Source organism: Artemia franciscana, chromosome 17 (genome assembly GCF_032884065.1).
Source record: "Artemia franciscana chromosome 17, ASM3288406v1, whole genome shotgun sequence".
Classification (NCBI taxonomy): Eukaryota; Metazoa; Arthropoda; class Branchiopoda; order Anostraca; family Artemiidae; genus Artemia; species Artemia franciscana.
The window spans coordinates 19,041,223-19,097,367 of NC_088879.1; the positions used below are offsets into that span (position 1 = coordinate 19,041,223).

General features: G+C 34.8%; 1 protein-coding gene and 5 pseudogenes across 2 annotated transcripts; 4 read left to right on the forward strand and 2 right to left on the reverse strand.

Moving 5' to 3' along the window:
• Nucleotides 1–1,452: 1,452 nt before the first annotated feature.
• LOC136037963 (RNA-binding protein 8A-like) lies at nucleotides 1,453–28,508 on the reverse strand. Of its 2 annotated transcripts, none has more exons than XM_065720849.1 (5): nucleotides 28,373–28,508; nucleotides 17,711–17,851; nucleotides 10,484–10,620; nucleotides 8,102–8,226; nucleotides 1,453–1,556 (listed from the first exon to the last, which is right to left on the reverse strand). In XM_065720849.1, exons 1-5 carry the CDS (start codon nucleotides 28,434–28,436, stop codon nucleotides 1,523–1,525), a joined length of 501 nt encoding a protein of 166 aa, XP_065576921.1. In that variant the 5' UTR covers nucleotides 28,437–28,508; the 3' UTR covers nucleotides 1,453–1,522. The 2 variants fall into 2 exon arrangements, with proteins under 2 accessions (XP_065576921.1, XP_065576922.1); XM_065720850.1 differs by lacking the exon at nucleotides 28,373–28,508 and adding an exon at nucleotides 28,338–28,368.
• A 5,699-nt stretch (nucleotides 28,509–34,207) lies between these two features.
• On the reverse strand, nucleotides 34,208–34,410 carry LOC136038311 (U2 spliceosomal RNA; annotated as a pseudogene).
• Nucleotides 34,411–51,829: 17,419 nt separating this feature from the next.
• On the forward strand, nucleotides 51,830–51,971 carry LOC136038303 (U1 spliceosomal RNA; annotated as a pseudogene).
• Nucleotides 51,972–52,711: 740 nt separating this feature from the next.
• On the forward strand, nucleotides 52,712–52,821 carry LOC136038320 (U5 spliceosomal RNA; annotated as a pseudogene).
• Nucleotides 52,822–53,044: 223 nt separating this feature from the next.
• LOC136038322 (U5 spliceosomal RNA) lies at nucleotides 53,045–53,154 on the forward strand (annotated as a pseudogene).
• Nucleotides 53,155–54,472: 1,318 nt separating this feature from the next.
• LOC136038317 (U5 spliceosomal RNA) lies at nucleotides 54,473–54,582 on the forward strand (annotated as a pseudogene).
• Nucleotides 54,583–56,145: the final 1,563 nt, after the last annotated feature.

Consider the following 56,145-nt stretch of genomic DNA (forward strand, 5'->3'; position numbering starts at 1 on the left):
AAACTATGAGAAGTATGGGCGGCTTTAGGCCGCCTCTTTTGGGGATTCCCACAATCAGAAGCATGAGACGTTCAATCTTTCTTACAAAAAATATTCCGCGGCGTTTTCTATATAAACTTGGATTATTTTTAGCGTGGATCTCGATGACATACTATAAATGCTTGACTGACAATTTCTAACTAAATAATTTTCTAATCAGAAATTATTTTCTTTACCTTCTTTTCAAAATTTAATTTGAGAAAGTATCAGTACTGAACTAGCATAGACAGCCAAAATCAATTGCACCCATGGCAAGACGATTAAGTTTCGTAAAACTCTGCTCAAATTTCCATCTATAAATCTAAAAATTAAACTCAAATCTAGTTTATAAAAAAAAGCAACACGCCGATATTATTTTTGTGTAATAATACATGATATGTATAGAAATAGAAAAAAAAAAAAATAAGCAACTATCCTAAAACCGTAAGTCTCCAGCTAAGTGGACCGTAACATTCAAGAAAATGTTTAGTAAGCACAGGCCCCTTTAAAATTGCGACCGAAAAAAGGTCCCAAAAGGTTTCTAATTTGCTAGAAATTTTCAAGCATTGGTCCCTGGGCCAAAGGGGACAAGATATGTTTACTTAGAGGGTGCTTTTTTGGACGGGGGGCGAACTCAGAACTTCGCAAAAAACTTGCCGACCTCAGATTAAAACTTTCAGTCTTAGGTTCCGAGCCAAGAGTACCCTAATTTAGTCAAAAATTGGTCAAATTTAGTCATTTAGTTTAAATTAATCAAAATATAGTCAAAAATTAGTAATTAATTTAGTTAAAATTAGATATGTTTGTTTAGAGGTGTTTTTTTCTCCGGGGGGGGGGGGAGAGGGACGAGCTCAGAACTTCGCGAAAAACTTGTCGATCTCACTTTAAAACTGAGCCTTAGGTCCCGAGCCAAGAAGAACCTAACTTAGTCGAAAAATTAGTATAAGGGCATGTTTTTCCTTAAAAAAAAAAGGGCCTGACTTTTTTCTGATCAACTCATATCTTAAATCGTTAAGTCTTTGGGTCAAGCGAACAATGTGCCACTGTACAATCAAAAATAAAAAGACTAAAGTGGGTTCCCTTGAAAAAGGATCAAATATCGACGCTAGAGGACTATAGACAGGCAAGTCTAATTGTAGTCCTGATAAGATGAATTAAGTTTCATAGATTTTATGGCAACACGATCCTTTTTTGGCAACACACTGAGAATTGTTCTTTACAAAATTGGTCCAATATTTTTTTTTTTCACCAAATAAGAAAACATTCGTTTGACTAGTGAATTTCCATTATACTTGCACTCAATTTCAACTAAATATTTTTATTAAACATTTTTGCTGAATTGCGATTTTTTATTGAAAGAATTGCTAGAAAGCCAAAAAGGGCAACAATAGTGACTCAGAGCTAAAATAGACCCGAACCAAAAACATATTAATATTTTTGTTACAAATTTTAATTAGAGACGTCCTTACAAAACGATATCCAAAAGCCAGGTTAAATCATTATGTTACATGAGTCGCCTTCTTTTTGATCGATGTGACCTGAAAAAAAAAAAAAAAAATTAGCGTGCAGCAGATGAAAGAATAGGTATACACGCTTTAGTATCAAATATGAGGTCCTATCAAAACATTCCCTGACTTCACTTGGTTTGACTTTTCTTCATAACGTATTTGGAGGATTTTCTTAAAATCGTTTGCCAGTGGCTGAGTTGACCGCCATTAATATTGCCATTGAATGACTGGCCGGGGCTGAGTTGTGTCAAGACTTTTATTAAGGTTCCCCTTATGCACACCACTATGTATCTTCGCATTAGTGAGAGTCAGCGACTACTAAAAAACGATTGAACAATGGGCTTAACTTGCATTTGAGTCTAAGATTCTGAATTAAATTTTAGGCGATCAGAAAAATTGAGCTGGCAAAGGAAATTTCCAAAAACACTATTATAGGTTAAAATACAGAGGGAGTGTCATTGGGTGATCACTAGCACTCATAGCGACGCTAAATCTCGGGAAAGGGGACAAAATCGGTAGCATTGAGCAGCGAGGACCGTTAAAACAATTTTTTGCTTGCTAATAAGTAGACAGTATAGTAATATGCAATAATATTCAAACAGTAAGCTGTGTGAAAAATCTGGTTCAATCCAACTTTCTAGGGCTATAATGAGAGAAAGGTTGAAATGGCAAGGACACTTTCTGCGGATGAAGGATTGCCAAAGATCGTCCTTGTCGGCCAATCGCCTATAGCCCAACGAAAGACTGCTCGTCCCCGAATGGAGTGTGAGGATGTCGGAAGAAAAAACTTAAGGGAAATGAGAACTTCTTTAGAGGTTGTAAAGAGCGAGGCGTTGAATACATTGGGATGGAGGAGGAGCGTACGTAGCTGTTTTGGCCTCAGGAAAATTAACACTTCAGTGAGTTGTTACTAGTAGTAGTAGTAATAAGGACAATTACTGCTAGGTTTCAAGTCATAAAAAAAAAACATTTGCAATACAGACGAACCAGAACTACGTCCAAAGGAAAATATTTCCATCGTAACAATGCTCCTTCACAACCTCCCTTGAAACCATAGATTTTGATAGATAGCAAGATAGTACTTATTTAATACCACCTAGTTGTTCCAGTCCTCCAGTCCAAACATTACTGCAATGTTTCAACGTACTTAAATAAATCTGCAATACGAATAAACCAGAGCTACATACAAAACAAATTTATCCACCGTTGCAATGCTCCTTCACAACCTCTTTTGAAACCACAGATTTTAATAGATAACAAGATGGTACTTCTTCAATGCCACCAAATTGTTCTACATTCTAGTCACAAAATGTCATTGCGTCCATGTTGTCGCATTGTGACTTGCATTGAAGGCAATAATACGATTAAGAAACTGGTGTCCATTCCAGGGGCAAAAGTTTTTGTCCCCTTCTAAATTTTGTTACTGGAGAATTTTCCTTAAAAAATTGTTTTATTTGCATTGAAAAAGCAAAATAAAATCCCTTCTTAGACTTGGGAAAATACATTTTGCCCGCCCCCATTCCCAACTACATTTCCGTGAATTAGCACCACTGAATGGATTGCCCCCCCCCCCAAAAAAAAGAAAATCCGCCAAGGAACCTTCATTTTGATCAAACACTGTTGGCTATACAATTTAGCTTGGTTGAAAGATTCCGCTTAACTAACGACGTTGTGACATACTACTCCACAACCACTTTCTTGATACGAACTTTTTAAACAGGTGATTCCAACCCACTATGTAATCTAGGGTAAGATTTATTTATTATATTTTTTAAATTTAACTTAGCAACGGTATGCATATTGCAACATTGGTGCACTAAAATCCTCAAGGGCATTTTAAATACTAAAGTTCATGTCCTCTGCAGTTGCCATTTTTTTAAACAAAAAGAGAATAACAAATGATTGATATATAAAAAAAGTGAAAATACAATTCCGAACAATACACAAATTCTTGGAGGATTCCTATACTGTTTGATAAATTTTTTTGGCAATAATACAATAAATATATTAACAGTCATAGCAAAATGATGGATAAAATCTTGGCGCTTCTGTAATCTTTAAATTTGAATTAGCCGACGGTTTTTCGATCGGTTCTTAAACGCCAATGGAGTCTAACAATCCGTGGCAATATTTTGCGTAAAAACTGTCGGTTGTGGACCATCGAATATGAAGAGAAGTAGCAAAGTTACAAAAAAATTAACAAATATTTTAAAAAATTAACAAAGCAAATAAAGAAAGCAGTCTAAAAAAACCTTTAAAGAATATTAAAACGTCATGGGGCAACACTAAAAAAAAAACAGCCAGACGTACCGCCCTATCTTAGATTTTGCCGCTTTTCACTTCCCCGCCTCCGATTTCTATTATTTGAAGCGACTTAAAATGTTCTCTATCTATTCACAGAGTATCGTCTGATTAGATCAGACAATATCTGTCAGACAACTATTTTTCTTGGCAATTTCTACAATTAGCCATGGCTTGATGCCCACAACAATTCGATTTTAATTCAAAGCTGCACCTCGATAATGAAAAGCTGCTCGTCCTCGAATAAAGTGTGAGGTTGTCGGAAGGAAAGACGTATTAGAAATGAAAATTTTCTTAGAGGTTGTAAAGAGGTAGGCTGTATCAAATGTTCTCTATTCATTCATAGAGTATTGTCTGATTAGATACATGGTTAACACAATGGAGCGAATGCATTCCCAAGTAGGTTTAAGAATCATTTTGGGTTTTCCAGACATGTTTGGCTAAAGTTAATGGCATTTAAGGCTTCTGTGGATAAAGATCCAGTTTTTGAAATAAATATTCTTCTTTTAAGTTATTAAAAAGTCTGATAAATAAGATGAACTTATAAAACAACAAGACACTCTGTTTCTGTAAAAGGATTAAATTTCACCTCCTTAGAAACTATTAACCGTAATATCAGAACAACTTTAAATGAATACATCCATTCAAGATTAAATAAAAAAAGAAGGATTTTTCAATGAAAGTAAAAAAAGAAATAAAAAAAAATAATATGGATGAAATTGTTCCGTATATGAGGATGCTGCCTGATTCTTGACACACTAAAGTGTAGTACGTTATTCAAGGCAATTTATACAGATAATTTCGAAGACCACACTGCCTTTCCATGACGATAAATAAAAGTTCAAATAGGGATAAATCCTTTTAAAAGACAATCATAAACTTCACAAAAATTGTAGATATTTCGGTCAAATATGCAGTCACACACACACACACACACACACACACACACATATATATATATATATATATATATATATATATATATATATATATATATATATATATATATATATATATATATATATATATATATATATATATATATATATATATATATATATATATATATATGTATATCCTTTAAATAGTTCACAGAATTTTTGCTCAGTAAAATTTCGACTCTTTGCTGCGAAAATGCTTTTTTTGTACAGTGGCACCGATTCACGAAAATGTAGAGAGGAGGCGCAAGAATTTTTTATGAAGATAAAAAAAAAAACAGAACAATATTGAGCAAATATACCTAAAACAGGGTGTAACCATAGATCTTAATTCTCTTATTTAGCAGCTACCGTAGCAACCACGAACTACTGCTGGAGCAACGATAAAAACTATTTTTTATTAGTTACAAAAGATATTACACTATCTGTAGCTATTTCCTTTAAAATGAGCCATTAAACACCTCTCTATGATGTTTTAGTAGCCCGCTGGCTACGAAGAAGGAAAAACGGAAAAAAGACGCTATCGATGCATAATATCGTGGCTGCAGTCACTTTCCTTGTTTTTCAAGCCAATGGATTTTCCTTGTTGTCCTAACCAAGGGACTCTAAGTTTCCTTTATAGGGTTTTCAGACAAGGCGGTTATAATGATGCACTTTGTGTTTATATCTGGCACTGTTTTTAGAAGTTTTAGGAGAGCTGTACTATTTAAAAGCTGTGAAAACGAAGCAGAGGAGAGACATATAAAAACAACCTGTAAGCCAGTCTCGCTGCTTTACTATAGCACATAGCTAAAATACAAAATAGCTATGAAATGGACATAAAAGGTATTTTTCAAAATCTAGGGGAAGGGACAATTATCCATCCTGTCCCCCAAATTGGCTCGCCAGTTTTTGTTGACAGTAGTTTTAAGATTCTCGCAGGTTTTAAATTAATAGAGTAACTTTCATCCAGATCATACCGCTTTTGGGTTAGATTTTGTATATTTAGAATTAGCATAAATAGTATGTTTTGTCCTACAGTTTTTACGATGAATTCTATGGTCCAGAGATCCCTTAAATGCAAAAGGAAGCTGCACCCCCTTCCCGCATCCCCTCTGTTTTTAGTCAAAGTTTTATGTTTGTAAAATAATACTCGATGGTCCCTGATCGCTCCGATTGATTCCACCTCTTAAAATATTTATAGGGGGGTCTGAAATATGATAAAATGATTTTAGAGTCATCCTTCTTGAAGAGGGGTTGGTCAAACAAACCCTTTTCGGAGATTTTCCTAACCCCTTCCACTTCTTTTCAAGTAAACATACAGTTTTATTCATTTACATTATATCAATAATAGCTCTGCAATAAAAGAGAAGCTGTCACCAAGCAGCAACTGTATTACAGGCATAATAGAAATGCTCTTGTCAAAATAGAATGGAATTAGCGAGAAGGGGAATCATATCCCTTTCATTAAGCGTATATGGACACTTCCTGAAAGTTAGAAGAAGATTCGGGCACTAAAGTACCTATTTTAAGGTTTCAGGCACATATCCAACACATAGAAAGATCCTTGCCAACAGGGGTTGGCACAGTTTCTGTCTTTTTCCCTGTCGTTTTCTGTTCTGTTCTGTTTTCGGCTCCGTTTTCTTTTCTTTTTTTTTACCATTTTTGCCGTCTATGATGTTTTCTACAAACCCATTTTTCTTTATTTTCTGTATTTTGATCGCGAATAGCGACATGCAGTCTACCGAATTTTATTGGATTTGCAAAACCTGCAATCTAGTGAATAGCACTGTCTTTGCATGTTTTGAAGAAAAGATTCGCAACCATGAAAATAAATCTAACACTAAAGCAGTCTCGTCCTCAAAACAACTAAAGCAGTCTAATTGGATTTGCACTTTTTGACTGGTCTTGGTAAGTAGATAGCTCTCCCAAGAAGCTGGGTATACCGACTAAAGTAATGCTCGGGGTTAAATGACCCAGACCTTGACAGCGATAAAGAACTCATTACCTAGACCGAGAGGCGTCCCTAGTGAAGTATTAACGCTGGGAGCAGCACTAGTAAAAATACGAATGTTGGTTGAAATCTGGAAAGTATCTTCCCAATCCCATAAACTTTTTCGAAGATATCTATAAGACATATAATCGGCCTATCATCGAATATGGTCACATGACAATAATATCTCACCTTCAAAAAGACATTGATGGACTTTAAAAGATTCAGCGAAGCGCAACACAATCTGTACCAAAACTAAGAGGCCTCTCCTACTGTGAACGATTGGAAAATCTGTCACTTCTTCCATCTCCTATAGACTCCTCCGAGGTTATCTTATTGAAACTTTCAAACCAAGCCATAAGTGCTACAATAACATTAAACCAGAGGAAACACCCTTCTTCAACACAAACAATCTGCCAGGACACGACTTTAAGGTAAAGCAATGAAGAACACTTTCAATAAAGAAGTTGGAAGGTGGGCCTTCTCAAACAGAGTAGTCGAGGAATGGAACAACGTCTCCCAAGAAGTAGTTATGGCTGACTCTACCAAACCTTTCAAGAATACTATTGACGACCTCTTTAGTGACAACAAATTTTCATAGAGGCGGAAGCCTTTTTACTGCAGCATATAATTATTCTCATTATTAATAAACTTAGTTATAAGGCCTTTAAAATAATTGTCTATACTAACCGTTTACTTTTTTAGATTCATATAGTTTTAGGAACAAATACGCCACGCAAGAAATTATCACCTCTGATATTGGGAAGCTAAATACATAGCGGTTCTATAATTTCAAATCGATTGGCTACCCCATAATTTTGGCAAGATCGAATTTTCACCCTCTGCTGGCCAAAATTGTTGTTTGGCGCCAAAAAGGACAGAGCAAGCCACTTTTCAGTGCTGCAATATCTATTACAACTAAAAAGAGCATCAGAACTTCAAATTTCCGTTTGAATAAGTTATGATAAATAGGAGTTTTTGTCGAAATGACAAGTCAAATCTGTCATATTGAATTTCACCATGGATAAGTAATTCATAAACACATAATCGTTAGGTGAGTTTCAGGTTAAATTCCAGTTTTTATGGGAGTTAATTAACTAGTGTTTTGGGGAAATAGCCACAAAGTCTTTTCGCTGGTCCTCATAAAACAATATACGCTACGGTTCTTTTTTGTTTTTATGCCGGTCCTTCGACAGTTTTTTTGGCTAAGAACGTACACAAAGTAGAATATTAGCAAAGGTAGGAGACAAGGTCGGGCCAAACAATGAAAACAAGTTCCAACGAGGGAAAAAGGTTGGGAGACCTTGTGCTAAATATACATCGTAATAACTAGCAAGAAAGAGAAAATTAGCAAAAATACTCACTTTTTGGGTCCCTTGACAAAAGCCCAGTTCACTAAAATTTTCTGATCCAAAAACGTTGATCCATTTAGAGCGTCGATAGCAGCACTAGCTTCTTTATATGTCTCGTATTCGACGAGAGCATAACCCTAAAAAAGAAAAGACTACAAAAATTATCTTATTTATAAAAAAAAATTGGCTGAAAAAACATTTATCTGTTATAACAAAACAGTGGTAAAACTAACAAAGATTTCCCTGGATAGCTTCATTGTTTTCAAATGTTGTCAATCGGGGAACATTGGCAGCATAAATTGTCAAATTAGGTATAAGGAACGGTAGAATAAAACAGAACTTTGCATACAAAACCGCTGCCTTCGTCATTTATGCTAGTAGGTATCTCTCTGAAACGTTGTATACTTTTTCGTAAAATTTCTACACAAAAAATCAAAATAATTTACTTCCTCTTAGAAGGTGTCCTTAAGACCCACGGGTTGCTCATTTTTTTTTTAGAAAATGTTACATTTTTGGTAACAGATCGATGTTCATCACACGCGTTAAAAGCGCACAACTTCATAGTAAGGAAGACGGTAGTTCGTTCAAAAACTCACCTTCGAGTTCGCTTAAAGTTGTCAGTCTTCGTCATGAGAAAAATATGAAATAAATAAATCAATAGCTATTTGCACTTTACATTTTAACAGCATTTTGTTTGCATGAATTAAGTTTAAACTAGGGCTCAGGTTAGGCTACTTAAATAAAATATGTTAGCTCAAACTTGGATCCCCCCTCATCCCAAATAAAGGTTTTCAAACAGAAATGTTATTTGAAATAAAAGCCTAACAATGTGGTGCCGAAAATCATACCATCAGATGTATCAGAGAACCCTACTGTAGAAGTTTCAAGCTCCTATCTACAAAAATGTAGAATTTTGTATTTTTATGGCATTGTTGGATTAGATATCAGTATTCAGTCTTCAAAAGACATGGTTTCACAATTTCAAAGACGGAACTCCCTCGTGTATTAGCTGATTATAATGATAAGATTTACTATTCCCAGTGGATAATTTAAACACTGAAATGAACTAATATCGTAATTATTCCACGTATTTTCCGTTATCTCAGATTTCATACAGCCCTTGTTTCGCTTGTCGTACAAATGTCTTTGAGCACTAGCCAGCTCCAGCAACTCCTCCCAAAGTTTAACCTCCTTTTAATTACACTTGTTTATTTATTAATCTTTTTTGTTTCCAGTTTTTTCTCTATCAAACAATTCGTGGTAACGAACTGTAGTAAGGAGCGACCCGGCTCAATAGTAACCAAATCTCTAAAAAACGGAATTTGATAACAATAGTTAAATCAAAAGAATGGTATTTTATGCTGATTTTAAATACATAAGTTTTATCAAGTTTAGTTTTACCCATGAAAAAAAAGCATAAGCTTTTTTTTAAAAAAGCAAAAGCAAAAAAATTTGCCTTATTTTAGAAAATAGGGGGAAACACTCCCTAAAACTCACAGAATCTTAATTACACAAATCACATAAAAAGCTAAAGATCACTATATCACATAAAAAGCTAAAGATGGACAGATCTTCGATTTTGATTTAAATACTCATGAGCACTCTTGTGAAGTAGAGTTAATAGCTAAGTGAAATATTCATTAGGGATTAATTAAGGACTTTAATCACTACAAAGATTATATATATATATATATATATTTGGACATCAGAAACAAGGCCTATACTATCGTCACGAGTATATAATACTTTTCTAGCTAAATTTTAGTTTTGGGAAGCTATCCTCCAAATTAACTTGCAACAACAACTTTCAACTTTGAGAACGGGGGGGGGGGGCTTTACTGACCCCATTTAAAAAAATTTAAATTAGTATTTATAAAATATGTCTATTTATTTATTTCCCTGAAAATCGAAGAGTACAAACAATATATAAACGAAATCGCAAAATCAAAGAAATACTTCAACAAACGACACAAAGCTATTTTGTAAATGCAAAAGCAATTATTGAAGGTGTATCTCAGATAGTTTAGTTAAACATGGTTTCTTTTAGAATAAAACTGTATGGTTATTAAAAGGACTATTAAGAAGATGACGCACAATAAAAAATACTTAGGATTTGCAAAAGAAGATGACCGCTGTACATGGATTCACTTAAATACTAGTTAAAAGAAAATACTTTACTGAGATATGACTGAGGACGTTATAGTTTTTTCAACTAAAAACTTTTAACCATCTCCTGACACATATCACATACTTTTCTAGAAAAAAGAAAAAAGATGAAAAAACTAGGAAATTTTAAAAGTGCATTCCAAAATAGAATAATAGAGTAAGCCGCAACTAATCAAACGAACATGTTTTCTAATGAGAGAAAAAAGGACTGATTATAGAAAAAAGTACTTTGAGGTATCCAGTTCTTCGGTCAAGGTTCAAATGAAGGTTTTTTATTTCTCCGTATTCCCCGAACTTGTCATAAATTGTATCTTCTTCAGCTTCTTCGTGGACGTTTGTCACAAATAATATCCAGCCCTCGACAGCTGAAGTAAGAAAAATAGTTTAAAAAAAGAAAACACAAAATAAACTTTAAAAATAAAACAAGAGTCAAAAGGAGGAAAACAGCAAAATAAATGATGAATATAGGTGCAGATTAAAGTACAAAAAGCTAGGGCGATGAACCTAGACTTAGATAAGCATTCCTTACCAAAGGGGGTAGTTCGATTCCCTTCAAACCGTTCAAACGACTCACTTCCTCCAGAATGATTAAAAACCAGTAACCTAAAATGCCCTTTTACAGTACAGACGCAACCCCACATTTTAGACAAAAAAAAAAACTTGATTCTCTCCCATGAATCATGTCTGTATACACCTGTCACGTGAAAGCTGCCAGATTAGAGGAGTCACCATGAATATGTAATGACAAACGCCTTCTCTTACACCAAACTGTTTTGCTTCCATGTGTTCGCTCTTTTTTCTTAGCTAAAAAAATATGTAGCTTATAGGAGAACTAACACTTAAATACTTATATATTTGATCTACAGCCAAACTGGCCAACTGCAATACAATGAGTAAAATTACAAATTATAAGAATTGTCAAGTACAATTTCAGAAGAAACCTTTTTTTTATTCTTTCACTGAAATATTTCTATCCCACAACGCACAAATTGAAACCTTTGGAGTTTCAGGTTAGCTCTGTAGCACGAAAATAATTTGTAATTTGACTTAGAAAAATCACTGAAAACAACTAATAAATGGGAGTTTAGGCCAACGAAGTTCTGAAATGAAGAATAGCAAGGTATTAGCAAGTTCGAAAATAAACAACGATATACATACAGCTTATACAAGAACGGCTAGTTTGGAATTAGATAAAGAAAACTAAACAGAAAAACATGTAAAATCTAGAAACCGATCCTGTCAGTTTCTGGAGTTTTGCCCCATGTCCAAAGATTTGTCTTACGAAAAGTTGGTCTATTGTTCCCATGCCTGGGCGGAATACCACTTGATTGAGCCTTGTCTTCACGTTGTGCTGGACAAGAAAGCAATCGTGTAGCACTATGGTGAATATTTTAGCAGCGGTGCTACGAAAAACAAAGGAAGATTTGCTAGATGTTTTCCAGAGAAATTGCCAAAGGAATGTGTCGGGTTCCCGACTGCCTGACCGTATTTCAAATAGTAAGCTGTATAAAAAGTGTGGTTCAATCCCATTTCCAATGGCTATTCTGAGAGAAAGGTTGACAGGGCACAATATGCGGATGAAGAATGACAGATTGCCAAAGATTATCCTTTTTGGCTAACCGTTTTGGGCAAAACGGAAAGCAGGTTGTCCGCCCTTGGGGTGGGAGGATGTCGTAAAGAAAGATTTAAGGGAAATGGGAACTTCCTAGGAGGGTTGAAAGAGAGCCTCTAAACAGATTTGGATGAATGAAAAGCGTGTGTAGCTGTGTTGGCCTTGGGTGGCTTGGTGCAATAGTTAGTTGTTAGTAGTAGTTGTAGTAATGAAGATGAGGAAGATTCCAAGATAATCACTGCATTTTGTCCTTAGCCCTTTTTTTGAAGACAGGAAGGATGATTGTCTCTCCAATCCAGTGGAAACATTCTCTTCTTCCCATATACGACAGGTTAGTTTATTTATGGAGCCAAGTGACAAGTGATATCCCTCCATACTTGTAAAGTTCAGCCGGGATAGCATCAGAACCAGGGGCTTTATTACTTTTCAATTTATGTTATCAATTGGTCGCTTTTCAGAATTCACTTAACGTGGGGGACCCATGTTCACGTCTTTGTAGATACTGCTGGGTAGGTTTGGTTCCTGCAGGTCATCAGGGCTGCGGCTTGGGTGTTGCGTTAGTACTGGTTTTTATCATTCTTAGCCGACTGGTGGCATTTTCTTCTCAGGGGCTGGAAAAACTCCGATTTTCGGTCTGAAATATATTACTTACACTCAGTCAGCTGGACTATGCGTGTTAACATCCATTTTCGGGTAGTCTTTAGCGGGATCATATCGTAGCTTCTGCAGTCTCGTGGATTGTATTGCGTATGGTCACCCAACCTTCATCTAAGCTGGGGGTTTTCTCGTCGGTCGTTTGCACTTCGAGAGTCTCAAATCGATTAGAGATCTCTAAGATGAATGCTTGTTGTACATTATGGTCATCAAATTTCATAATATCAATCTTTATAGAGATTTCGTCTTGGGGCGTACTACTAGTCGCAATTTCGGATCTAGCTGGACTAGGAGATCATCCGACTTAATTTTGTATGAATAACAGCTCTAATGTACAAACTAATATTCGTAGCCATCGATTTCCAACGGCGGGGCATGAAGATGTAATCAATCTGGCTTTTCGCTCTATCATCTCTTGAATGCCACGTGGCAATATGACTGGGCTTGTGTCTGAATAGGGCATTGGTAATGACCAAATAATTCGTCAGGGCCAACAGAAGAAGCCATGATTCCCTGCTACATCATGTTCGAAGATCAAACAGGCCAACGGCAGACTCAGCATTGGATACTTTTCTGCCAATTCTGGCGTTAAAAAACCTCTAATCAAGGTGAGGTCTGGTTTCGGGACCTTCTTAAGTGTACAAGTTAGAAGTTGGTAAAAAAAAAAAAAATGTTTCACTGTCTGGTACATCTCTGATCGGAGCATAAACTATAATAACTGATAAGTTGAATAGGTGGCCTTTGAATTACGCTCTTGTTACTCTATGTGAGATAGGTTCCCACTCAACAAATGACCTTGACACAAGGGGGCATAAGATGATGCCCACTCCACTATATGTAGATCCATTAAGGGATCCGGAGTTGAGAAAGGAGAATGAAGAGTCGTCCTCACTGTGCCGTTGATTCCAGTTTCTAAACACAATTGATGCCTATTTTGTAAATAATGTATGTTGTTATGCGAAAATTCTCAAGCGATGAATGACTGAGTTGTAAGGCATTTCATCAAACAGATATTCCAGAACCCTACACTGAGGAATATTCTAGTTCTCTGAAAGAGTACCTCAGCTCGTCAATTTTTTCGGAGAAGGCGCTGATGAAAGCTTCAACACATCATTTACCGAGAATGCCGTAGCAGATGTTGGACTCTTTACACTGACTTGCATTTGGATTTTTCTTGGAAACCGCACAGGTCTCCACTCCCTGACGGCACCCTCTGCGGTTCGGCCTAGCCAGAATTGGAATAAGCAATGCCGACCGTTCCCACCTGACTAACACAATGAGGGGAACACAGTCGGATTTCTCCCATGTTTAAATAGGTACGGAAGACTAAGCTAACATGATGTGGGGGGGTCACCTCGCCCCATTTGAAGCTGATTAAGCAATGGTAGCTATGACCTCGAGAAATCTTAATGGCAAAGTTTATTATGAAAAAACAATTATGGGAATTTCGAAAGAGAGCCTGAAATTGCAAATCAAAGGCTAAAGGCTAACTAAGCTGTCATTGATGTCAAACTTAAAGATAACCACCCAGTATCATCATAGTTACTTTAAAGTTGAAACTTAGGGAGGTTAATTCCCTACCATGTAGTTATGGCGTTAATAGAATTCCACAAGAGGATTTGAGAGGAATGTTTTCAAAACAACTGGACATAAATTTGTAGTTCAGAATTTGATAATGCTGAAGATGAATTGAATGACATTAGGAAAATAGCTTGCAAAGTAGGAGAAAATACTTTTTTTCCAGGTTTCTAAACACTGATATATGAACAAAAATCCAAACTATGTTCTGTCACAAAAAAAACTCCATAGTCAGCAACGTAAGGAGGAAAGTTATAGAAATAGCTAGGATTACTAGCGGTAGAGGTAGAAGATCCTAGATTACTAGGATTGGTAGAAGATTTTTGGGTAAGAAGTTGCTCAATGACAGATGGAATGAGAGAAAGTAGGGAGAAGGCGATAAGGCATGAATTAAAGGGATGTGAAAAAGAGACTAGGGACAAAATCGTGGAGGACCTGGAAGATGCAGCCAGATGGCATCACAGTGAGATATTGTATTGATACGCTAATAAGTTGAGGGGAAGCAAGTAGTCCAAACTCTTTCATATGAATGGAACAGAGAATCCCTTAGTGGTAATTACACAAGCGTTAACTTGATGTTGGTAGAATGCAAATAATTTAATATAATGATAGGCTACTACAAGATTCCGTAGATAAGTTTTAAAAGAAGAACGGTGTCATTATAGGGGGAGATGGTGTCCTGACTGTTAATTACTATCTGAAAGCAAAATTGTCCTAACACGTTGTTCGATTCAAAGAAACAAATATGAACCACGCTTGGTATGAAGTACTCAACAAAGCATCCATATATGACCCTGGTAATTTACTAAAAGTAAAAAATTTCATATTTGTAAATTCTAAGTTAGATTTGAAATTATCCCTACTGCTATGTTCCTAGACATTCGTAAGGCATTTAATTCCTTAAACCATGAGGTTCTTTGTTCAAAAATATATAATTTGATATAAAAGAGGATTTATCTTCTTATTTTCAGTCTTATTTGAATGGTAGATTAATTTATATTGATACACTATTCCGACCATACTCAAAAGTTAAATATGGCGTCTTCCAGGGACCAGTTTTTTGGCTTGCGCTACTTTTCGTTTACATAAATGGTCTTTTTAATGTAGTGAAAAAAAAGGAAACCTATCAATTGTTGCAGAGTTTGTAATCCTAAGCCTTTCCATACCCACAGGGGTAAATATAGTTAACCTTCGTGTGACACCTTAGGTGCTTCTGTTGATAACAGAACTCTGCGCTTCGGGGTGAAATGAATCTGGGCCTCAGTCAAATCTAGAAAATTCTAGACAGGACACAGATTAATAAGAGTCAGGACTTAATTACTGTGTCCTGACTCAGATTAATAATTGAGACGGCTAAAACTATCATACACCTTTAGTCCTTAGTTTAAAGATTATGAAAAAGCATTTCACTCAGCCGATAGAAAAAATTTAGCAAACCAAATAAGTCCTGTTTGTGATAATTTTATTTGTTTTAAGTTTGACTTGACTATGAAAGTTAAACAAATATTCTACCAGCATAAAATATTTGTAGTTTGTGCTTGTGCAATTTTTATGTACCTTGTAAACAGCTAAGTTTTAGTGCTTCTTAATGCTACGTTGAGTGTCTCAATAAATATGTCTATGTCTATTCATTTAATTTCTGTTCTTTTTAGTTTAGAATTATCATATGACTTTACATCTGCTCGTCTTTGGTGTAATATGAATCTTTACTTTTCTTCAAAATCTCTCTTTGGGATGTCTTTTTAATTAATTCAAGACATATAGCAAGTTGGTAATTGCAGGTGTTTAATCTACCAACTACTTTTCAAAACATAAGAACTGAGTGCTTGGGCGTTTAAAGCAAATACAAATAAAAATACTCTTTCCTTCTCAAAGTATAGGGCTTTGCACATTTATCACATTGATATGGTGCTTTATTAATAGCATATCAGTAATGACAGAATATATTGTAATTTCAAATATGACTGCTTATTTATGATTAAAAATTTTACATTACATAACATTGTTCTTGTGTTAGAGAACTTGGTCTTGAAGCATTGCAAAAAAAAGCCGAACCTTACCATAAAGGGCAGAGGTCGAGGGAGCTGCAGTTCCCCCCTAAAAATATCACATACATTTTGTATGTCTTAAAATCTTCACGTCGATCTTTGATTACACTAGAAGAAAACATTTTTAATACTTACTATCTGTTTGTTCTTAATAACAAAGTCGGGCCATTCCTAACTATGAAGTGGTCTATACTTACTGCCTCTTTATTCTAACCTTGTCATTTGTATGACAATACTTCTAGAATAAGGGGTAATTTAGGCATATTAACTTAGCATAATAAAACAAAATTTACCAAAATGTGAGGAGTATCATGCCAACTCTTTCATTTCAAACATTTGAAAGCAAATATAACCAGCTGGTAATAGCAAATCTTTTGTTTAAAAATTGTTTTTCAAAACGACTCGAATAAAACTGTACTGTTTAAAGAAAACGAAATAATATGTAAGCCCTTTAATTCTCAGGGTATTTTGATACAAATTTTGAATTTTTATCACAATACTTTTGTTTAGCAGCATCCACTTTTGAAGGAATAAAAAAGAAAAGTCAGACTTTAGCATAAAGCTAAATCAGTTGATAGGATGTATCTAGAATGATTCATGTTTGCGTCAATGTCACTCCTTACTTCATCAGAAAGAAACTTCATTATTTCATATTTAATTTCTGTTTATTGAAAAAAAAAAATCAGAGTAACAGTAAAAGGAGAGGGCTGCCATCTTTTTCAACGCTTGGTGCTTATGCTATAGTTTGACTTTGGTATAACAATGCTTCAGGAATAAGGACTAATTTAGGAGTGTTTGCTATAATCAATAAAACAGAACTCTCCTAAATATGAGGTAGCTTAACAAGACCGTGTTATTTACACTTAAGTTCTTATCAACCTTTTATGACAATGCCTCAACATTTGAAAACTATCATTTCCAGTTCAAAACTGATGGGGGACCTGAAAACCTTTTCCAGTACTTATGAGAGTGCACAATAAGTATTTATATGTAGCCTCCCATGTCTTTAATATCTTTTTCCTGTTCAAAACTGGTAATAACTACCAAATAGTAATATGTTAAATGGTAATAACTACCATTTCCTGTTTAAAACTACTGGGGGACCTGAAACACTTTTCCAGTACTTATGGGAGTGCACAATGACTATTCATATATAAATGCATACTAACCAAACAAAAACATGATTTCTTCAATGAAATTAAAATATCAGATTGGCACTGTTTTGGCTGATTGGTGGAATACTTCTTTGAATTGTTTAGGGCAATTTCAATGACAAAAATGTTGGCAATCCTTGTAAGGAAATGAAGAAAAGAGGGAAATTCAGATGAGCCATGACTAATCAATGAGCTCAGCATTAGCAGGGGGAGAGGCAATTAAGAAGAACAGCCAACATTCCAGTGTTTTCACCTGATCAAAGGAAGGTTTTCTTTACAAGGGCTAATAGCATGACATACCAAGTAAAGTAAGGCATCTCAGTCGAGGGCTGGCTTGAAAACCCCCAGAAACATTATACTGACTACTGAGTTATAAACAGTAAAATTTATGTCCTTGGAACTAACTTACATCTTTGTGGTCCTGGTTCATCTCCTTCTCCCTCAGTTTCCATAGCTTCAAATCCACCAACATCTCTATCAGGCTTTCCAGAATCAACAAAACCTCTTCCTTTCTTTACTTTGGCCTTTTCTTTTAATTTTTGAATTCCCTCTGAAAATAAAAAGCATAAAAGAATAAAGTTTATAAATATAAGATTTCAACATAAACTGTAAGCAATCAAAATGCTACTGCCATAGGTATTCAAATTGAAATATTGTTTACAAACCTCCAAGTGGGAGGGCTCCATGTGTGCAAATGCATGAAAAATTGCACAAATTGATGAGGAGCCATGCCGTATGGGGATTTCAGAGGGATTTCTCCATAACTGGAGATAACAAGGCAATAATATTGGAATTTCTTGCCCAAATTCTCCAAAGAATTAAATTTTAAGCCTTATAATTTCAAATTTATGCTTTAATGTTTCCATTATTTCAATGGAACAGCCGAAGTAGTGACAGCACATAAGTTGACTTACTTTTCTTAAGATATATTAAGATAAAAATGGTATTGATGTAATTAATACATCTTTCCTTTCGTTTTAAGATGTTTTTCTTTTACACAGGCCTATTGTCTTTTAGTTTAGTACCAAAATTTACACAACTGGAAAAAGGTGTTATATCATTTAAAAAATGCTAATTATAAGGTTCCATTTTCCAGAGCAAGAAATAACCCTTGACTTGGTTAAGGCTTTGCTAAATTGACATGGGGCAGAAAATGGGATCTTGTTTAAAGACCAAAGATATTAGACACTTAATTCACAACAGAATTCAGCCATATGCATTACATATCAGTTGAATTAACAGACATCATACCCTGCACTCAGATATATGTCTAACGTTGTTTTCATTGAACTATCAGACTGTGTCCATAGAAGAGGGTACTTTACAAAAGTCCAAGCAAATGGTAATACACAACAATACTTATAAGAAGGTATCAACAACAAACATGTCCCTTCTTTTCGAGACTGTTAGTTATTACAGACTAATCTAATATAGATGGTTTCATTAAATAGAAATGTTAGCCGGCGGTACTGAAAGGATAGGGGGTTGACAAATACTTTTGGGGTTTTAAAATTGGAAAAATGTTGTTTATATTGAAACCGTAAATTGGAGAATCTATTATGTCTGTAATTTAGAGTTGTATTTACTATTTGAATGCTTGTACAGTTTTGGCGAGGTAAATGAATTCTGTTCCCATTTCTATCTTATTGTTTATCAAACATCTTCAGCTTAATTTGAAGTAAACTACTTACTGGGTATAGATTTTAGTAGTAATAGGGATCTTGATATTCAATTTCACTATTTTTAAGTTTCTGAACTTTGATGAGCTATAGCCTATACTTCTAGGTTGAAATGGACAAGATTGCAATGGGGATCATGAAATTGCTACATAACCAAAAAGACAGGACATATCTGGACTTAAATTTGTGTATTATATACCAAGTGAGGAATAGTTTATGTTTGCATAAAATTCATGATACATCTAACATCTCTAAAACGCTTATAGACAGATGCAACTGTGCTTTAGTTCATACAGCTTTGAGGAGATAATACAAAGCATAGTTTTCTGGAACAAATTCTTTTATGATCTGTTGTCAAAAGTTCTTTCCATTTAATTTGCATGATGTTCATATAGCACCTCTTTTGCTCCATCTTCATTTTCTTCCCCAAAAAGAATTTTAAGAACCAAGAAGGATGAATATTGTGATTATTCATCTTGTTGCTTATTTTGTGAATAGAAGGGAACCCCCCCCCCAAGATTTTTCTGGCGCCCTCATTCGTATTCCGTTCTTTTTTTACTCTTTTTTTTAAGTATACTTGTCAATTTGATCAATTATTTACAGGTAATTCACCCAATTAACAACAAAAAGCAAAGCTTTCCTATGAATGTAAAGAGCAAAGTTGAAAATTAAAACGAACAAAAATTATTTTTCTTCAACCAGTTCAACATATATCTGCAAAATTGGCATAAAGATCTTTAATTGCTGCGAAGATTTTTCTATGAACATGGAACTTTCTCCTATTTCACGAAAATAGAAATGCCTGTTGAAGATAAAACTGGTATCTAGCCTACAACACGTTTCACAAACGTGGTAACACAGTTATAGCTATTTGTCTATTCCCACTGACATATTGAAAATTAGCCTTCTAGCTAAAGGTTCAAAATGGATATAAACAAAAAATCTAGACACGAGCACAGAATGGATAAGAGACGAAGACTGATGGCTGAATGTGCAAGGGGGTCGAAGGATACTTCCTGATATTTTGGCAAAATACCCAAAAATGCCCAGAAATCGAAAGGTAGGTTTTGACTAATAATAAACCCCCTCCACCCTCAGAAAATCCTTAATTTTAGTTTTGTGACTAATTAAACAAATGGCCCAATAGGGCTTTCGTGTGAATAAATCTATCTATTTATTTTAACTATATAGCTAATTTAATTGAGATTGGATGAATGAAAGAATTAAAAGCAATTTAGGCCAGGAACAGATGCATGAGGTTTTGAGGGATCGATCCTCCTCCTAAGACACTTTTGGTACAATCATTCCGTTCTTTGTTCTTTTCTCTTTTTATCTTTTTTAAAATAAACTTTTTAATTTGATGCCCACCTCAAGTCACATTGGCGCCCTTGGTTCAGTAGCCCCCTTACCCAAGATTATGCTCTTGATCTGTTTGAGATTCACACATGACACTGCTCCCGCATGATTAGTTTACAAATATTTTCGTCATAAAATTATAAGATAAACCTCGTTTTCATGAAAATCAATCATATAATTTAACTTGCTTGCTAGATCCTCATCTACAGAATGTGTTTCCTTTTTTTGGCAGATTTGTTTTATTCTCTTTCTTGTGAGCCTGTCGATTTAGGGTATGGTGTCTGAGCTTCAATTATGTTCTGTGACAAGGCAACTTATTATATTAATTTATGTTAAGGAGTAATTTCTTCAACTGCCCCTGTCTGATCTCCACTCATAAAAATTCTTAATTTTAGTTTTTTGACTAATTAAATCAATCAATCAATATTTATTAATTCAAATTAAAAATATACAAAAACAATATTATGCCCCAACAGAGAGCAGAGCTTGTAAGGCTGGGGCAGTACAAATGCATAGAAAAAAAACGCAACGTCTTGTCATATTAACTATTCCAAAGAGAGAGAAAAAAAAAGTAAGACAAAAAAAACATACAAGGTAGGAGATAATAGCCCCAATACGGCTTTCGTGTGATAAATCTGTCCATCTATTTATTTTAACTATATAGCTAATTTGGTTGAAATTAGATGAATGAAAAAGTTAAAAGAAATTTAGACCAGGAACAGATCCTTGGGGTCGGGGGGGGGGCCTTCCCCCAAGATATTTCTGGTGTCCTTGTTCTGTTCTTATTTTTTTATCTTTTTAAAATAAAATTTTTAATTCAGTGCCCACCTCAAGTTACATTGGCGCCCTTGGTCTAGTGACTACTCGCACGATCAGTTTACAAATCATTTCATCATAAAATTACAACATAAACCTCGTTTTCAGGAAAAAAATTAATCATAAAATTAAACTTGCTTGCTAGATCTTCATCTTCAGATTGTGTTTTCTTTTTTCTTTTTTTTTTGGCAGATTTTTATATTCTCTTTCTGAAGATCTCATCAATTTAGGGTACAGTTTCTGGGAGTCATTGATAGGGATATGATAAGGATGGGTCACGGGAGGAGAGACGCATTATAAAGGGGGTTTAGGGAAATGTTTTGGACATTTGAGTTTGCCAAATGGGAATTGGGAGAGCTAATTCACATGCCCTATCTTATTCAGCTGCCTGACTGTAGTAAAATGCAGGGTAGAATACTATCTTCCTAGGACGAAGTTCTAGTGGAATGTCGTCTATGTTATCCAAGCATAATGTGGAAGTTAGAGACTACCCAGATTGATAAGGTCGACATGGGCTGGCTGATTCACAAGTATCAAATATCTCAAGCTCTATCATCCCTGCAAGACAACTTGGAAGACTATTGAAATTTTCTCATTGCCCTTGTCTCCCTCCCTTTCATCATTGACAACCCCAATATTACCCCCATATTTTTTTTTATTATTACCCAGAAATTATGGGGGATAAATAGATAATGACCATATCAAAAGACACTGTAAGTATGGGGTGCCAATAAGAACCTCAGCAATATATCTAGAACGACAGTGAGATTTAATTTGAAACTTTCTTGGCTACTATTACTACTTCTGCTCTTACAATTTAAATAAATAGACGAGTGTAAGTGTCTTCTGGTTTTCAAAGAGTCAAAAATTCCAGGTTGTAAAAAATTCTTTGGCAATGATGATAAATTTTATTTTCCCCATTAATTGATTTTTTTTTATCCAACTCTAAAAAAAACGAAATTAGTCAGGTCTACTCATTCAAAAAGTCTCAATGAAGCCATAGTAATTTATTCATCAAAGAATCTGCTCGTGTCTGTTGTTAATATGCATTTTACTGCTATAGGAAAATATTGTTGGCTTTCAAAGAGGTTTCTTTGTCATTTTACATCAGCACCATCCAGATTCACACAAACAAACTGGTCTGACCAGAGCGTTATCTACACCCCCCACCCTATCATTACACTCACATCATATTGGCACCCTTGGTCCAGCAACCCTCTCCACCAAGATTTTTTTCTAGATCTGCCCCTGAACTGTCTTTAGTTCTGGTAAGTCCCTTCTTGAAGAGGTCCAATTATTAACCTCTACCATTGTATCAAAAAAAAAAAAAAATCATAAAATAGGGAATATAATGGTAATACTTATTTTTTAACTGTTATATTTCCTTTCGCAAAGCTGCAAAACAAGAATGTTACCAATAGTGGAATTTAATCATGGACATGCACTTTAGGCGTGAGCCTAATCTTAGACAAGAAATCTTAAAGTTAGAACAAATTATCTAAATCATAGACAAACCTTATCATGAATACATTTGAACTAAGGAAAGTTGTAAAATAAATTTTGGAAAGTTGTTAGTTGGGGAAAATGAAGCTTTCAGCAGGCCTAAATATTTCACAGTTCATATAATTGACTCACCAATAAAGTGAACATACTACTTGATGCCTTTTTTATGTTCTTTATGAATATAGTAGCCTAATTGCTTCTATTACAAATTCAAATTTAAGCCCTTTTTGATCCCCTGAAAAATAAATATCATGATTAAGTCAGATAAATTAATTGGATTAATTAAATAAACAATTATAACAAAAAAACATACAGCAAGTACTAATGTAAATGAATAAATTATAAGAAATTAGTATTAAAGAATAAATGAAACCCAAAGCAAACAGAAATTAAATAAACAATCATAGCAAACATACATACAATAGCAGGCACATACACAGGAATTTATTTTGGGGGGAGACCCAAAACCTTCCAAACAGCAGATATAAAGTAGCACTTTTTTATAGTAACTAAATAAATGCAAAAAGCACGTATATCGGAAAATACAGATTAACTTTAATCAGTAGTATTGTAGCAGATGGGAGAAGGAGACTGAGGCCTCAAAAGTACATTTTAGACTCAGGGTATGTTCATAGCAATTTAGAACCAGTGATTAATCTATCATATCCCACTGAAAGGGAAATTTTAGGGTTAATAGTGCAATATGGGTGCTGTGGGGTAGTTCTTCTATTGCAAAAACGTAATTCTATTTTGCTGTGGAAAGCAAACTTTTTACAAAACAAAATAACAGTACAATTGCTAATTACTTCAAAGAGGGTAAAAAGTTAGACAGAAAATGGGTTACTAATTGGGCAGTGACTTGATCAGATAATTACATGCTGTAAAATCCCCCAAAAAAGCTTCATACATGTATCTAGATTCTTAAAAAATGTCCTACTTTGCCAGAAATTCCAAGAAACCATGGGGAAGTTAAACATTTCGAAAAATTTCGGGGGGGAGGGGGCCTTCTAGGTGACGGTACAATAGGCACTAATATAAATGAATAAATAAATCTTAAAATGAGTGAAACTTAACTATAATATGCAAATCAAGCTTTAAACAAACAAAAATCACTACAAACAAGTGTTTGGATTTTGCCTCCTTCTCTCACTGTGAAACTGTAAAACCAACTGTGTAATTGGTGCTTTACTGGAAACTATATGTATATTGAACAGTCTTGGAAAGTAGAAATAAAACCAAACTTCATTTACAAAATGGGTCTGAGAAGCTTATGTGTCATCTTTCTTTGTTGTACCAAATGGTTTTTTGCTGTGGTATAGTTCCAGATTCTTTTTGTGTTGGTCTTATTTAGAATAGAATAGAATGAGAATTATTTCACTGATTCTCAAAAAAGGGAAGGATCTGTCTGAATGCTCATCATATTGACCTATAACTGTTTCAAGCGTTTTTGCTAAGGTGTTTGAATTACTTATAATTAATAACCTATGTTCTCTCTGTTATATGCCTCCTCACCAGTTTGGCTTCCAGCCTAAGCTTGGTTGCTTCCATGCTCTAAATGTCTGTGCAATGTGTTGATCAATGCAGATAAATCTGGTGGTACTCTAGCACCTGGAACATAAAATGTTAGTAAAGCATTTGATTTGTTGTTGCATCCCCAAGCAATGAATGAACTTTTGAGCCATGGTGTATTGCTAGACTTCATATTGGGGTTAAGCAGGGTGTAGTTACTTCTTTCATGGTTTATAATAATGCAATGCTTCCAGCTCAGTGCCAACTTTCTTTGTGCTGTATATATAAAGGTACTGATCTGTTGATATTATGTTGTACAGACAACATTTTTAATATTAGTAGGACTACCAGTGGGCTAGAAATATATTTTTTAGAGATATCTTTCCCTAAATATTGGAAAATTTGATGTTATGATTTTTAATGAATTAAATGCAACTAGATCAGATGATATATCTGAAAAGGTACAGAAGTAAAGCCTTGGGTCAAGTTGAATTATCTTGGCTTTCCTATTGGAAAAAATCTGAAGAAAACTAGGCTATTGATGCCAGAAAGTATGGAAACTAAAATCCATCATGCATATGGTACAATTATTAGTTCTCAGTTTCATTTGAATAGAGCCCATCTTGCAAGAATGTACAATAGTGTTGTTCTGCCACATATTCTGTATTTAGTACCATTTTACCCTATATTTAGTGAATCTGACCATCTTAGGATGAAACACATTTTCTTCAAATTTGCTAAGTTTCTGTTGGGAGTTCCTCTGTGGACCTGCAGCTCCTATTTGATGAACAAATATAGCTTGTCTGGCCTGTGTGCTAAGTTAACTGGGCTGAGTGTTCACATGTGCAATAAGCAAATCAGCCATGAATGACAAAATGTTGTTTTTTGACATGGAATCATTTTTGTTTGTATTTTAGAATGTAATTATGATATGTTGTTTCTTCATCTTTTTTTTCTCAATGTACTCCATCACTTCATTATTTTGTATGATGGGTTATAGATAAATAAATATATACATACATACAAACTGAATATTTGACATATAATGATATCAATTAATGAAAGATAATCTGATCAATATTTTATTTTGCTGTAATTTTAATTTTCAATACTGTAATAACTGAAAGAGAACATACATTAGTTCATAATGTGTGTTTGTTTGCTATGATTGTTTATTTAATTTCTGTTTGTTTAGGGTTTCATTTATTCTTTAGTAGCAATTTAATTTCTTGTAATTTATTCATTTATATTAGAACGTGTTGTATTTTTTGGGGCTATGATTGTTTATTTAATTTCTGTTTATTTTGGGTTTCATATATTCTTTAATGATAATTTGCTAGTTTGAATTTGTACAGGTATTTGTATCTGCTGATCTTAAATTTGATATGGCCTCTACTTTTTTTAGAAAAACTTCTGTTTTGGAAAGTTTTTTTTATCAATTCACTAAAATGGGTAAAATTTGAGTTTAGCTACTTCTCTCTATCTTGGAAAGGGGTTATGTTACAAAAAAGAAACTTTCAGAGATGGGTTTACAGACTAAAGTATGTCCTGAGAAAATAATTTGAAGTACTCTACTCCTTCTCTCTCTAGAGAGCAGTGATTATTGATTACCTTTAAGAATCTTTGTGTTATAAAAGTGAAACCTTGGAAAAAAAAACTGTTTTTAGCTTTACAAATTTATTCAATCTCAATTTATAAGGTTTTAAAGATCTGCAAATACATTTCAAGCAAATATTTTTCAGTTTGCATTATTGACTTACAAATAAAGTGAACATACCACTAGATGCCATTTTTATGCTCTTTTTGGTAAAATTCTAGTTAATTGACTTCTTGCTATCTCAGAAAGGGTTTAGGTTACAAATATGAAACTTTCAGGGATGGGTCTAAAGGCTAAAGTATGTCCCAAGAAGGTATTTTAAAGTACCCACCTCAGCTCCTTCTCCCTCCAGAGGTCCCTGAAATTTGCCTACATGACAAGTCTATACCAATTGAAATTTTGACAAAACAACATTTTACCTTAATTTTCAGTTACTAGTTGCTTTTTCTCTGCCTTTAGTTCTGAAAATGCAATTCCTGTTATTTGGGTAGAATTCTGAGCCATATCAATGTTTTTCTTTTTCAAAATTTAGGAAATGTATTTGCATATCTTTAAAACCTTATAAAATGGAATTGAGCAAAGTTATGAAGCTGAAAACAATTTTGTTGTACTTCAATTAAGCAGAAGATCTATTTTGCAAGGTTTCATTTTGATAACACACATATTTTTTAAGGTCATCAAAGGTCAGGGCCCTCTAGAGGGAGAATGAGTGGAGGTAGTTGCTTCAAAATACCTTCCTGGGACATACTTTAGTCTGTAGTTTCATCCCTGAAAGTTTCATTTTCCTAAAATAAACCCTTTTCTGAGATAGCAAGAAGTCAATTAACTAGATTTTACCAAATTGTTTAGATTTTTATTGAACTTAATCATGATATTTTTCAAGGGTTTGAAAAGGGCTTAAATTTGAATTTGTAATAGAAGCAATTAGGCTACTATATTCATAAAGAACATAGAAAAGGCATCAAGTAGTATGTTCACTTTATTGGTAAGTCAATTCTATGAACTGTGAAGTATTTAGCCTTGCAGTAAAATTCTAATTAATTGACTTCTTGCTATCTCAGAAAGGGTTTAGGAAGGAAAATGAAACTTTCAGGGATGAATCTACAGACTAAAGTATTTCTTGGGAAGGTATTTTGAAGCAACTACCTCTACTCCTTCCCCCTCTAGATGGCCCTGACTTTTGATGACCTTAAAAAATATGTGTGTAATAAAAGTGAAACCTTCCAAAATAGATCTTCTGCTTAATTGAAGTACAACAAAATTGGGTAAAATTTTAGTTAATTGACTTCTTGCTATCTCGGAAAGGGTTTAGGTTAGAAAAATGAAACTTTCAGGGATGGTTCTACAGGCTAAAGTATATCCCAGGAAGGTATTTTAAAGTACCCAACTCCACTCCTTCTCCCTGTAGAGGGCCCTGAAATTTGCCTACATGACAGGTCTCTATACCTATTGAAATTTTGAAAAAACAACATTTACCTTAATTTTCTGTTACTAGTTGTTTTTTCTCTTCCTTTAGTTGTGAAAATAAAATTCCTGTTATCTAAGTAGAATTTTGAGCCATATTAATGTCTTTTTTTCAAAATTTAGGAAATCTATTTGCATATCTTTAAAACCTTATAAAATGGAAATGAGCAAAGTTATGAAGCTGAAAACAATTTTGTTTTACTTAAATTAAGCAGACAATCTATTTTGTAAGGTTTCACTTTTATAACACACATATTTTTAAAGGTCATCAAAGGTCAGGGCCCTCTAGAGGGAGAAGGAGTGGAGGTAGTTACTTCAAAATACCTTCCCGGGACATTCTTTAGTTTGTAGATTCACCCCTGAAAGTTTCATTTTCCTAACCCAAACCCTTTCTGAGATAGCAAGAAGTCAATTAACTGGAATTTTACCCAAAATTGTTTCTAGATTCATAATTTTGCTTAATTCCATTTTAGCCTTTATGGTTTTAAAATATGCAAATACATTTCCTAAATTAAAAAAAAAATTGATATGGCTCAAAATTCTACTCAAATAACAGGATTTGCATTTTCAGAACTAAAGGCAGAGAAAAAGCAACTAGTAACTGAAAATGAAGGTAAAATACTGTTTTGTTGATATTTCAATAGGTATAGACCTGTCATTTAGGCAAATTTCAGGGCCCTCTAGAGAAAGAAAGAGCAGAGGTGGGTACTTTAAAATACCTTCTTGGGACATACTTTAGCCTGTAGACCCATCCCTGAAAGTTTCATTTTCCTAACCTAAACCCTTTCCAAGATAGCAAGAAGTCAATTAACTAGAATTTTGCCAGGCTTGCTCAAAGCTTCATTTTCCTCAACTAACAACTTTCCAAAATATCAAAAAGTAGCTAAACAAGGATTTTACCCTAAAATGGGCTAGGATGCAAGCTTAATTCTTGTTCAAGTTCAAACGTTGAAAAGAGGTTTTCCAGGATTGTAGTCTTGTAATACTGGTCATTAGCACATCCCAACTATCTATACCTACATGATTTCGAAGATTAATAAGCCTACTGTCCATGGTTAAAGACATGCTTTAATCAAGATATAGGTATGGGAGTAGCCTACTGGAGGTAATACCTAGCTGTAAATGCATGACCCCAAAATGAACTCACGGTCTCCATCTTCATCTACTTCAAAGTCTTCAGACTTTTCATAATCAAGCTCCACATCTGCCATTTTTCAAGAATCTTTGCTTCCTTTCTTATGTAGATTGCTTACATATTAAATATAGCAGTGTTGACAGAATCGTTTTAGACAAACGAATGTCATGGTGCCCAGGTTTATATTCCATGATTTAAGACAGAAAAAATTGCCTTTCTGCGACATGTGCTGGGACCCGACACTGCACCGACTTATCATTGACAGGCTAACGATGAAAGATATACAGGTATACCGCCAGTGCCATTGGCGTGCCGGTACAACACCGGTTTGTCTACATTTAGTCTTATGTTTTTGCGGTGATCTCCATACCTCGGTGAATCAAGTAAGCTAGAATGCCACGTATATATGTAAAATTCTATAGATATTGATTTAAAACCGGAAATAAAACAATAAAAACAGAGTAGGGGGGACACAATCCCCCTGAACCTAAGTATTCTATTAAAAATGTGGTTTGGCCTCAACTAAATTGCTATACAAATGATTCTTTTACTATTCGACTAAGAAAATATGTGCTGATTCCGAATCCGAAAAGTTTAAAGCTCTAGTTCTTTCATAAATTTCAGAAATATTTTCACAATTTTGAGGTTGAAGCAAAAAATATTGATTAAGTGAATACCAGCGAATTTGATTAGATGTGTCATTTCTATGCTCTTGTTAGTTACCGATGAACATGAAATTAAATGTTTAGAGTCAAAAGAATTGTTTGGGACTCAAAGGTTTGAGTAGACTGAATTTAAGGGAGAAATTCTTGGAAAATTGTGAAAAAAGGGGTCAGCAAATTGACCCCTTCAAATCAGCACATATTTTTTTGGCCTGGTAGTGAAAGGACCATTTATATAGCAATTTGTTTGAGGTTGACCCCCTTTTTTAAAAACAATTTTCTTAGGACCTTTCACCCAACCATACCCTATCTTAAAGCTTGATCCCAAAACAAATCTTTTGAATTTAAAAATTCAGTTTCATATTCATCAGAAAAAAGAGCAAAGTAATGACAAATCTATTTATATTTGCTAGTATTTACTCAATCAACATTTTTGCCTCAATCTGAAAAAACTTATGATTATGAAAGAGTTGGAGCGGTTAACTTTTCAGATTCAGAATCAACACATTCTTTTTGGCCGGGTAGTGAAAAAATCATCTGTATAGTAATTTTTTTTAGATTGACCCCTCTTTTTCACAATTTTCCAAGAGCCCCTCCCCCAACCTTTGGTGGAGGAGCGTGCGTAGGTGTGTTGGCCTCAGGCGGTTTGATGCTGAGGTGAGTTATTAGTAGTAGTAGTGAAAGAATATTTGTGCAGCAATAAGTTTGAGGTTGACCCTTTTTTTTACAATTTCCCTAAGGACATTAAATCAAACGGGGAAGAAAAAACTTTCCTGGACTTTAAGTTACGCTGATGATTTAAGTATCCTAGTTGAAAGTGCGAAAAAAATGAAAAGATTTTTTGAAGTTTCAAAAAGATGAAATCTCTAAGAATGGGAATAAGTCAAGATGAAAGGTTGATGAAGGGTAACAAAAAGATCGATCAAGTGGACAGCTTCACTTACCTTAGCAGTATTATTGGTAAAGACGGTGGGAACAACAAAGATGTTAAAAGTAGAATAACCACGGATCAGGGTATTTTTAACAGTTGAAAAAAGTTTGTAGGAAGATAGGTCTGTGAAACAATGATTAGAATACTGGAAGCTACAGTGATTACAGTGGTCGAATATGGTTCTGAAGCATGCCCACTTCAAAAAAAAAAAACGGAGGAAGATTTGCTAAATATTTGCCAGAGAAATTACCTGCAGAGTTTGGGGTACCCGGGTTTTTGACCGTGTTTCAAACAGTAGGCTGTACGAAAGATGTGATACAGTCCCACTTTCTAGGGCTAAAACAAGAGAAAGGTTGAGACGGCTAGGTATTTTCTGAATGTTAAAATACGATGAGAGTATACAAATGTGTTGTTCAAATTAAGTTATTGCTCGAACACGATGAGAAAAATGCAAATTTATTGTTCAAAATGTGTTATTGCTCAAAAGACGATGAAAATATGCAAATTTGTCACTCAAAATAAGTCGTTGCTCGGAGCACGATGAAAACATGCAAATATATTGTTCGAAATGGATTGTTGCTCGAAACGCGATACAAATGTGGAAATGTGCTGTTCAAAATGTGATGTAGCTCGAAACACGATGAAAATATGCCAATGTGTTGTTCATAAATGTGTTGTTGCTTGAAACACGATAAAATATGGATTTTTTTTTCAAACCAAGTTGTTGCTCGAAATCTAATGAAAATATGCAAATGCGTTGTTCGAAACAAGTTGTTGTTCAAAACATGGTTAAAATTTACAAATGTTTTGCTCAAAATGTGATGTTTCTCAAAACATGATGAGAACATGCAAATGCGTTCTTGCTCGAACTGCGATGAAAACAAACAAATATGTTGTTCAAAATGTGATGTTGCTCGAAACACGATGAAAATATGCAAATGTATTGTTCAAAATTTTTCTTGCTCAGAACGCGATAAAACATGCAATTTTTTCTTTAAATTTAATTGTTACTCTAAACACGATGAAAAATAAGCAAAAGTGTTGCATAAATTATAATGTTGCTGATAACACGATGAAAATATGAAAAGAAACTATTCAAAACGTGTAGTTGCTCGAAACACGATAAAAATATGCAAATGTGGTTTTCCAAGTAAGTTGTCCCTGGAAACACAACGAAAATATGCCATTGTGTTGTTCAAAATGTGTTGCTGCTCGGAACACGATGAAAGTATGCAAATGTGTTGTTCAAAATAAGTTGTTACTCGAAACACTTTGAACATGTGCAAATGTGTTGTTGAAAATAAGCTGTTGCTCGAAACACGGCAAAAATGTGGAAATTGTTGCTCAAAATGAGATGTTGATCAAAACATGATGATAATTTGCATATGTGGTGTTCAAAATGTTTTGATGGTCAAAACTCGATAAAAATACGCAAATTTGTTGCTTAAAATGAGTTGTTGCTCGAAACATGACTAAAATATGCACCTATGTTGGACAAAATGTGTTGTTGATCAAAACACAATGAAAATAGGTACAAATAGGTTGTTAAAACTGTTTTGTTGCTCGAAAAACGATGAAAATACGTAAATGTGTTGTTCAAACTAAGTTGTTGCTCAAAAATGGTAAAAACATGCAAATGAGTTGTTCAAAATAAGTTGCTGCTCCGAAACATGATTAAAATATGCGAATATGTTGTTCAAAACACGATAAGAGGGAGGGACGAACTTGATAGTTAAGATAATAATAAGTAAGTGTGTGGGAGGCTCGTGGTTACTTTGAGGAGTAAAGTGAGAGCCGTTCTGCGCGATAGTGAAGAATATTTATGTTTATGGGCCTCAACGTCGATTGTGTCACAGAGCAACCTTTTAAGTTAATTTATTTCGTTTCCTTTTTTACAATAAAACCCCATGAAAATATAAATTTAAAAATCTTAGGTGCATCAGGGACAAAAAAAAATTGAATGTGAAGTCTCCTTCCCCGGTTCCACCCTTCCTAGCCCCCCACACTACCCTAAAGTTTCAACTCCATCCCCAAAAAAATTTCCAAGATGTTACAGAGTTGCTATTTTGATAAATTGGTTACACATAGTAATTTTTGATTTACCTATGCCCCTCCTCCAAGTTAAAATATAAGGTCCAATTCAGTCCCTCCTCATCATTTCCCAAAAATTCCAAATGCATCCTCCAAGCTATCAACAAGACGTTGCAGATAATATAATTTGAAGACTCCTTTGTACTAATGCATAAAGGACACACAGCATAGGCATACATTCGATTTTATATACAAAGATTACGAAAACCTAAATTATGCGTTATATTTCCATTAAAAAAATTATTTGATCTTAAGTGACATCGAAATGAGTGACCAATTAGAATATATCCAAACATTGTCGTTTTGATTAAGACTTGTCATCCAATCAACAAGAAACTTTAAATAAGTTGTTGAATAGACTCTTGCAAAGGTTTCGAAAGTCAATTTTTATCCCCCTCCTCGTACTGACTGAAATTGCAAGCCCCTGAACACAATTACTTGACAGTTATCTCTATTCACATCTTCTGGATATCAATTATCGAACAACGCCCAACACGTAAGTTAGTAATCCTAGACTAATTTTCAAATAATTTTAAATAAAAATATACGATTGTTATTTTACATGCGGAAATAATTTTCCACGGGGTAATTGTCGGGATTTTCCACTGGGGAGGAGGGATTTTCTTCAGGCTAAGCGGGAAAGGATTTTTCGAGGGAAATTTTCTACGGATGAGGGGAGGGCGGGCTTCATGCATAAAACAAAATGCAGATCCCATAACTCGTTATAGTACTTTCAAGTTTGCTTATTAACAATATATACTTACAAATAAATGATAAAATCTTCCAGACCTATTGATAGCGACATCAAACCGATGGATCTTTTTGATTTTTATGATAACAGGTACATAAATACATCCTTGCAAATATAAAAGATAAAAGAAAAAAGTCTCGTTTTTCTTGAGGTGAGAGAGAGTAATCTCTCTCCCTGACCTTTCTCACTTTCCCTCTTCCCCATTTTTGCTGCAATGAAATTAAGAATATCTCCTAGAACTTAGAAAGCACTCAGAAAAGAAATCTAAAAGAAAATACTAAGAGTATTTTGTTTTTGTGTGTTTGCTTTCAGAAAGTGGGTTCAAGTAATTTTAAGTAAATATTGTTAATGTACATATTTTCCATAGAACTGTTGGCAACAAGTAAAATATGGATTTTTTAAATCTCTGTCCATTACACCATAAAAATAATTTTATTAACAAAGCAGATCGACTTATATTTAAAATCGACTTATGGTTTTGACGAAAATAACCAAATTATCGTGTATATCCTAGCTGTTTCATGACAGCTGTTTCATGTTCCAGCTGTTACATGACAAACTGTCATATAAGCCATTCAGAGCTTTCAAAAGAGTCCGTCAAGGAGGCACACTGTCACCGAAGCTCTTCACTTTATACGTTAATGATTTGGCAGAGTACCTTGAACACAAATGAGCCCCAGTCGTCTCACTAGCGAATTATTTACTGTTTACTTATGAGGACACTGCTTTGGTGGCAAAGTCAACTACTCACCGCAGAACCAAGCCGCCTGAGGCCAAAAACGGTCGCTTCAGCCATTTTATCGAATATTGGTTTAATTTAAATTTCAGCAGTTTATAATTACGAACTATTTTCGATAAAGATGCATGGGGACTTGGATCCAGCTTGGGCACTTTAAACTAATTATGGTGTCCGCCCATTGCCTTTTCCACCAGTAATTTTTGTAAATTTTATACAGTGTTTCTTCTTTTTTTCATATGAAAAAAAAAGATTTCCAATATATTCAAAGACTAAGTAAAACACGAAAGGAATGCCTCGTTTCATTTTCATATGCAAGAGTCTTGATCGTTTAAATGCAAGTTTAACTTTTTGACAAAAGATAATCAGGGGTGTCTCACTCTCTTATCAATTTGACTAAAAAGTGGAAACTTTAGTTTCTGAGAGCCCAATGACCGTTCTACTGACATTGCCAATTATTTTCTCTCTAACCATCATTGGGGGGCTTAGTAATTACTACTATCAACAACTCACCGCAGAACCAAGCCGTCTGAGGCCAAAAACAATCACTTCAGCAATTTTAATCGAATATTGCTTCAATTTAAATTTCAGCAGTTTATAATTACGAACTATTTTCGATAAAGATGCATGGGGACTTGGATCCAGCTTGGGCACTTCAAATTAATTATGGCGACAACTCATTGGCGCCGATCCCGGTGGTACTGCAATACCCGGCCAACGCGTGAAGGAAGCGGAGAAAGCCCCGACATCCCTCCAGTTTCCAAAAATCAGTTTAACATTCTGGGCCCCATGCAGGGGCCGTATCAGATATTAATAATTTATAGCCTTATTTATTTTCAATTTTTCTTTCATTTTTGCCTGTTTTCAGAGCCAAGGGAGGAGACTGCTTCCGTGCGTTCTTTTGATATACAAATATTGCTAATAAATAATTCCTTCATTGTCCCCAGGTGTATCTCTAGTTCCGCCCAGCGATCCCCAATTTATAAATCTATAATTCAATGGAATTTAATACCCTCCAGTGTCGAGCTATCCACAAGTTTTCGGACGCTATATAACAATGTACTAAAATCTTGATATTATATTTCTCTAAATGTTTGTTCAATTTGCTTTAATTACCCTTGTTTTCTCTTTTGTTTTTTTTTTCTTCTCTCTCTTTTTCATTTACAATTTTTTGTTGTTTTGGTCCTTAACAAGTTCGCTTCTAGGATCTTCATTATTATTGTTGTTATGTGTTTTCTTTTCTTTTTGAATAAATTGAAATTGAAAATTGAAATTGAAACGAAGTCAAACTTGAAACAGATTTTTTAATGAAATATCTTTACTTAAGTTGGATGATGTGACATTGCGTGAGACATTGCTTATGTCTCACGGTGAAAACAACAGTTCTTTTGATATTTTTGTTATTATAAAATTTGTTGTTATTTTCAGGGTTTTGATTGCTGTTCCCAAATACCGAACTTTATTACAATTACCGAAGAAGAGTAAAGTTTAACGATTTTTTTTTACTCATTGCTTATGAGACATAAGCAGACATAAGCAATAATTCAACAATGATTATCAAAGCAATTATAAGAATACGAGCAGCAAAGTTTGTCAAAAAATTTATTCCCAAATAACATTCAATTAACTTATCCCTTTGTCTTTAGATTCTTGTAAACAGTACGAAACATTTCCCATTATATCAAAGTTTATCTCAAAATTTTAATGGTAAACGGAAAATTTTCCAATCAAGACTTGGACAAAATTGTCACTCAAAAAGCCAAAATCAGAAAAGATAACACCTTAAATCAGAGATATATTCTCTTGGCCCTTTAGCTGACAATGATCGGAACCAGCATTGATGAATAACGTTAATTCACGGCAATTAAGGGGGTTGGGGACAGAGAAAAGTTTTTCTTTCAAAATCCAGAGAGAACAATTCTCTTGTTTTTTTTACTTTCTTTTACAAAAATACCCCAAAAAACACCCTCATTTGCAATAAAAATTGTCAATCCACCAGTCGACACCACTGGTATTGATTAAAAGCGCCAATTCATGGAAACTAGGGAACAAGGCAGTAGCCAATGAGCTAATCCCCGATATTTTTGTCTGACTCGTTAAAACGTAGCGCAATGCTTTTAAACAAGTTTCCGATGGGTTTAATTTTATTTATTTTTTTTGTATTCCTTCCTCAAAATAGATTTCTAAACACAGCCCAAGGGAAAGGGGAGAGGGGGCGAAAGAGTATTCTCCAGATTCCAGGCAGGGGAATCTCGTTGTCTTTTCAATTTCTTTAACAGAAATACAATGAAAAAAAAAACAAGCCCTTTTTCAATGATAATACCACGAAGAGATTTTTTTGAATCTAAGAGGAGGAATGCAGGAAAGACATCTTGTAGAGAAAATTTCCTTCCCTGAATTAAAGCCACTGGTTTTCCATATATGCTACATGGTAACAATGCAAGTTTTATTAAGACATTATTAAATTTACTTCCAATATTGAAACAAAAGCTGAATATTCAATCACCTAAGAAAGATACACAGACACGAAACAGTGAGACTTTATCAGATAAATGATTGCTTACTTTATTGTATAAGTATTTGTCCTTTTCATTTGTCATTTACTTGAGTAATTCTATAATTCCATCTTCTTAATAACTATGTAGCCCAGAAGACTGTCTTGAAGAATAAATGGCCTTCAAGTAGAATTACAGTTTTATAGGAGAATTTGATCAAAGCTTATTAAACAGCTCTAAGGTTCGAAACCATAGAAAAGCAGGGGCGTAATTTGTTATGGAGCTGGAAGGTGCAACTGCCCCTCCCAAAACTTGTTTTTCCCCTCCCCCGAACCTCATTCCCCTCCCCCTTCTGAAATTTAGTTTCTTCCAAAATTTAGTCTAAACTAATAAAAACCTATAAATTTAAGGATCTACAGAAACACATTTTTTTTTTAAAGTAAATTTATAGTTCTTTTAGAGTACTAAATAGTGCCTCTGTGGTGCAAAATGGCTTCTTTTTAGTTTTTACTGCTATTTTCACTTTATTTTGGATAAAGGGTTCCATCTTTGCTCCTCCATCGCCTTCAAGTTTGGATTTTGATGAAATTACGCCGCTGTAGAAAAGCAAAAGAAATGAAAAAAAAGTCCTATAAGATGGAGTCGACCTAGAAGGACTTAGTAGAAACAAAGTAGTACGAGGAAAGTTGCATTCCAAGATGGTGGTATCTTTTGATTTTTCAAAGTCAGAAGATGAATTACTTTATGCAGTAATAGTGTGTATGGATTTGAGTTAGTTTTGTTCAGATTTCTTGAGCAATGCTTTGTCTTTTACTTTTTAGCCTAAATAAATTACGTGGCTATGCTCTAAGGATAACAAATCCAGAAATAGTTACTTTTTAAGACGAAACAAAAGAGGACTAAATGTAGCTGGGACTTGAATCGCTTTTACACCATCTAAGGGCTTAAGAAATAAATACAAGAATCGTTTCCGTTCCAATTTCGTACAGGCCTATTGGCCCGTTCATTTTAAGTTTTAATATCGCTCCTTACTTTCAGTTAAAACACCCGTTTTTTTTTTATTTAATAGTAGAGGTGACACAAGGCAGAAATTATTTGGCTTTATGTAGTATGAATCTTGTAACAAATATAAAGATTAAAAAAAATACCTCAGATAATGCCAGAGCCACATTTTAGTCATGCCTATTGGTAAATACAAAATTCTGCCGCGTGGGTATATCGTCAATATCATGTGTGATTAATAAGCAATAGCTGTTTTATCCAGAAGCAGAGTTAGGGTTCCAGCGCCCGGGGACAATATAGGATCTCCCATTATCACAATCATAATATAAGTACAATATTGACAGAAAAAATAATGAGTCTCAGTTTGGTACCCTTTCAAAGGCTACGGCCGGGGAAAACCGTCCCCCCTTGTCCTCTAGCTATGCTAGCGGTTTTATTAACAGATGTAATTATGATGTGGCTCAGGCACTATTTATTATGAAAAGGCTTTTGATTCAATTCACAGGGGATTCCCAAAGTGGAGAACGTAAGATAAGTACATTAGAGCAATAAGCGTGCTTTATTGCACATATGAAACATTAGCAATAGTAAATATAGAGATTAGTGGACAATAGTGAATATTATTATGTTTCAAAGTACAGAGTTGCGTTGTATTTTCTTCTTTGAATTTTTAGAATCATAATGATAGATTTTGATTTGTATTAAATCTTAGAAGAGGTTAGCGACGTAGAACTGTCGATGGTAGTTAAGATTTCTAGTTATATCTCTAGTTATATCTTCGGTTTATATTATGCAGTTGGTCTCGGATTATATACGCATTTGGAAGTCCTTTAGACAGAGAAGCGGTCAAAACAAGATAAACCTAGAACAAATGAAAATTTAAAGTTATGGAAAAATGAGAAACTAACAAAATTGTAGAAAAAGTTGGTCTAGGCGTTTAGGTCACAGACATAATAACATATCCTTAGATTCTTTTAACCTTCTAGAGTTTAAAATACTCTATAAAATAAAGTTTAAAATACCTTGTTTCTGTATTTTCATTGAAAAACCTTTCTTTGACACTTTCCTTGAAGCAACTGAAAACAATAAAAAAATTGTCTGCAAGATTTTTTTATAAAATTCAGTTTTTACGAGACCGTATTTTCACTATATAAGAGAATACAGCAAAAATAGAAATACAATACAGGAACATGGATAAGGCAAAGAGAAAAAAATGGTTTGAAAAAAGAGAATGATAGCTTACGATCTGCTACAGTTGTTAGACATAAAATAGACATTTTAAGCTAGTCTAAATGTCCAAGCATCCTTAAAAAATCAAAAAAACCTAAATCTCACTACAAGATCTAAAGATAGACGACGTAACAGAACTTCTTATATTAGAGGGGACAAATATAGTTTATTTTCCTTCCCAGAATTATCACATATTGCCTTTTGAGTTATCACGGCCGCCTCTCGACACCTTTTGTTCAATTATAAACGTGAAACAAGGAAATTTAAGCAAAATTATTGAACCAGAAAAGGGAATAAATAAAGCGAAGAGCAACCACTCAAAAATTCAGTGAGAGCTTACGGTCTCCTACAGTTGTCAAGGGTTTTGGTCTGGTCTGATGTTGATTGGGTGATCCAGGGCGAAAATCCAAATCCAAAACAGCTGTTTTCATGACAGATTTGAGAGCCTTTCGGATAAATTTTGTGTGCTCCGTTGGAGATACATTAAATGAATCGGGTTCCGAGTTTTTATGTTTCATGGCAAAAACTTTTTTCTTCGTTCTGCTAATGATGGTCGCTTGCTAAAAAAGAGAAGCTAATTCAGTGCGTCTTGTCATACAGTAGCTAAAAAAGCACTTTTTTACGTCTAATTCTACTGCACGATGTTAAGAATTTTCCGAACTTGTTGGTAGAAAATTTCGAGTTGTTATGGCTAAGAAAATTTCTTAAACCACATTGGCCTACCATAACATAAAGAAAGAAAAAAAAAATCAAAAATGGGGTTTTAAAGGCCAAATGAAAATACTGGAGAAAACTAAGAAAGCGAATATTTTGATAGAATAGCCGCCTCTCTTCTTCAGTGCGAACAAAATAATATTATCAGGAAAAAAGCAAAAAGTAAAAACCAAACGCGGAAAGTACAACAAAACCAATGAGCCTGCTTTCATTAAAAAAAAAAAAATTAAAGATCATTTGTTAAAAAGTAGGTGATTTTTTTTAGAGGAGGGGGGGCAGGGAAGGGGTCTGTCAAAAGTGGTATAGGGTGATTGTCGGGGCTGTTATGTGTTTTTTTGTTGGGGGGGGGTTGAATATTGTGTTGTTTTTTTTAAATGAGAAAGATTGATTTGAAGTTTGAGTTAATCATGGTTATGTTATGATTTGTAATGGAATATATATTTTTATTTCTTACTGCCGTACGTCTACAAAGCTGTAAAGTTTTTCTTAGTGCGGCAGCATTCTATAAAAGATGTGTTTTGGTTTTGTATGTGAAGAAAATTAAATAAAAAAAAACTTTCCAAAAAATTAAATAAAAGAACAAAAATTAAAAGAATCAAATTCAAATACCTAACAACAATAAAGCGAGTTATTCGCCATTATCCGGGATTTGTACAAAATCCAAACAAACATGAACAGCCATCGACGGATACTAACGAACAAATAAGAAATGAAAGAAAAATGCATTCACTCGAACAAACGAAGTAGCAATTGAATAAATTGGAGAACTAGGTCACCTTTCTGATTTTAATTATTGTATTTCCTGTGAATACTCTATAAAACCTAAGGGTTTGATGACGTATTTGATTTTGTGATTGGAAAGTGGTTTAACGTTTATTTTAGGAATTACTGAAGTATCTTCTCTTTTTAGAAATTCACAATACGAATCATTTATTCTTAAATCACCTGAATCGCTGTTCAAAGCTAGATCTAAATGTTGGCATTTGTAAATTTCGACAGCTTCTCTGTAATGCTGGACAATACCTTTGTCGTACGAAAGTAGGCTAGCTTGGTTAAATAAAACAGTATGGTCTGGATTGTTAAATATGGCAGTGTTCTGAGAGGGCATAGTCAAAATTTTCTAGTTTTTTTCCGCTTTTGTGCAAATCGTGGATATTGGCGAATAAATCACTTTATTCTTGTTAGGTATTTGATTTTAATTCTTTTAATTTTTGTTCTTTTTTTTATGTTTTGGCGGTTTTTTGCCTGGTTTTGTTATACTTTCTGTGTTTGTTTTTTTTTGGTTTTTTCCTTGATCTTATTATTTTGTTCACACTGAAGAAGAGTGGCGGTTGTTTAATCGAAATATTAGCTTTCTTTTATAGAAGTCCAACAAGGAAAATCCTGTGTCTTCTGAACAAGAAAAAGTTATATTATGTGAATTCAATATCTAATTTTAATGGTGAATAATGTATCTTCATGCATAAAACAAAATGCAGATCCCATAACTCGTTATAATACTTTCAAGTTTGCTTATTAACAATATATACTTACAAATAAATGATAAAATCTTCCAGACCTATTGATAGCGACATCAAACCGATGGGTCTTTTTGATTTTTATGATAACAGGTACAAAAATACACCCTTACAATTATAAAAGAAAAAAGTCTCGTTTTTCTTGAGGTGAGAGAGGGTAATCTCTCTCCCTGACCTCTCTCACTTTCGCTCTTCCCCATTTTTGCCGCAATGAAATTAAGAACATCTCCTAGAACTTAGAAAGCACTCAGAAAAGAAATCTAAAAGAAAATACTAAGAGTATTTTGTTTTTGTGTGTTTGCTTTCAGAAAGTGGGTTCAAGTAATTTTAAGTAAATATTTTTAATATACATAATTTCCATAGAACTGTTGGCAACAAGAAAAATATGGATTTTTTAAATCTCTGTCCATTACACCATAAAAATAATTCTATTTACAAAGCAGATACTCCATTTTAAATCGACTTATGGTTTTGACGAAAATAACCAAATTATCGTGTATATCCTAGCTGTTTCATGATTTCTAAAAATAAAGTTGTATTATAGTAAGAATTTTACAAAAATGCTAAATGGTTGTGATTTTTCTATTTTACAAGATTTCGGGTTAAAGTTTCCACACTTCCGCATTTGATCATGTTCGAAAAACCAGGCTTATTTTCACTGTCCCTAGTCTTACAAACAAACTGTCATAAAAGCCATTCAGAGCTTTCAAAAGAGTCCGTCAAGGAGGCACACTGTCACCGAAGTTCTTCACTTTATACTTTAATGATTTGGCAGAGTACCTTGAACAGAGATGAGTCCCGGTCGTCTCACTAGCGAATTATTTACTGTTTACTTATGAGGACACGGCTTTGGTGGCAAAGTCAGCCAAGGAGCTTCCAACTCTCCTGAATTTATCTGAAGCTTACCTAGAAACAAATAAATCAAAGCTAAGCGTATTCAAGATTAAAATTGTCATTTTTCATAGTGAGAAACCCAACGGACAACATGATTTGTCATTTACTTATAACGGTGAGTCAATAAAGATAGCCCCTCAGATATAAGTATTTGGGACACGAACTCGCAGCAAATGGGGACTGGACAGAACACATCAAGTTGACGATTTCTCATGGAAAGGTAGCTTCATTTGCTCTACTCCGGCAAAAAAACATAATGATAATTCAGAATATGAAGATGCATAAATACCTCTTTATAACTAAAGTCCTACCAGTTGCTCATTATGGTTACGAGTTGTGGGGGCCACTATATGCATCGCTTCTTCCATCGATTCTTCTGTTGCTTTGTGCAGCTCCGTAAATTACACAGTAATTTTCTATCTGAGTAAACTGCAGTTGATTGCTATTGGTAGGTTTTGGTACTTAACAAACAAAAAAACTACAGTCAAGACAAAACTTGTTTTCACATTGAAATTCTTGACACTAACTGCGGCGGTGTGGACCAAGCCACTAATCCCCCATTTTCATTTTCTCTGTGCACCATTTATTTCATGTGCATTATCCCAGAAATAGTTTCCGTCATTAGCCTGTTCCGAAACTTGGCCTTCATGTTTGACAAAACTGAGAACTTCTGTTCTGACTCAACAGACGATCCACTCGATGTTCTTGAGCGTTTCATCTTTGCTATTGAACCTCTTAGCAATAACCCTGCTGAGCTCAGTTTCTAAACTACCTCATGTACACCCCTTTCTGTTACACCGAGCTTCACAAAGCACTTCAATAGCGAGGTAAAATGTAGTTCTGGTGCTATTCAGAATACTGTGAGCGCGAATTGCTCTGCTCAGAAACTTTAGATTGAGCACATTGTTCTTTTTCAGCGTGAAAGACAGAAAATATAAATATGCTTTGCAGAAGGGATCGCTCATGAAACGGTAAATCGGGCGTGCCTTCTCCCGACTACCCCTATCAGTGTCAGTGTTCTTATATTGATTACCCTGGAACAGAATCAAGACACTCCACTGTTCTAAAATCCTTTAAACCACTGCTTCAAGAGACAGCCATCGTGTTGCATTGATGGACAGTAGCTTGTGTTTGGCAATATTTGTAAACTCTTGAAACTGTTTATACTCCTTGACCGGTTTTGAACTTAAACCAATATAGTTGACTATGTCTCTACTATATCTTCCAAGCTTTCAGGCAAGAGTTTTGAAGAGTGAGAAAAGCACAGAGCCAAGGAGTGATTAGAACAGCCTAAGGTAAACAGGTGAGGCACCTATTTTTTGAGTATATAATAATTGTTTCCAACACAAATTTTGGCAATAAGTTGCAAACTTATTATTTATTGCCAATAACTAATTTTTCTTCCTAAAAATACATGGCTTGCAGAAACCATGTAACAGTTAGCATTTCAAACATGAAACGAGTTTATAGAAAGCTCCCCAGGTAGTATTTTCTAGCTTTTCAAGTCATTTTTAAGGGTCAAGCACCCTTTTGAGCTAACTATTTCCAGGTATGATCGCAATTGGCAGGCTCAGTATGACTGGAAACGGCTTTCAAATTGCTTAAAACAAATGTTTCATGGCGACAGAGGACCTCAAAATAAGCATGTTTTATCAGTTGACACCAGGACTACAAGCTATCTTGATTCCCTATGTTTGAACCATTTTTCCATGCGCATAACAATAACAGGCTTAGCATGGGTTTTACCTGTATTGGGAGGAAACACCCATTAGAAAGACAAAGTCAAATTTTTTTGGAGGACTTAAAACTGTGCGGTTGCTGTCCATATATTAGAAAAAAACATGGAAAATTTCATGATTCAGTCCCCCCCTCCCCCGTGACGACTTAACATAAGCCTACCATCGGGTGCTGTATATCCCTTTGTGTCAAATTTTCACCGATTTTGAGCAAAAACCATGCATCCTTGTGCTTCGAACACATCTCTGACTGTATTTAAAACTGTCATTAAAAATAAATTACTGACTGCCGAATCGATTCCTCAATAAAAACGAAACTTGTTGGTTGTATCCACGCTTTAGACTTTCAATGCTTCACGCCATATAAGGATATTAACCAAAATGTCGAAAGGACTGAAACTGAAGCCAGAGTGTTAAAAGTATCAATTCAGACAGAGAAAAATGTTAGAATTTTGTTCAACAATATGAAACTTCGGCACAAAAATCATTTTTTTCATATTTCTGGATAATTTCAAAACCTCAAGTTACCCAATTAATTAACTCAATTCCGTTTATATAAAACTAAGTAAATTTAATTCATTTGGCAGCATAATTAGGGTTGGTACTAAATGTTTAGAGTTGACACCATGGAACTTGCAGATAATCTAGTTTGTTACTGTTGAACTCGGTAGGAAAAACCGGTTTTTGCCGAAGCTTAGTATTATCCAAAAAACTGGTCTTGAACCATTTTCTAGGGTCATGCATTCTTTGTGACTATTTATATAGGTCAAACCATTGAGCACGTTGCCTAACTTTGAGGCATCGCTTAGTAATTATGATAGTAGTGAAAGCAATACCCAGGGTGCTTAAGGGGTTCCTCAAAATGTCTCTCCAACTGGTAAAAACGTAAGAAACATGAATATAAAAATTAATGAAAATAAAATAAATGAAAATAAAATAAAAATGAAAATAAAATAAAAAATGTGTTTTTTGAGGTTTTTGTGTAAACCTTACAAAAACCAAACACAAAACACAAAAACACCAAACACAAAAACCTTTTAACGCAGTGCTTTAAAACTTTAGCGTAAAGAGCGGGTAGGGGTAAGTAGGGGGCAGCCCTTTCACATACGAATAATTTCTGTTTGTTAATGCCGCTCTTTACTTTCGTTTAAAATAAAAAAGATTTCTTTTTCATTTACTACACTATAAACTAATAGAATGTATAATGCTGGCAAGAGCGGCTGCTCTAAAATCATATAATGCCATAACATTACTGCATTTTAAATGAATATGACATTTTTTCTAGCAAAAATATTTCATTGTACCCTTTGCATCCCCTATAAGCGTCTTTATGCTTTTTAGATAGAATACTCTAGACACACTAGTAACTAAGTTACGCTACGCTAATTGAAGCATTTCACGCAAAAGTTCTTTCATAGGATGATGTAAAAATCTACGAACCATAATCATCGTCTAAAATCATCGCAATCATCACAAGCAAATTATTAAAAAAATTATAAGCTCTACTAGTTGTTGGGTGGCGCTTCGCAGCACCCCATTACCTAGTTGGTGGGGGTGCTTCAAACCCCCCCAAGCCCCCCCGCGCGCGTAAGTCGTTAAGTGCCATATTAGTTACGCGCCATTGTAGTTGTGTCCCTGTGTCCCACCTGTGAATATATATATATATATATATATATATATATATATATATATATATATATATATATATATATATATATATATATATATATATATATATATATATATGCTGTGTAATTATGTAATGACTGTGTAATATTATTATGTTAACTGTGTAATTATGTTATGAAAAGGTATTCGTGGAAATTATGTAGCTTCACTTGAAGCGAAATAAAATTGTTGATCGCATTCAAAAGTGAAAATAAATGCCTGGGCTTATTCCGGACATCTCAGTGAAATGTCCGAAGTAACCCCTTAACAAGCGTCTGAAATAACCCCATTGTGTCCATAGAGTTTTGAATACAGGTTCAGAGCAAACCAAATCAGATGGCAGAGTTTTAATGAATAAAAATGTCCCCAAGAAGAATCAATTTTAAGCTAGTAAGCACAAACTTTATTAAAAGTCTATGCGCAAAGAACTTATAAAAGAATTGAAAAATCAAGTGACTTACCTCATAAATTGCTTTTGTACTGTTTTTTTTTTCTGAAATGGTAAAACTATTTACTTTCTGAATGAGCCTCCATAGTACAAAAATAAAGGACGCTATTTCATGATTTTTTACACACCGATATATGGTTGTTCGAAGTAAATGGCTTGTCCAGATTAGCTCATTGTCCAAGGTAACCCCGGTCTCCCCTACAGGGCATAGGCGTTGGAACAGTTGAGATGTTTGGAAGATAAATAGGATACATGTAATTTGGGCAGTGTATTTGCACATTAGGGGGGAAGGTTGGCAAGGGCCCCGGCAGTAGTGGTGGTTGGGTGACAGAGAATATATTTGAGCAACTCGATCTTCTCATCCTATACCACAAACTTCTTTCCCACAGAGGCTATTCTACCTCATCATCAATCCTCTGCTAGATAAAAGAAAAAACATCACGTGACTAGTTGTCAAGCTTGTCACTCTTTCGCTTTTTTGCTTCTCAATTTTTTTGTTTATGTAAGAATGTGACTGGTTTGCAAAAATACGTCATACAATTAATCTAATTAATTAAAACATAATCTTTAAAACGGAACCATAGGTCCATAGCCTCTCTTATTCCCTTCGGAACGCCAAAGCTACTGTCGAAAATCTATATATATAAAAATAAGTTGTCTGTCTGTCAGTGGATCTGTGGATCTGTGGATCAGGTGACGTCATGTTTCGGCTGACGTCATGAAATTAGTTGCCGTCATTTTTGCTTTGAAGGTGACGTCATTCAAGTTATATAAGACATATGTTCGCGTAGAAATCTATTAATGTTTAAGTTTACAATGACTGATGAAGATGCTCAAAGAGTCTATGCCAAAAAACTTGCTGCTGACTACCAGAGCAACGCGAAAGCAGACTTACTGCTAAAAGAGAAAGTGAAAAAAGAAGGCGTGCCGAGGAATCAAAAGACCAGCAGGGAAACAGGCTTGAGGCTGCATGCCGAGGAACTACCAGAGCAACGCAGAAGCAGACTTGCTGCTAAAAGAGAAAGTGAAAAAAGAAGGCGTGCCGAGGAATCAAAAGACCAGCAGGGAAACAGGCTTGAGGCTGATAGAGAAAGAAAGAACAGAAAGCATGCCGAGGAACTACCAGAGCAACGCAGAAGCAGACTTGCTGCTAAAAGAGAATGTGAAAAAAGAAGGCGTGCCGAGGAATTACAAGAACAGCAAGAAATCAGGCTTGCTGCTGATAGAGAAAGTAAGAAAAGAAAGCGTGCCGAGGAATCACAAGAACAGCAAGAAATCAGGCTTGCTGCTGATAGAGAAAGTAAGAAAAGAAAGCGTGCCGAGGAATTACAAGAACAGCAAGAAATCAGGCTTGCTGCTGATAGAGAAAGTAAGAAAAGAAAGCGTGCCGAGGAATCAGAGCAATCTGAAAGTTATCGCCTGGCATTCAGGTTCAACCCAGTCGATGATTATAGCTTGAGTAGATGTGTTCAAATCGGGACAATGTCTAAAATTTGTCCCTATTGCAAGGCCTTGAAATTCAATGGTGAAACAATGGGAATGTGTTGCGCCTCAGGAAAAGTTAAACTTCCTCTATTGGCTGCACCACCAGAGCCATTGAAGACTTTCCTTACTGGAACTACGTCAGAATCTAAGCGTTTTTTGTCAAAAATCAGACAATACAACTCATGTTTCCAAATGACGTCGTTTGGAGCCCAAATCGAAAATCCAGATCAATTTATGTCTACTTTCAAAGTAAAAGGGCAAATTTATCATAAAGCAGGGTCCCTTCTACCATTCTCAGGCGAGAATCATAAATTTTTACAATTGTACTTCATCAGTGATAGAAATTCTGAATTGAATGCACGTTGCGAAATTTCTCCCAACGTTGAAAGGACAATCGTTTCCCAATTGCAACATCTTTTCCACGAAAATAATAATTTAGTGCGTCTGTTCAAAACAGCCATCGATTTGATGCCTACTGATACTCATAAAATTGTTATTTCCGCTGACAAAACGCCTCCTGGCCAACATGTGCGTAGATACAATGCTCCGACTATCGACGAAGTGGCAATCGTTATGGTCGGTGATCAGTTTTTACCTCGAGATATTATTCTACATAAGCGAAACGCTCAGTTGTTAAGAATTGCTGAAACTCATCGATGCTACGATGCCCTACAATATCCTATCATTTTTTGGGATGGAGCCGACGGCTATCACTTTAATATTAAATTGATGAATCCAGCCACTAACAAAGAAATGAATAAGAAATGTAGTGCAATGCATTATTATTCCTATAGACTAATGATTCGGCAGGATGAAGAAAATTATATTTTAAAATGCCGGGAATTGTTTCACCAATTTGTCGTGGATATGTATGCTAAAATTGAATCAGAACGTTTGCTATATATCCGCCTGAATCAGACCAAGCTCCGCTCTGAACAATACATTCATTTGCGAGATGCAGTTATAAATGACGACTTGCCGTAAAAAAAAAACAATGGAAAACCTAATAGATGCCACAATCTTGACAGGGCCTTATGAGGGTGAGGCTGTTCTTATTCCTCGCATTCCCATGATTCCAACGGATCTGCTTTTTCAATTTAAAAGATTGCAATTCCCAATTCGATTAGCATTTGCAACCACCATCAACAAAGCTCAAGGGCAATCACTAGAAAAATGCGGTATAGATCTTAATACAGATTGCTTTACCAATGTACAATTGTATGTTGCATCTTTGAGGGTCGGTAAACCTGACAATCTATTTATACGCACAGACAATGGGACAGCGAAGACTGTTGTATATTCACAAGTTTTACGTAGTTAATTTGTATTGTATCTATCTATCTATCTATCTATATAAAAACGAGTTGTGTGTATGCATGTTTGTTTGTTTGTAAAAAGAGCGTTTGCATATGACGTCATTATTAGTACATACGGCTTTGTATATGGACAGACAATGGGAAAGCCAAGAATGTTGTATATTCGCAGTTTTTACGTAGTTTGAAACACATATATAAATCTATCTATATTCACAGGTGGGACACAGGGACACAACTACAATGGCGCGTAACTAATATGGCGCGTAACGACTTACGCGCGCGGGGGGGCTTGGGGGGGCGCGAAGCGCCCCACCAACTAGGTGTTGGGGTGGCGCGAAGCGCCACCCCAACAGCTAGTATCTTATAAAAAATAGCCTAATGGAAATGATCATGCAATCTCTACTAAAGCCCACTTTTTCGTAGAAAAAAAATTACCTAGATAACTGTACAAATAAAAACAAAAAGAAAAAAAAATCATTGAAATAGATACGAAAAATGAAGACAAAATTAGGCAAAAGGAGAAAGCACCAGACAGATCACTTTCATGTATTTAAGCAATAAGTGGGACTTAGTTCCAATTTTTCAGCTTTTGTAATTCACGCATGTATCCTAAACATTTTATTTAATAAACGTATGAAGCAGCATTTTGATCTGCGTCATCAATGTTGCAACATAAATATTTCAGCTTTTAAACTTCTATAAAATGTGTTTTATATCTTTTAAACTCCATTATTAATCAACAAATCGTTATAATATAAATAAAATAAGATTTCATAATGTACAATTGTAATTGAATATTTTTTAACAATTTTTAAAAGAAAAGTACTGAAAATCAAACATTAAATAATTTGAGAATGATTGTACCTCAAATTTATTACATATTGCTCTTCAGAAATTTCATTTGTTATCTTACCTTAAAATTCTTAATTAATTTTTGAAAAGCTGAAAATTAAGGAGACGGTAACCCTGCTCCTTGATTTCAGCTAAACATTTTGAATCGTCGGAGTAACAGAGAATGTTACACCTGTATTCCTATTATTAATCCTGTTAAAACCAGAATTGCTAAGAAGATTATATACAAAAACAATGAAGAAAACAAACTAAGAAAACAATGAGAAAATAAATATGAAAAAGTTTTTTTCAACTGGAAGTATGGAGTAGCATTAAAATTTAAAACGAACAGAAAATATTACGCATATAAGGGGTTCACCTCCTCCTAATACCTCAGTATTTACGCTAAAGGATTTTTAGTAATTTCAACTATTTATTCAACAGCCTTTGTGATTCAGGGGACAAAATTTAAGCTTTAATGCAAAGAGTTATTGACGAGTGGGCGAATCTTCTCATAAACGTAATAAAGACATACGAACATAGAAGTTTGTTACGTAAGCTAATTCGTAAGTTACGTATATCTTTTACTAACGAAAACGTTCGTAAAAACTAAAAGTTCTAGTTGCCTTTTTAAGTACCCGAAAAATTGGAGAGCAACTGGGCCTCCTTCCCCTCCTATTTTAGCAAAATCATTCGATCAAAACTATGGGAAAGCCATTTAGCCAAATAAATAAATATGCAAATTTCGCTTTAATTATTCTGCGGAGAGTCGAAATCAAAACATGGATTAACTAAAAACCAATCAGAAATTAAATAAAAAAAACAAGTTTTTTTTAACTGAAAGTAAGGAGCGACATTAAAACTTAAAACGAACAGAATTTACCCCGTATATGAAAGGGGCTGCTCCAAGATCCCATCTACAAAAATATGGAATTTTGCATTTTTTGCCAGAAGACAAATCACGGATGCGTGTTTTTTTTTTTTTTTTTTTTTTCCCAGGGGTGATCGTATCGACCCAGTGGTCCTAGAATTTTGAGAGAGGGCTCATTCGAACGGAAATGAAAAGTTCTAGTGCCCTTTTTAAGTGACCAAGAAAATCAGAGGGCACCTAGGCCCCTTCCCACGCTCATCTTTTCCCCAGAGTAGTCGGATCAAAATTCTGAGATAGCCATTTTAGTCAACATAGTCTAAAATCCTTATAACTATGCCTTTGGGGACGACTTACTCCCCCACAGTCCCCGTGGGAGGGGCTGCAATTCGCAAATTTTGACCAGTGTTTGCATATATTAATGGTTATTGGGAAATGTAGAGACGTTTTCAGGGGAATTTTTTGGTTGGGAGGGGGGGGGAGAAGAAGGGGGTTATGGGGTGGAAATTTTCCATGGAGGAATTTTTCATGGGGGAAGAATATTTCCATAAAGGGGGCGCCGCATTTTCTAGCATTATTTAAAAAAAACAATGAGAAAATAAATATGAAAAAGTTTTTTTCAACTGGAAGTATGGAGTAGCATTAAAATTTAAAACGAACAGAAAATATTACGCATATAAGGGGTTCACCTCCTCCTAATACCTCACTCTTTACGCTAATGGATTTTAATTAATTTCAACTATTTATTCAACAGCCTTTGTGATTCAGGGGACAAAATTTAAGCTTTAATGCAAAGAGTTATTGACGAGTGGGCGAATCTTCTCATAAACGTGATAAAGACATACGAACATAGAAGTTTGTTACGTAAGCTAATTCGTAAGTTACGTATATATTTTACTAATGAAAACGTTCGTAAAAACTAAAAGTTCTAGTTGCCTTTTTAAGTACCCGAAAAATTGGAGAGCAACTGGGCCTCCTTCCCCTCCTATTTTAGCAAAATCATTCGATCAAAACTATGGGAAAGCCATTTAGCCAAATAAATAAATATGCAAATTTCGCTTTAATTATTCTGCGGAGAGCCGAAATCAAAACATGAATTAACTAAAAAACAATCAGAAATTAAATAAAAAAACAAGTTTTTTTTAACTGAAAGTAAGGAGCGACATTAAAACTTAAAACGAACAGAAATTACCCCGTATATGAAAGGGGCTGCTCCTTCTTCAACGCCCTGCGCTTTACGCTAAAGTTTTACTGTTTTAAAAAGTAGAGTTGAGAGAAAGAATCAAACTTTAGTGCAAAGAGCAAGGCGTTGAAAAAGGAGCAGCCCCTTTCATATACGGGGTAATTTTTGTTCGTTTTAAGTTTTAAAGTCGCTCCTTACTTTCAGTTAAAAAAACCTTGTTTGTTTTATTTAATTCAAAGTGAAGAGAGACCCTGCCGTTTGTTACTTAGTCCTTGAATATATTGGAAATCCTTTCTTTTTTTTCCATATGAAAAAACGGAGAAACACTGTATAAAAGTTACAAAAATTAATGGTGAAAAAGCCAATGGGTGGACACCATAATTAATTTAAAGTGCCCAAGCTGGATCCAAGTCCCCATGCATCCTTATGGAAAATAGTTCGTAATTATAAACTGCTGAAATTTAAATTGAGCCAATATTCGATAAAATGGCTGAAGCGATTGTTTTTGGCCTCAGGCGGCTTGGTACTGCGGTGAGTTGTTGATAGTAGTAATGACTAGAGCCCCTACCCCCTCTATGATTGTTAGAGAGAAAATAATTGGCAAAGTCAGTAGAATGGTCACTGGGTTCTCAGAAATTAGAGTTTCAACTTTTCAGTCAAATTGATAAGAGAGTGAGAAACTCCTGATTTTCTTTTCTCAAAAAGGTAAACTTGCATTTAAACGATCGAGAGGCTTGCATATGAAAATGAAATGGGGCATTCCTATTTTCAAAAACAATTCAGAGACTTGATTTACTGCTGTGAAAAAAGTTTTGTAAAGCTGCATCTGTTTAATGAATTAGAGTTTCTGAGTGGCATTCAAAGCAACCGGATTTATGTCGAAAGACATTAGTTAAATGTTACTACAGTTCTTTCTTGCCTAGCTGGGGAGCTGCCTTACTTACAAAGGAGGTGCTCCCAGGGTGAGGCCTTTTGGCGATCCCTGTGAATACACTAAATGGGGGTAACTCAACAGCGTAATTTTTGGTAGTGGGGGTTTCGTGCGGACCCCTCTTCACACATTGAATAGGTTTCTTCCTTTGAGCCCATACTATTCTGTAATTTTGTGAATTGAAAGGAAAAAATATGCAAATTGATAATGTTTAAACCAATTAATTTAGAACATCTCTTAATAAAACACATTTTGTTTTTCTTAGTCTTGTATTAAAGCAAATGATGGGGTATCAATGTCCAGTCGCCATAATTAAATTAAATTGCCTAAACTGATTGAATTCCTGCTGCATTTTGTTTTTGAAAATATTCCGTAATTATCAAATATTGATTTTTAAATTGAACTAGGAATCGAAACCAATTGCTGAAATTTAAATTAAGTCACAAAGGCTAGTCTTAAAAAGTGAAATGCCCTTGGTCACCACACATTTCATCAAGTCTATTGTATTGGCAGTATATCAGACTAAGAATTCCTTCACTACCGCTAACCTTCTTGGAATATTTTAATAGGGGGGCCTTTGGCTACAGCAATTAATCGACCATTCAGCTACATTACAATTATTTTTGGGCCTGATTACTGAATATTTATGTTATTTTCTGCGGATGTAGTTTTAGTAGTATGTCATTAAAGTTACCCATGAATTGCTGTTTATTGAATATGTTTTCGCATCATATGATTTTTTGGCCCGTATTTACTTGATTGAACATTGAATTTCTTATTGCTTTCGAACCTTGTTAAAAAAAACACAAGGATTTACTAGGATTTATTTTTACATACCCAAGTCAACCTTAGCAATTTTCATAGCTCTGGCTTCTCCTCATATCGAGTTAATCTTTCGCCTTTTACTAAAGATTACCGTGGGGAGGGGCACTTGATGAGTCTTGCCAAATTTTTGAATGCCGAAAGGCATTTCAAGATTACTTATCTAGATATTAATATTATTTAGATACTATCTTACTTATCAAGATATTATTTACTTGATCAATTTATTTACTTGATTATTTACTTATCAAGATTACGTATTTACTTGATTGAACATTGAATTTCTTATTGCTTTCGAACCTTGTTAAAAAAAACCACGAGGATTTACTAGGTTTTATTTTTATATACCCAAGTCAACCTTAGCAATTTTCATAGCTCTGGCCTCTCCTCATATCGAGTTAATCTTTCACCTTTTACTAAAGATTACCGTGGGGAGGGGCACTTGATGAGTCTTAACAAATTTTTGAATGCCGAAAGGCATTTCAAGATTACTTATCTAGATATTAATATTATTTAGATAGGGTTGTCAGACAAGTAACCCTGGAAAATGCAAAAATATTGAAGTCATTTATGAACAAAAATCCAATCTTTTCAAAAATTTAAAACAAATTGTGAACTTATGCGCATATAGTAAAAAGGGACAGTAATTGTGAAATATGGCACAACTTCCAGGAGTGTCTAAATAAGCTATGTTTATAGGGAAGTAGACGTGATTAGTGTTGTTAGTCGCCTAGCTGCCTACAGCCCTTCAGTTGACAAGTGGCTGGCTAGATTTTTGTTGTTATCTTTTGCAGATTACATCCAGGGAAGCTACTTTTCAGCGGGTAAGGGATCTTTCTTTTCAAATCCTTAATCTTTTCAAAAATCCTTAATAGGGGGGCCTTTGGCTACAGCAATTGATCGACCATTCAGCTACATTACAATTATTTTTGGGCCTGATTACTGAATATTTATGTTATTTTCTGTGGATATAGTTTTAGTAGCATGTCATTAAAGTTGCCCATGAATTGCTATTCATTGAATATGTTTTCGCATCATAGGATTTTTGGGCCGGATTTTGGCCCAAAAATCATGTGATGCGGCTAAATGTGGCTGGCTAAATGTTTGTTGTTATCTTTTGCAGATTACGTCCAAGGGAAGCTACTTTTAAGCGGGTAAGGGATGCTCGAAGTCACTCTTGGTTTGGTGCAATAGCGTGCCAAGTCTTAGGTGCTCTTGAGTCTTTTACTGTTTTAAAAAGAAGAATTGATAGACAGAGTCAACCTTTAGCGTAAAGAGCGGGGCGTTGATGAGGAAGCAGCCTCTTTCATATACGAAGTAATTTCTGTTCGTTTTAAGTTTTAATGTCGCTACTTACTTTCAGTTAAAAAAACTTGTTTTTTTTTATTTAATCTTAAAAAGTGAAATGCCTTTGGTCACCACACATTTCATCAAGTCTATTGTATTGGCAATATATCAGACTAAGAATTCCTTCACTACCGCTAAGCTTCTTGGAATATTTTAATAGGGGGGCCTTTGGCTACAGCAATTAATCGACCATTCAGCTACATTACAATTATTTTTGGGCCTGATTACTGAATATTTATGTTATTTTCTGCGGATGTAGTTTTAGTAGTATGTCATTAAAGTTACCCATGAATTGCTGTTCATTGAATATGTTTTCGCATCATATGATTTTTTGGCCCGTATTTACTTGATTGAACATTGAATTTCTTATTGCTTTCGAACCTTGTTAAAAAAAACCACGAGGATTTACTAGGTTTTATTTTTATATACCCAAGTCAACCTTAGCAATTTTTATAGCTCTGGCCTCTCCTCATATCGAGTTAATCTTTCGCCTTTTACTAAAGATTACCGTGGGGAGGGGCACTTGATGAGTCTTAACAAATTTTTGAATGCCGAAAGGCATTTCAAGATTACTTATCTAGATATTAATATTATTTAGATAGGGTTGTCAGACAAGTAACCCTGGAAAATGCAAAAAAATTGAAGTCATTTATGAACAAAAATCCAATCTTTTCAAAAATTTAAAACAAATTGTGAACTTATGCGCATATAGTAAAAAGGGACAGTAATTGTGAAATATGGCACAACTTCCAGGAGTGTCTAAATAAGCTATGTTTATAGGGAAGTAGACGTGATTAGTGTTGTTAGTCGCCTAGCTGCCTACAGCCCTTCAGTTGACAAGTGGCTGGCTAGATTTTTGTTGTTATCTTTTGCAGATTACATCCAGGGAAGCTACTTTTCAGCGGGTAAGGGATGCTCGAAGGCACTCTTGGTTTGGCGCAATAGTGTGCCAAGTCCTAGGCGCTCTTGACTCCCTAATCTCTTAGGGCCCTCATTCCTCCCTCGTCTAGGAACCGTATTTCCATTCCAGTTTAGGGGATTCCTCTAAAATGAGGAGTTTGGAGATCTTACAGGGGCAAATCCTTTCATTTGGGGACTCCATTGGTTTCTAGACACAATACTCAGTCTGGCGGGAGAACACGATCCAAGAGACAATTCTCTGTGTGAAGGGAAAAGAGAATCAACAGGCGATTCTCCATGTGAAGGGAGACCAAGAAACGGGTCTGTGAGGAAGGAGAAGCCTGGAGCCTAAATGCAAATATAACACAAAATCCCTGTGATTTACCACCTCAAAGTTTTATCTTCGTTGATACATTCGGGGAGTCTGAAGAATGGCATTCTAACAGCTAAACTAATGATTCCTCGGTCTGAAATGACTGAAATACATTCTACAACATATTTTGGCACAAGGAATTGGTGTGGTCAGGACTGGCCCATTTTTCTTTTGCAGGCCTTCCTCCAGAACCGTCCTAAATTTTACACAGGTCTATTTTGCCTCCAGAGGGAGAAGACTTTGTGATGGGCCAATGGGCATGTACAAAATTGGAAGGGAAATGATTCTTGTATTTATTTGTTAAGCCCTTAGATGGTGTAAAAGTGATTCAAGTCCCAGCTACATTTAGTCCTCTTTTGTTTCGTCTTAAAAAGTAACTATTTCTGGATTTATTATCCTTAGAGCATAGCCACGTAATTTACTTAGGCTAAAAAGTAAAAGGCAAAGCATTGCTCAAGAAATGTGAACAAAATTAACTCTTTCTACTAAGTCCTTCTAGCTCACTTCATCTTATAGGACTCTAGCAACATATTAGCCTAAGAATTCCTTCACTACCGCTAAGCTTCTTGGAATATTTTAATAGGGGGGCCTTTGGCTACAGCAATTGATCGACCATTCAGCTACATTACAATTATTTTTGGGCCTGATTACTGAATATTTATGTTATTTTCTGTGGATATAGTTTTAGTAGCATGTCATTAAAGTTGCCCATGAATTGCTATTCATTGAATATGTTTTCGCATCATAGGATTTTTGGGCCGGATTTTGGCCCAAAAATCATGTGATGCGGCTAAATGTGGCTGGCTAAATGTTTGTTGTTATCTTTTGCAGATTACGTCCAAGGGAAGCTACTT

Excerpts from the sequence above, each read along its gene's own strand:
- LOC136037963 (XM_065720849.1), bottom strand. The coding sequence starts at position 28,436 with ATGGCAGATGTGGAGCTTGATTATGAAAAGTCTGAAGACTTTGAAGTA. Across the intron at positions 17,852-28,372 it reads AGTAGATGAAGATGGAGACC|AGGGAATTCAAAAATTAAAA; the intron begins GTGAGTTCATTT and ends TTTTATTTTCAG. Across the intron at positions 10,621-17,710 it reads TGAACCAGGACCACAAAGAT|CTGTCGAGGGCTGGATATTA; the intron begins GTAAGTTAGTTC and ends TTCTTACTTCAG.